Here is a 65,648-nt window from a genome sequence, read left to right on the forward strand (position 1 = left end):
TCTCCCATACTGTAGGATGCCTTTTTGTTCTATTGGTGGTTGGTGGTGTCCTTTGCTGTACAGAAGCTTTTCAGCTTGATATAGTCCCACTTGTTCATTTTTGCTTTTGTTTCCCTTGCCCAGGGAGATATGTTCATGAAGAGGTCACTCATGTTTATGTCCAAGAGATTTTGCCTATGTTTTTTTCTAAGAGTTTTATGGTTTCATGACTTACATTCAGGTCTTTGATCCATTTCAAATTTACTTTTGTGTATGGGGTTAGACAGTGATCCAGTTTCATTCTCTTACATGTAGCTGTCCAGTTTTGCCAATACCAGCTGTTAAAGAACAAATGATTATGTTTTTATGCATTTGTCTGTATGGGCCTTGTGTGTACAGGTTGAAATGAGTCCTTCAGACCCTTAATAAGCCTGTGCTTAACAAAAAATACTCAGTTTTTTTCAGTCCTAATTTATTTTTATGCAGCTGAGCATTACACTCAGGCTGGTTTATTTGAGGGTGGGAGGACAGATGCTAAGCGGGTAGGGCCACTGAGGGCAGCTCCCTTGGGTGATGACCATGCAATTTGTAACTTTGGTACAGTTAAACATTATTGAGAGGTACTTTGGAAATGCAGGCTGAGACTTGAGTTCAGCTAGGAAAGACAGGTAAGCACAGCAAAACAACTTAATGATTACCCAATAGACAATAGAAAGGGCAACTTTTTGAGGAACAGTTTAGTCAGAGGGGGCAGTAGCAGAGAGTTTAATGCCCAGGATGAGATTCTATTCCGGCGAGGGCCAGGATCCATAGCATGTACGTCTTCCTTAGTCAGAGGGTAATCGTTGGATGCAGAGGTGGAGAGGATCTGGAGGTTTGGCTGGGCTTTCTACTGATGTATTTTTTTGTCCGGAGTATGGGCTCTTCTCACTCTGGAATGATGGACCCACGGAATGATGCCTATAACTTTGAGGGCAGTAGAAGTGGTTAGAACAACAATGTGGGGCCCAGTCCATTGAGGTTTGAGGGGGTCCCTTTTTCAATGTTTGACTCAGACTGTGTCCCCAGCCTGGGAGGAATGTACTTGGGTACTTAAGGAGATCAGAGCTCTTTCTATGGTATATTGTTGCAGCTTATTTAGGGTGGCTCTTAAGGCTTGGAGCTGTTCTCTTACTCTCTTATTTCTTATCTGGTGTAGGTTCCCTGGGAGGCTTCCTAGACACAGGGGAGGGCGTCCATGTAATAGTTCAAAAGGGGAAAAGCCTTGAGTCCCAGGTGTGCAGCGAGCATGCAGGACAGCCAGGGGCAGTAGGTCTGGCCACGGGAGGCCAGTTTCTTGGCAAAACTTAGCTAGGGTCCCTTTGAGGGTACAATTTATTTGCTACACTTTCCCTGAACTTTGTGGCCTGTATATAGTGTGGAGTTGCCAGGTAATGTTGAGAGATTTAGTTAAATTCTGTACTGCATCTTCTATAAAGGCAGGTTAGTATTGCTTTTTGAGGAGGGCTTCTAGTGCAGTTTTTCTTAGGTGGGTGAGCTGATATCTGCTGACTAGTTGTCTTCCGGTTGCAGTTAGAACAAAGATGTGTCTATGGGGCAGCAACCATCATTTTATTTTATTTTTTTAGTTAGGGTGGCTCCTTCAGCCATGGCCCAGTCTTTCTCTTTTTCAGTGTACATGGGTGGAGGGGCCTCCACTAGGGGCATTAGGGCATGGTGAGGGAAGGAGCTTTCTCTGTTTTTTTTAATATTTTTTATTTTTTATTAAGGCATTATTGATATTCACTCTTATGAGGGGTTTCACATGAAAAAATAATGTGGTTATTACATTTACCCATATTATCAAGTCCCCACCCATACCCCAATGCAGTCACTGTTCACCAGTGTAGTAAGATGCGCCAGATCCACTATGTGCCTTTTCTGTGCTACACTGTTCTCCTCGTGATCCCTCACACCATGTGTACTAAACATAATACCCCTCAGTCCCCTTCTCCCTCCCTCCCCACCCACCCTCCCACACCCCTCCCCTTTGGTAACCACTAGTCCCTTCTTGGAGTCTGTGCGTCTGCTGCTATTTTGTTCCTTCAGTTTTGCTTCGTTGTTATACTCCACAAATGAGGGAAATCATTTGGCACTTGTCTTTCTCCACCTGGCTTATATCACTGAGCATAATATCTTCCAACTCCATCCATGTTGTTACAAATGGTAGGATTTGTTTCTTTCTTATGGCTGAATAGTATTCCATTGTGTATATTTACCTATTTTTTACCCATTCATCTATTGATGGACACTTAGGTTGCTTCCATATCTTGGCTATTGTAAAAAGTGCTGCAATAAACATAGTGGTGCATATGTCCTTTTGAATCTGAGAAGTTGTATTCTTTTGGTAAATTCCAAGGAGTGGGATTCCAGGGTCAAATGTTATTTCTATTTTTAGTTTTTTGAGGAACCTCCATATTGCTTTCCAGAATGCTTGAACTAATTTACATTCCCACCAGCAGTGTAGGAGGGTTCCTCTTTCTCCGCATCCTCACCAGCATTTGCTGTTCTTAGTCTTTTGGATGGTGGTCATCCTAACTGGTGTGAGGTGATATCTCATTGTGGTTTTAATTTGCATTTTGCTGAAGATTAGTGATGTGGAGCATCTTTTCATGTGTCTGTTGGCCGTCTGAATTTCTTCTTTGGAGAACTATCTCTTCATATCTTCTGCCCATTTTTTAATTGGGTTATTTGCTTTTTGGGTGTTGAGGTGTGTGAGTTCTTTATATATTTTGTATGTTAACCCCTTGTTGGATATGTCATTTACAAATATATTCTCCCATACTGTAGGATGCCTTTTGATTCTGTTGATGGTGTACTTTGCCATACAGAAATTTTTAGTTTGATGTAGTCCCATGAGTTCATTTTTGTTTTTGTTTCCCTTGCTCGAGGACATGCATTCAGGAAGAAGCTGCTCATACCTATATTCAGGAGATTTTTGACTATGTTGTCTTCTAATAGTTTTATGGTTTCATGACTCACATTCAGGTCTTTGATTCATTTTGAGCTTACTTTTGTGTATGGGGTTAGACAATAATCCAGTTTCATTCTCTTGCATGTAGTTGTCCAGTTTTGCCAATGCCAGCTGTTTGAAGAGGCTGTCATTTCCCCATTGTATGTTCATGGCTCCTTTATCATATATTAATTGACCATATATGGTTGGGCTTATATTAGGGCCCTCTAGTCTGTTCCATTGGTCTATGGGTCTGTTCTTGTGCCAGTACCAAATTGTCTTGATTACTGTGGCTTTGTAATAGAGCTTGAAGTTGGGAAGTGAGATCCCCCTACCTTTATTCTTCCTTCTCAAGATTGCTTTGGCTATTCGGGGTCTTTTCTGGTTCCATATGAATTTTAGAATGATTTTCTCTTGTTCATTGAAGAGTGCTGTTGGTATTTTGATAGGAATTGCATTGAATCTGTAGATTGCTTTAGGCAGGATGGCCATTTTGACAATATTAATTCTTCTTATCCATGAGCATGGTATGTGTTTCCATTTATTGGCATCTTCTCTAATTTCTCTCATAATTGTCTTGTAGTTTTCAGAGTATAGGTCTTTCACTTGGTTAGGTTTATTCCCAGGTATTTTATTCTTTTTGATGCAACTGTGAATGGAATTGTTTTCCTGATTTCTCTCTCTGCTTGTTCATTGTTAGTGTATAGGAATGCAACAGATTTCTGCATATTAATTTTGTATCCTGCAACTTTGCTGAATTCACATATTAGATCTAGTAGTTTTGGAGAGGATTCTTTAGGGTATTTTTATGTACAATATCATGTCATCTGCAAACAGGGACAGTTTAACTTCTTCCTTGCCAATCTGGATGCCTTTCATTTCTTTGTGTTGTCTGATTGCTGTGGCTAGCGCCTCCAGTATTATGTTGAATAGAAGTGGGGAGAGTGGGCATCCTTGTCTTGTTCCCAATCTTAAAGGAAAAGCTTTCAGCTTCTCACTGTTCAGTATAATGTTGCCTGTGGGTTTGTCATATATGGCCTTTATTATGTTGAGGTACTTGTCCTCTCTACCCATTTTGTTGAGAGTTTTTATCATGAATGAATGTTAAATTTTGTCAAATGCTTTTTCAGCATCTATGGAGATGAACATGTGGTTTTTGTCCTTCTTTTTGTTGATATGGTAGATGATGATGGATTTTTGAATGTTGTACCATCCTTGCATCCCTGGAATAAATCATACTTGATCATGATGGATCATCTTTTTGATGTATTTTTAAATTTGGTTTGCTAATATTTTGTTGAGTATTTTTGTATCTATGTTTATGAGGGATACTGGTCTGTAATTTTCTTTTTTTGTGGTGTCTTTGCCTGGTTTTGATATTAGAGTGATGGTGGCCTCATAGAATGAGTTTGGAAGTATTCCCTCTTGTTTTACTCTTTGGAAAACTTTAAGGAGGATGGGTATTAGGTCTTCACTAAATATTTGATGAAATTCAGCAGTGAAGCATGTGGTCCAGGAATTTTGTTCTTATTTGGTTTTTGATTACCAGTTTAGTTTTGTTGCTGATAACTGGTCTGTTCAGATTTTCTTTTTCTTTCTGGGTCAGCCGTGGAAGGTTGTATTTTTCTAGAAAGTTTTCCATTTCTTCTATGTTATCCAGTTTGTTAGCATATAATTTTTCATAGTATTCTTTAATAATTCTTTGTATTTCTGTGGTGTCTGTAGTAATTTTTCCTTTCTCATTTCTGATTCTGTTTATGTGTGCAGACTCTCTTTTTTTCTTGATAAATCGGGCTATGGGTTTATCTATTTTGTTTACTTTCTCAAAGAACCAGCTTTTGCTTTCATTAATTCTTTCTATTGTTTTTTTCTTCTTGATTATTTTTGTTTCTGCTCTAATCTTTATTATGTCCCTCCTCCTTCTACTGACTTTGGGCTTCATTTGTTCTTCTTTTTATAGTTTCATAATTGTGAGTTTAGACTGCTCATATGGGATTGTTCTTCTTTCCTGAGGTCGGCCTGTATTATAATATACTTTCCTCTTAGCACAGCCTTCGCTGCATCCCACAGATTTTGCAGTATTGAATTATTGTTGTCATTTGCCTCCATATATTGCTTGATCTCCGTTTTTATTTGGTCATTGATCCATTGCTTATTTATGAGCATGTTGTGAAGCCTCCATGTGTTTGTGGGATTTTTCATTTTCTTTGCGTAATTTATTTCTAGTTCAATACCTTTGTGGTCTGAGGAACTGGTTGGTACAGTTTCAATCTTTTTGAATTCACCAAGGCTCTTTTTGTGGCCTAGTATATGATCTATTCTTGAAAATGTTCCATGTGTACTTGAGAAGAATATGTATTCTGCTGCTTTTGGGTGTAGAGTTCTATAGATGTCTGTTAGGTCCATCTGTTCTAATGTGTTGTTCAGTGCCTCTGTATCCTTACTTATTTTCTGTCTGGTTGATCTGTCCTTCAGAGTGAGTGGAGTCTTGAAGTCTCCTAGAATGAATGCATTGGATTCTATTTCCCCTTTTAATTCTATTTGTATTTGTTTTACATATGTAGGTGTTCCTGTGTTGGGTGCATAGATATTTATAATGGTTATATCTTCTTGTTGGATTGACCCTTTTATCATTATGTAATGTCCTTCTTTGTCTCTTGTGACTTTCTTTGTTTTGAAGTCTATTTTGTCAGATACAAGTACTGCAACTCCTGCTTTTTTCTCCATTAGTTGCATGAAATATCTTTTTCAATCCCTTCTCTCTTAGTCTATGTATGTCTTTGGGTTTAAAGTGAGTCTCTTGTAGGCAGCACATAAATGAGTCTTGTTTTTTATCCATTCTATTACTCTGTCTTTTGATTGGTGCACTCAGTCTATTTACTTTTAGAGTGATTATCGATAGGTATGTACTTATTGCCATTGAAGGCTTTAGATTCATGGTTACCAAAAGTTCAAGGTTAACTTCCTTAATATCTAAGAGTCTAACTTAGCACACTTAATATGCTATTACAAACACAATCTAAAGGTTATTTTTTTTCTTCCTTTTCTTCCTCCTCCACTCTTTATATATTAGTTATCATATTCTGTACTCTTTGTCTATCCCTTGATTGACTTTGGGGATAGTTATTTTAATTTTGCATTTGCTTAGTAATTAGCTGTTCTACTTTATTTACTGTGGTTTTATTTCCTCTGGTGACAGCTATTAAACCTTAGGAACACTTCCATCTATAGCAGTCCCTCCAAAATAGACTAGAGATGGTTTGTGGAAGGTAAATTCTCTCAACTTCTGCTTATCTGGAAATTGTTTAATCCCTCCTTCAAATTTAAATGATAATCTTACGGGATAAAGTAATCTTGGTTCAAGGCCCTTCTGCTTCATTGCATTAAATACACCTTCTGGCCTGTAAGGTTTCTGCTGAGAAGTCTGATGTTAGCCTGATGGGCTTTCCTTTGTAGGTGATATTATTTCTCTTTGTAGGTGATATTTTAATAGGTTGTTCTTATCCTTGATCTTTGCCATTTTAATTACTATGTGTCTTGGTGTTGTCTTCCTTGGGTCCCTTGTGTTGGGAGATCTGTGCATTGCCACGGCCTACCCAGATTGGGGAAGTTTTCAGCAACTACCTCCTCAAAGACACTTTCTATCCCTTTTTCTCTCTTTTCTTCTTCTGGTACTCCTATAATGTGAATATTGTTCCGTTCAGATTGGTCACACAGTTCTCTCATTATTCTTTCATTCTTAGAGATCCTTTTTTCTCTCTGTGCCTCAGCTTCTTTGTATTCCTCTTCTCTGGTTTCTATTTCATTTATCGTCTCCTCCACCATATCTAATCTGCTTTTAATACCCTCCATTGTGCTCTGCAATGATTGGATCTCTGACTGGAAGTCATTCCTGAGTTCTTGAATATCTTTCTGTACTTCCATGAGCATGTCAATGAATTTTATTTTGAACTCACTTTCAGGAAGATTCATGAGGTCAATGTCATTTAAATCTTCTCAGGAGTTGTAGTAATAATTTTTCTTTGAACCAGGTTCCTTTGGCATTTCATATTTGTATATAGAGCCCTCTAGAGTCCAGAAGCTCTACTCTGTGGAGCTGCTCAGCCCCTGAAGCAATGTTGGGGGTTGCAGGGGAGTGGTATTGGTGCCTGGGGGGATGAAAGAGCTGTTTCCTGCTTCTTGGCTGCTATGCCTGTCTCCACTGCCTGAACCAGTGGGCTGAGCACACAGGTATAAGCCTCTATGCTTTGCATTTGTAGTTGCTGTAGACAGGTCTTCTCTCTGGCTGGCCTAAGACCAGGGTAGGGTTTGTCAGTTTGTGAGCCAGATGGGGCTGGCTGGGAGAAAGGTGCAGTAGGCTGTGTATCACTGAGGGGGTCCCTGGAGCTGTGTAGCCAGCCAGGGAGCTGGGGCACCTGAATATTGTGAAAGCTCCCAACCTGCTGGGCAAAGTGCACCTGGACAATTTTGTCTACCTGCCCTTTCTCCTGAGCAGTAAGCTCTGTGCAATCCTTGCCCCTTTAGCAGCCCCCTTGCTAAGGGCTTCCTTGTTAGGAAGTCCTCAGACTGCCCACCTTTATTTTGTCCCAGAGCAGCTGGATATGGATCCCTGCTTTCCACAGCAGCTGGAATCTCAGTCTCTCCAGGAATTCTGCCTTAGATTTCCAATCCCCTAATCATGAGAGTACCATGAAAGCATCATGAAATGTAGGTTTGTGCTCCCAGAGCAGATCTCCGGAGTTAGGTATTCAGCAGTCCCAGGCCTCCACTCCCTCCCTGCTCTGTTTCTCTTCCTCCTGCTAGTGAGCTGGGGTGGGGGTAAGGCTTGAGTCCTGCCAGGGCACAGCTTTGGTACGTTATCTTGTTCCATGAGGTCTGTTTTTTTCTCCAGGTGTATGCAGTCTGGTGCAGTCCTCTTCCCTGTTACTCTTTCAGGATTAGTTGTGTTAATTATATTGTCATATTATATGCAGTTTTAGGAAGAAGTGTCTCTCTCACCTTTCATGCTGCCATCTTTAATCCTCTCTGCTCACTTTATCTGTTTTCATTGGCTGCTCTTTTAGCTGCCTTATCTGCCAGCTGGTTTCCCTGTGTTATAGGGTTGTTTTCTTTTTGGTGTTCTTTGCAATGCAGAATTGCTACTTTTTCTGGGAGCCAGACAGCCCTTGAGGAGTTCTAGTATTGTGCCAGCTGAGAGTTGGAGAGGAATCTGTGTCCCTGTGCGTTTAAGAGGGACACAACTGTATAGGGGAACTTGACATTTATTTTTTTGTCCCAGAGTACATTTATCTGTTTTTTTTTTTTAAGATTAGAACTGTGGCCGCCAGTGTCCTGAGGCAGGGCCCAGCCTCAATTGGGTCTGGATTTCTTTTTTTTTCAGACAGGTGTGCAACTGGCTGCTGCCAGGGCCTAACAGTTTATGTGAGAACTTCAAGGGCTATTTTTTTTCATGTATGAAGAGACTGAAGAGCTTTTTTGTATCTGGCAGGCCCAGGGCTGGTGCCTGTTCTGAAGCAGCCTTTATTTCCAGGAAGGTGGCTCTTGCCTCTTCTGTCTAGACAGGTGGTTCTGGGTATGCCCCCCCACCCCACCTCCAGGAGGCTGAAGAGGGGTTTTACCATTACTGAGAATCCGGGAATCCAGATTTTGCAGAACCTGGCAGCTCCCAGGAACTTTTTATGTTTTTCTTAATCTGCAGCTGGGCTAAGGAGATAATGACTTTTTTCTTCTTGGCCGTAGTGCCCTTTCTTCCTGGGTGAGGAGGAAGCCTAAGTACTGGACTTAGTGCTGGCAGATTTGTGTCCTTTTTTATGAGGCTTGGTATCCTGAGTCTGACAGGAGTTGGAGGAGGGGGGCCTTTGTGCTTTTTGCACAATTTTCCTGGGTGTCACTGTCAAGGAGGAGGTCATCTAATTACTGCAGGAGGGCGTAGGGCATGGCTCCCCTTGGAAGGTTGGCAAGGTCTGAGGCCAGTGCCTCTCCAAAGAGAGTGGGTAAGTTCTTGAACCCTTGCGGAAGCTGCGTCCATGTTAATTGCATCTGCCACCCCATATCTGGTTCAGTCCATTCGAAGGCAAACAAGAGCTGGCTTTGAGGGGCCAGGAGGCAGAAAAAGGCATCTTTCAAGTCTAGGCAAGTGAAGCATTTGGCAGACTCCGGGATCTGGCTGAGGATGGTGTACAGATTTGGGACCACTGGGTGTAAAGAAACAGTCACTCTGTTAATGGCTCACAGATCTTGAACAGGCTGGTGCCCCCCTCCTGGCTTTTTGACTGGTAGAAGCCAGGTGTTCCAGGGCAACCGACACTCGGTTAGAATGCCTGCCTCTCTGAATCTGATCAGGTGTTCCTGGATGCCTGCCCTTGCCCCTTGTGAGAGGGGTTACTGCTGCTGTCTTTGTGGCTGGGTCCCCAGAGTCAATTTTATAATGATAGGGGCTTGGTTATGAGCAAGTCCAGGTGGGTTGTCTTCAGCCCATACTGAGGGAAAGGCAGCTCTGAATTCAGGTGGGCTACTTGAGAGGGTCTGGGCTCAGAATAGCCTCCACCCCTCTTCCCTAAGTGTGGTTATTGCCACTATGAGGGACCCTGGCTTTTCTTGGCCTGGGTTTAGTTTGAGGCTGGTGCATCCAGTTGGTTCAAAAGTTATTTGGGCTCCAAGCTTTGAGAATATATCTTGGCTGAGGAGGGTAATGGGCACTTTGTCAAGTAGAGAAACTTATGTCGGGCTTTGTGGCTTCCAAGTTCACATTGGCGGGTTTGGCAAAACTGTTGCTGGACTGCTTATGTCCCAGTGGCTCCGAGAAGAGTTGCAGTCTTTTTACTGAAGGGAGTTACAGGGAGGGTGACCACAGGGTGTCCTGCCCCTGTGTCAACCATAAAAGCCATCTGTTGTCCACCCACTTTCATCTGACGATGGGCTCATGGGGGCCAAGTGTGAGAGATAGCCTGGTCTTTGTCAATCTGAGTCTGTTCCTGCCAGACTAATGAGCCTTTCCCCATGGGGCTCCTCCCGGCAGCTACCAGGCTTCAGGGCTTTGCCTCTGTTGGGGCATTTGTTCTTTCAATGCCTTTTCTCTTCACAGTAAGCACACTGGTCCCTGGCTAGGGGCATCCTAGGCTTCCCTCCTCTTGGCAGCCAGCTTTTCTCTGCCCTTTGGTCATCTCTCTTTCTTTCAGGGCAGCTGCCAAGAAGCTGGCCTTTTTTTTCTGTTCTTCCATTTTTTAAATAAATTGATTAAAGATTTTCAATTGATTTTAAACAGAATGCAACCCAAGTTTAAAGGTATTGTTAAAAAAACAAGTTTAATAGCATTATAGGACACAAGTTGATTTTCAAAGTAATTCCTGAAACATTAAAAGATTACTATAATTTTCAACCCTCCAGGAGTTAATTTTACTCTGTAGTTTTCTGAAAATCCCTTCCTAAAATTCTTGATAATAGTGTCAAGGACTGTGGGTTTACTGTGCCCTGACCCCATGACGTGTCCGTGGATAGTGCCACAACAACAGACAAGGGAGGGGTGCCTCCTCTAGAGAGGAGACCAATCAGATGCCCGTCCGTTCACGCTCCTCTCAGACACTTTGGCCAGCCTTGACTAAGGTGCACCCATATAAGTCCCAGGCCAGGTCAGCCGAAGCTGAGTCACTGTTATGTCATGACTGCTGACTGTGAATGTGGATGAGGGCCCATGCAGATTCTGTAGTGCAGGCCCTGGAATCACACATTCAGTGCAGACTGATTGGCTTCAGCCACCCTGCACACTGACTCACACACACTCAGACCAGAGTTTAAACAGTACCCCCCTGGGAATGTCTACCTGTGAGACTTCTAAGAAGTCTCTGGGAGGTGATCAGGCTCCACTTTCACCCCAGTGGATGGGACTGGCTCAGAGGCCCCGGGGCCTTATTGGATTCAACGTCAGAACCAGGTCCTCACTTGCCAAGCCTCCTTGAGTCTGACGGGAACAGCAGAGCGGGGCCGGCCCAGGGCGACCAGGCAGGAGACTGCCGAAAGATCAGGCAGGGCGCCTCTTCTCCGTTGTGATCTCCTGTTCCATCACTGCCCCGCCATTGCCCCAAACCAGTGGCAACAAGGAGCCAGCGCGGTTGGTTTCCCGGTCAGGGAACCAAATGTTACAGAAAATACTGGAAAGCCTGGACTGACAGAAAAACCAAGTGGTACTTGGAGGTCTTGGAGTGCTGAGGCTTTATTTTACACCGGTGGGCTCAGAGGGGAGTAATCTCCCAAGGTCTGAGCCCTGAGCACAAGCAAGGGGAGCAATTCATATTATTTTGATATGTGGCATTTCGGCATGTGCAGGGCAATAGAGGAGCCTGGAGGAGGGCAGGAGGGAGCTGGGAGGGCTTTGCCCACTGGAGGAAAAAGCAGTTTGCTCACCTTGACAGCTGTGTTGATATTTTCCTTATCAACATCACCTCCATGTATGGTGTACAGGGAGGATGGTAAGGGCTTTTTAAAATAAATCTTGTACGTTCTTGTAATTGTCAAGCCAATCAGCAATGAGGATAGAAATGGTCCCCTTCTCCCAACAGTAGCTAAAGATGCATTAATTTTAATTAAAACTATTTCAGTTACATTTCACGGTTATTACAAGGTGGCAAGTGCTTTGCAAACAAGTAACTTAGTAGTGAATTGTTCCCTTGTTTTGTTTTTCAATCAATGCATTAATCAAGAAAATTACCAGTATAACTGATGAATTCTGGATTTTGGATTATGTAACTGTACAGGGTTCTTATTTGATATATGGATGGACACACAAAACAAAAATACAGGTTTAGATTTATATCCGGTACTCATCCTTTTGGGGGTGGCATTTAAATGGATCACATTTTTTATACCAAAATCATCTTAAATGAAATAGGGTGAATTTTTATTCTGCTGAGATGAGATAACAATAAACTAAATTCTGATTTTAATCTTCTTTTGGTCATGTTTATACTTCAATCATTTAGATTCAATTTATTTAGCATATTTTCTGGCATCCTTTTTTATTAAAGTCCAAGAATATTGCTTTAAGGGCTGAAATATGGTATATCTTGCCAAAATGTAATTTTTAATTACAGTATTTATCTTGTATATCAAATTACCAATACATTTGAACAAAAAGTGACTGTGGTGGTGATTCTGACCCTGGTTGGTGGGCAAGAAGTAGCACATTAGAAACTCTTTGGAAACTTGAAAAAAAAAATCAATGTCCTGCTCCATCTCTCATGAATTAAATCGAAATTTATGAGGGAGGGGCTCTTTCCATGCTGCATTGTCCCTAGTGCCACCACCGTGATGAGCCATTAAGGGTGGGCTGGAAGGAAGCTAAGCAACTTGTTGACCAGCGGACACAGAGGAGGATAAGTAACGGATGGCAGATCTGAGCCTAGAGATAAAATACCAGACAGAAAAAGAGCACCTGGAATCAACCCTCAATGCTGACACTTTGGGGGGAAACACAGGAATAGAGTAAGTTAATACAAATAGAAAGGTAATGAGGTGGTAGTGTGTGATGGCTGCATGGGGCTGGCCAGCATACTTTATGCTGTAAGAATGATACATTATAAAATGGAGCTTTTTGCAGGAATAAGAGTTTACAACTGCTGTGCAGCTTTATATCTTCAGTGGGGAGAATGGAGAGCATCAGTGGAGAAGTGGAAAGTGGCACCGCATGCCTGATCTGCTTGGCATGTACCCAGGGGCCTCAGGAAGAATCAGAAGTGACACCTACTGGAATGGATAACTCTGGGCTTGGATGTGCCGCTTGCCTGTCCTGTGACCCTAAGAAGTGAACCTAACTTTGTAAAGCCCTTTTCCTTTGCAAAATGGGAGTAGAACTTTCTAACTCAAATGGTGGTTCTCTGTGCTGGAAATAGTCCCAGGATGTAAAGGCTACCAAGAGTTACCTCCTAAAAATTGCCTGCAGTTCATTCGGTGTCAGAGAGGGTGGTCACCCTAACTGGTATGATTCAAAAGTTACGCAAATGGTCACACTACAATGCTACCTTAAAATGCTCTGTGAAGTTAGGGACAGTCTGTATTTTCTCTACCCCTGAACAGCCAACACCTTGCATAGTATCTGGCACATAGTAAGTACTTCACAAATATTTGTTGATCAGATAAAGACATTGTTTGAACTTCCTTTGAGAAAACCTTCATTCTAGGCAACAGTCCCAGATAAATGCAAATACTATCTGTTAAGTCATTTAATGCGTTTGTTGATAGCAATCAATCAAATTAGCTTCAGTCACATAGCAGTACCTCAGGGGGATGGGATACAGTTCTGATAAAGGAGACCTGGAGCGTGGGATACTGAGGCATCAGGCAGGTGTGGCTGTGGGGTCAGGGCCCACAGCTACTGGGCAGCCCATAGGGAGCCAGTGGAGGCTGCACTGGAAGAGAAGCACTCAAAACTAGGAGAAGGTTTCTGAAAACAGCCACTTAAAGCAAATGTGGACAATTTCCCAGGGTGAGTTTTGTGCCCATACAACTTTGAATGTGTTTGAGTCTCTATCTTACTAGGGATTAAGATATCATGGAATTAATCATATCTTGGGTGTGGTTAGTATTTCCTGGAGGTGCATTCAGAAATGGTTAGACACCACTTTGCAGGTCCCCCAACCAGGCTGTCTTTGAAGAGTGGGCCTCAGAGGCCAACATTCACAGAGAGAAGCACAGGAGCAGAAGGAGGGAGAGGGGATAGGAAGGAGACATGCCAGACACTTAGGCAGAGTGAAGGGTGGGGGAAGCAGGGAAAAACAAGGGAGAGGAAACAACAGCAGGCTGGCAATGTTGAGACCTGCGTCAGCTGGTTCCCTGACCACACTCTGCTCAACTGCTCTGCCTGGACAGGAGGCCTCACGCACAATCTCAACTACAATTAATTGCCTTTGAGAGGTACTCCTTTGCTTCTCAAGGGTTGTTCCTATGGAAAGAAGTCTTTAGAATCTGAATACTATTGGGTGTCTCAGGCACCATAAAGAACATTTATGGAGAGTAATTGGGTAAATGGAGGGTACAAACCCCAGAAGAAACAATGTATCTTGACAAGAAAAATTGGTTGGAAGTGTTAAGGTTTTTATGAGTGATCATGATGATTCTTTAAGTAATTATAATTTGTTCTGTACTCTGTCACATTGTTGTGAGTTGTGGCTTTTGTCCACGAATAAAGTTATTTAGTTGCCCTTATTTTTAGGAAGACAGTCACAGTATTGAAATATTTCAAATGCCAATGATGTTACATTTTTTGAATATTTTCCCTTTCTAAGTGCCTGATGAGTCACTGGACTATCATTCTGTCTCAAGAACATTATGGTGACATCAATCTTAGTCACAAAACCATTACTGTGGCGGGAGGCGGGGGGACAAGATGTGGAAAGAAATGTTCATAGTGAGAAGAATCTGGCTTCATCTTAAAGTTGGAATTATTACTCACATTTTTAAAGCAAATTTTTTAAAAAGTAGATTTCCAGATCTATCAATGCTCAGCTGCCCTGTTTTGCCCTATTATTCTAGCCCAGATGTATGCAGTCCTGTGTTTCAGGGATATGCAGTTTGGATTCCATAGCTTTGTAATTCAATTTTCTCTCCCCAGTATGATGAATGGGGTTTGGAAGGATTACCCTACAGGACAACTAAGTACTGTTACTGGATATAAGCCCTGATGTGCTCTGTTATGCCACAGAAGCATAAAGCGGAACACATATAAAGTTATCTGGTTCAGTCTCTTATTGAAATAGGACATAATAAGCAGGCTTTTAGAAACTTTCATCCAGAGGAAACAGACACCAAGTGTTGGTTGACTAGTAAAGCATTTACATCCATAAAGCATAGCATGCTATTGAAAAATATGAGCAGAAGAGCTGTTTTCAAACGTGATAAATAGATAAAATAATTTTTCTGTAAGAATTAAAATAGCTTCCCTAGTTATGTTATAACACATCAAAATACAACACAATATTATGACTTTCACTTTTTAGTGGGAAAATGAATTACAAACGGAGCATCTAGTGGTAGTGACTTTGTTTTCACTACTTCTCACAGCTGGGGGTGGTCAAGGATTTGAGGACAGCCAAGGAAGGTGACCTGAATGGTGATTCATTAATTTTGATTAATTAAAAACTATTATCAGTATCTCAAACCAAATTACTGATATACACATATATTTTTCACTTAGCACTTTGATTAACGAAGACTTGAAGCAGCCTGAAAAATAAATCACATGCCTTCAGTTTCATTTTATAACCAACAATATGTGTTCATCCCTGACCTCCACCTGCTTCTACAGGTATGGCAGTGGTGGGAAGGGGAAGGTGTGTGAACTTTAGGGCTCTACTTTTCTCCATATAGTAGAAGGCCATTTTTCCATCATTATATCTATAGTTTGGCTGGGTTAGATGTCTAGCTGACATTACTTTGAGCTTTGAAATAACCTTAGTTTTTGTATTACTTTGTTGCATACCTTTTAGTTTTAAATGGGTTAAGAGGTATGACCTCTGTTCCTCAGGAATTGACTTAGGTTTTTCTATTTCATCATAATTAATTAACACTTTAAATTACTAAAGCACTTAGAAACAAAATAAGTTCTCATAGGAGCTGTATAAAAAACACCGAGTCCTATTTTACATAAATTGCATATAGAGTAATTGAAAAATACCCCCACATAATTATGTAGAAAGAACTGGCCATTGAATCCAGTGAAACAATTAGTTTGGCAAGTAGTTTTAATTGTTTTTTGAGAAATTGACATAACCTGCCAACTGCTTTGGTTTTTCTAGATACAACTGGATGATATACAAGATGAGGCTCTCTACCTGATTATCTGTATGTATTTCTCTAAATTCTTTTTTTGTACATAAATTGATTGTTTAATGAGCAAATATTATTTTACTTGGTTCTGACTACTGATCAATTAATAGTCAATCTTTATTAACCAAAGTTGGAAGGAGGAAAATTATTTATCTGACTGGTTAGTGATTTAATATTGTAAGTTTCTTGGTGTTTGAAAAAAAATCTCATCTAAACCAACATATTTTACAGTGCAGAAAACTGCAATTCATTTCCTCACTTAGAGATTACTTTTATTTTTATTGCTAGTGAAAATTTCTCATCTGATGAAAATTATTTATACTTTTTTATTGGTCAATTATTTAAATTATTTGTGAATTATTTAAACTTTTATTTTGAAAAATTAAAAAAGTAAAATGTGTAAAGAATTCTTAAAATTTAACAATAAACAAGGGGCAGTTTTAGGACAGTGAGATCAGTTAAAAAGTGGGCAGAAGACCTCAGCAAATACCTCAACTAAGAAGGTATACAAATGGCAAGTAAGTATATGAAAAGATGTTTAACATTATATTGTGACTGATAAAACAGCAAGACACTGTAACCATTTATTAGAATGGTGAAAATCCAAAACACTGACAACACCAAATTCTGGTGAGGATGTGGAGTGACAGGAACTCTCATTTATTGCTGATGGAAATGCAAAATGGTACAGCCACTTGGCAGCGTTTTACAATGATAAACATACTTTTTACCATAAGATCCAGCAATTGTACTCTTTGGTATTTATACAAATAAGTTGAAAACTTATGTCCCCATTAAAAACCTGCACCCAAAGTTTGTAGCAGCTCTACTTTCCAAAAAGTAGAAGCACTCAAGATGTCCTGTAATAGGTTCATGGATAAACAAATTGTGGTGCATCCAGACAGTGGAATATTATTCAGCAATATGAAGAAATGAGCTGTCAAGCCATAAAGACATGGAAGAACTTCAAGTGTACATTCAGGGAAAGGTGTTAAGTGAAAATAAAAATAGCCAGTTTCAAAAGGCTATATACTATACAAATTCAACCATCTGACATTCTGGAAAAGAGGAAACTAGGGAGACATTAAAAAGGTAGTGGTTACCAGGGATTTGGGAAAAGGGAAGGAGCGATGAGTAGGTGGAGCACAGGGGCAGTTTCAGGATAGTGGGACTATTCTGTAGAATACCATAATGATGCACTGATGATATTACATGTTTGTCAAAACCCACAGAACTGTGTAACACAAAGAATGAACCCTATTGCAAACTATGGATTGTCGTTAATCATGTATCAATATTGGCTCATCAATTGTAACAAATGTACTATATATATCATTGCACTAAGTTAATCATAGGGGAAACTCCAGAAAGGGAATATTTGGGAACTCTGTACTTTCTGCTAAATCCTTCTGTAAACCCAAAACTGCCCTAAAAGACTTTATTAATTAACAAATTAGAAAATATGCAAAGAAGTATAGTATATAAGTAGATTAGATTTATGTATTTTTGCAAAGCAAATGTTATAGAGTCACCAACTATAGAATAAGCTTACTGCATAAGATTTACTATAGAATAAACAGTGAATTAAAGTGATGGTCAGAACTATTGGATGTGGCCCCCTGCTTGGTTTTTACTCAAGAGGAAGAATGGAATATCCTATCTGGAGGAGCTTCCCATTTATTTGGGAACCCTGGGGATGCCTATTACCATATTTTTTCAATTCTAAGATGCTTTTTTCTCTCTCTCTTTCTCTCTCTCTCTATATACATACGTATATATCCCTAAAATTGGGTGCATCTTAGAATTAATGGTGTTTTATAATTGGCAGCCTTTCCTTTTTTTAATGGTATGTAAAGTGTATGATATCTTGAAATTCAGTCAAATATGGTAGCTGCTGCTTTGTAGTCTTTTAGAAGAGGACTTTCTCTCCCAACTTAGAGTTCAAAGGTCTAGGAGATCACAGTCCTGGTTTGGGCTCCATCATTCACTAGGTGTTGATTTAAGCCATGTCTATTCATTTTTCTGATTCCTGGTTTCATGCTCTGTAATAAGGTAGAAATTAGAAGGTCCTGAAAGTTCCTGCTAGCTCAACGTTTGAATCCAGGCCACTTGGTGCAATGGAGCAGGGAAGGTGCCAGGATAACGCAATGGAAACCAAGCTGCTCTCTTCTCTCCTTGTGAAGCACCTGGGCTGTTTGCAAATAGAAAATGTAGCTTAGTAATTGCAGCAAGAAATGTCCTAGCCAAGCTCAGGGAGGAAAGAGCAGCAGGGCAGGGCTCAGGGCACCAGTTCACACATTGGGTATATTTGGCACCACCTTGGACTTCATATGAAAGTTCTTTTGTAGTTCTTGAAAATAAAATGTTTCATATTTGCTTTGCTTCTGAATTATTCTTAGAAATAAGGGGGAACCAGCTCAATTTCCAAGACACCCTCCAACTCTCCATCTGCCCGCTCACCCCCATGCCTCCCCACACCTGCTGCACTCCCACCCACCTGTCTCTGCCAGTGCCACAGAGGATCCTCCCACTGCTATCTCCCCAAGGTGCCCATCTCTGCATGGGGGTCCACACTCTGCAAACCCTCTTTGCCACCTAAATCCACTCTGGACTTCAGCCCTCCACAAGCTCCCCAGCAAGCCTATGACTAATTCTCCAAATGTCTTTGCTAGTATCACAAGCCAATAAATCTCCTTTAGGGCCGGTTTTGTAACTCTGCAGTTGGTTCCTAGAGTTGTGATGGGTGAAGCAAATCAGCAAACCCAGAAAGGCTGCTTAATCTTTCTACTTGGCAGGATGAGCATGCCGTTAATAATGTAATTGTATTATTTGTTAATGATAATCAGGGGCTTTGTATGGTAATGGACTAGTGTTCTTTCAAATTATCCCCGCAAGGGCATTGTCTAGCTTCTGGGTTGCCGGCTCTATTAATTGACTGGCCAGAGGTATCTGCATAAAGCGATCAGTTCACCTACCGCTGGAACCTAACAGCTATCTCCGTGACCCAAAACTGTTGATTACTTCCTTGAGAATCTGTCTCCTGACAGTTCTGGCCAGCTATGAAGATGAGTAACATAATGAATAAGCATCAGAAGGGGAAATTTAGGGCAATTGAAATTAAATCATTTCTGGTTTTGCTGAACTGCTCACATAGGAATGATGTGACAGAAGAATTAATACATAGTTTTTACCTGCCGGAGACCTGAAAGCTGCCATTTGCTTTCTTCCCAGCACTTAAGAATAGATACACTGATTTGCCTTCTTCTTCAGCTTATTGTTATTTATTAATTTTATAAGTCTCAGGCTTATTGTTAGCTTGGCTATTGGAGAAGAGATACTGAGGAAAGCCATTATTCCTATTTTCAGATGTCCTGCCCTCCCAGCGCCTTACAGTTTAAGCTGAATATGAAAATGATCACTCACTTCTCCCTATTTCCTAACTTTCTTCTCTCTCACCTGGTCCATATCAATAATCATGCCCTTAGACTTAATAACAGAGATTGTGATACACCTGCCCTGTATTTATGGATGCTCAAGCAGGATGGGTTTGATAATAGCACCCAGTAAAGAAGCTGAGCACCAACCAGTAAGCTGGCTCCCAGAACTGCATCCCCCATTTTTTTCTAGGATGATTGCTCCTGAGTAAAATACAAAGAAATTACTTTTGAGCAAGATGGTGGCATGAGGAACAGGCATTTTTGAGGGCTCCTACCAAATTCCTACTTCAATGAGCAGTGAACTATACAAGTGTAGTCTTTAAAATGCTGACAAATTGAGATGAGTATCACCCATACACTGTAAAGGTGGTTTGGAGGAAAGCTGTCACGATTGTCTATTTTTGAGAATCAGGGTTGAAGAAAGGAAAGAACCACCATGAAAGAGTTCTTCAGATAAGCTATAAAGTTCAAGAACTAAAGGCAAAAATAGGCTTGGAGATTTTGCCTTCTTCCTGTCTTTTCCCAACCGGTAGGAGTTAGATGCCACTAGTAAGCTCCTAGGTTCTGGTGCTCACTCTTGTTTCATGGGGCCCAGAAAGCAGAGAACTAGATACAGCTGAAGTCTGCTCCTTATTCTCAGGAGACTATGGGGAAAAAAAAATGGCAAGAATCTCTAGTGAGCTGACTATATAGGTAGCAGAAATGGAGGAAATTAAGTGAAAATCTGTGATTTCTGTTTCACGCCCCAGGCTATTAGATCATGAAAATGGTTTGTGTCCAGCCTTTGCTTTAAAGGGTGTGGACCGAGACCGACATTGTTCATTCTAATTGTTGCTTGATTCAAACTTCACTGGGAAATGAGTAACTGAAATGCTGTAGGAGGGAGTTACCACAGTATACCTCAGTTTACGTAAAGTGGATCACTCAAAAGTAATTAGATCTATTGCCTTCTTCTGAAAGAGATTTTTCTACCTGATTGAGAATGAAACTCTAACTCTTATCAAAATCCTGAGTCCACTGCATATATAAATCAAGTCAGTCCTTCATCCTGATGTGAACATTAGAGAAAACTGCAGAACCCTGAGGGAAAGTAGTATTCCATAGTTCTTATAGCCAAATATAAAAGCAAGAAGAGGACAGATATCTTTAAAAAAAGAAAGATAGAAACAGCATGATGTCTGATACATGTTACATGTTTCAGGTTGACAATGCAAGTGGATTAATTTCCCGGATTAAGTGAAAAGGTTTCCTACAGATTTAAAACAAAAAGTGAAACCACCTCAAGCCCCATAATGGATTGTTTATAAGGAATATACATAAAATAAGGAAAATGAAGTGCTAAAAATAAAGAAGTACATTTATTAGATAAACACAAAGCAAAGCAGGGGCATTGAAATGAATAGCCATGCGTTCATTCATGTCCTTATTTGTTCATTTTCACATACCTTGTATGTGCCAGGCATTTCCTGGTCACTGAGGATATAATCTCACTGGGCTTGCTTTGCGGTGGGAAGAGAAACCAAAGAAATTATTTGTAACATAAAGTCAAACAAGGATCAATGCTCCAAAGGAAGCCACAGCAAGCTGAAGGAGCTAGTGATGGAGGCAGCCTCTTTAGAATGGGATGCTTTTCTGAGGAAATGACTACTGCTCAGGGATCTGAATGAAATGAACAAGAGCCATGTAGTTATTTGTGAATCCGTCAGTGGTCTAGAGCAGTGCTACTCGAAGTGTGGTCCATGAAATGTTTGCTTCCAGTTAGGGATGAGATAAGGAGATTGTCCCAGAATGTAACCCAGTTACATCATTAAGCACAATCTACAGTCCAGCTGATAATTTTTTCTCTCATTGCAAGACTTTCTTGAAGAAAGAACCAGTGTGTCCATTTGTGCTCTGGCTCTTTACCTCTGGCTTTTTATCTTACTGTACTTTGAGTAACCCTGGTAGACATAGGGAACAAAGAATGAAAGTTTGAGGCAAGCATAATTAGCGTTATCAGGCAAAGTAGACAGATTGAGTGGACAAGGCTACAAGTATATTTACCTTAAAGACACAGAATAGATCCATAATTATTTGACTTAAAAAATTACATTTTTAATTATTTAAATAATTAATGATATTCCTTATCATACTCATTCACTGACATTCTAAAATCTGTAAAGACCTTTGTCTTGAACTTAGGACCTGTGTAGATACACAGGCACACCTTGGAGCTATTGTTGGGTAGGGTTCCAGAGCACTGCAATAAAGAATATGGCAATAAAATGAGTCAAATGAATTTTTTGGTTTCCCAGTGCATATAAAAGTTATGTTTACACTACACTGTGGTCTATTAAGTGTGTAATAGCATCACATCTAAAATATCTACACACCTTAATATAAAAATACTCCATTGTTAGAAAATGCTAACTATCACGTGAGCTTTTAGTGAGTTGTAATCTTTTTGCTGGTGGCGGGTCTTGCCTCAGTGTAAATGGCTGCTGACAGATCAGGATGGTGAAGGCTTGGGTGGCTGAGGCATTTTCTTAAAATAAGACAACAATGAAGTTTGCTGCACTGACTATTTCTTTCACAAATGATTTCTCTGTGACATGTGATGCTGTTTGATAGCACTTTATCCACAGTAGAACTCCCTTCAAAACTGGAGTTAAACTTCTCAAATCCTGCCACTGCTTTATCAACTAATAGGTAATATTCTATATCCTTTGTTGTCATTTCAATAATCTTCGCAGCATCATCACCAGGAGTAGATTCCATGTCAAGAAACCACTTTCTTTGTTCATTTATAAGAAGCAACTCCTCATCTGTTCAAGTCTGATTGTGAGATTGCAGCAATTCAGTCACATCTTCTGGTTCCACTTCTAATTCTAGTCCTCTTGCTGTTCCCACCACATCTGCAGTTACTTCCTCCACTAAAGTCCTGAACCCCTCAAAGTCATCCATGAGGGTTGGAATCAGCTTCTTCCAAACTCCTGTTAGTGTTGATATTTTGTTAATGTTGATATCTACCCATGAATCATGAATGTTCTTAATGGCATCTAGAATGATGAAGCCTTTCCAGAAGTTTTTCAATTTATTTTGCCCAGAGCCATCAAAGGAATCACTATGTATGGCAGCTATAGCCTCACAACATATAATCTTAAATAATAAGACTTGAAAGTCAAAATGACTCCTTGATCCATGGGCTGCAGAATGGATGCTGCATCAGCGGGCATGAAAACATTAATCTCCTTGTCCATCTGCATCAGAGCTCCTGGGAGACCAGACGTATTTTCAATGAGAAATAATATTTTGAAAGGAACTCTTTTTATGAACAGTAGGTCTCAACAGTAAGCTAAAAAAATTCAGTAAACCATTTTCTAAACAGATATGCTTTCATCCAGGCCTTGTTGTTCCATTTCTACAGCACACACAGAGTAAATTTAGCATAATTCTTCAGGGCCCTGGGATTTTTGAAATGGTAAATAAGCATTGGCTTCATTAGCCCTTAACAAGAGAGTCAGCCTGTTCTTTGAAGTTTTGCAGCCAGACATTGACTTCTCCTCTCCAGCTATGAAAGTCCCAGATGACATCTTCTTCCAATAGAAGGCTTCATTTTCTATGTTACAATCTGCTGTTCAGTGTACCCACCTTCCTGAATGATCTCAGCTGGCTCTTCTGAGTAACTTCTGCAGCTTCTCCATTAGCACCTGCTGTTTCACCTGCGCTTTTATGTTATGGAGACGGCTTCCTTCCTTAAACCTCATGAACCAATCTCTGCTAGCTTTAAACTCTTCTTCTGCAGCTTCCTCACCTCTCTCAGCCTTCCTAGAATTGGAGAGAATTAGGGCCTTGCTCTGGATTAGGCTTGGGCTGAAGGGAATGCTGTGGCTGGCGTGACTTTCCATCCAGACCACTAAACCTTTCTCCATATCAGCAGTAAGGCTGTTTCACTTTCTTATCATTTGCGTGTTCGCTGGAGGAGCACTTTTAACTTCCTTCAAGAACTTTTCCTTTGCAGCCACACCTTGGCTAATTGACACAAGTGGCCTGGCTTCTGGCCTGTCCTGGCTTTCAACATGCCTCCTTACTCACTAAGTTCAGTCATCACTAGCTTTTGATTTAAAGTGAGAGATGTGCAACTCTTCCTCTCACTTGAGCACTTAGAGGCCATTGCAGGATTATTAATTGGTCTTATTTCAATATTGTTGTGTCTCAGGGAATAAGGAGGCCTGAGAAGAGGGAGAGAGATGGGAATGGCTGGTTGGGGAAGCATTCAGAACACACACTTTGAGACACTGTCAGATGTTACGAATGCAGCATGCTCCCTAATGCAGTATCCCCCTCCCTCAACTATTGCAATGGTCCTTATGAATATAGGTCCTCCTTCCCTAAGGATGTGGGTTAATTTTGCCATCTTATATGGATGTGGGTCATGGAGCCTCAAAACAATTACAATAGTAACATCAAAGATCACTGATCACAGAAACCATAACAGATATAATCATGGAAAAGTTTTAAATATCTGAGAATTACCAAATTGTAACACAGAGACATAAAGTGAGCAATGCTGTTGGAAAAATGGTGCTGACAGACTTGCTGGACACAGGGCTGCCACAAACCTTCGATCTGGCCTATAAACCCTGCATGATCTGGAACATGCCGTCTCTCTCATTTAATCTCCAACTGCTTGCTTACCATGTTCTAGCCACATTGGCTTGTTTGCTATTCCTTGAATATCCAAACACTCCCCAAAAAGACATAGCAGGGATTTTGCATTTGTTAGGTGTCTCCATAATTTCTTTTAGATCTGTTCATGTGTGTGAAATGCTATCTGACTACCATTTGTGCAATTTTCACTAGTCCTGAAACCAGAATACCCTTTTTCACTTACCTTGCTTTATTGATCTCCAAAGTACTTCCTATCATTTTATGTGTTGACTTAATCTTTAGCACCAAGAACCAGCCATATATACACACACATTTGTTTAATAGGTGAATACAAGAAAAAACACAAATAAGAGAAAATGCTAGGGGTAGAATGGAAAGTGTAGCTTTCCCCACTCAAATAAAAACCAAATGATCTTAGGGAAGGAGGACCTATATTCATAAGGACCATTGCAATAGTTGAGGGAGGGGGATACTGCATATGGAGCATGCTGCAATCATAACATCTGACAGTGTCTCAAAGGTCAGGGCTGAAAGGGATTTGTTTTATGGGGAGGGCAATGAAGTATAGAGAGAACTGGGTATGCAGAAATGGGGTGAGCAGGTGGTGTGAATACATAGTTTGAGCAGGAAAGGACTGTAAGGGGGGGATATTCTGCATTTCAGTGCACACTTAACCTTGCTTAAGCTTGGGGGCATCCAAGTTCAGGGACCTGGGTGAAGGAGAGAAGACTGATAACATTTAATCAAATTAAGTTGGCAGGCAATTCTCCAGATTGGTTCAGTTGATCATTTATGAGACAACAGATGGGAATTTGGAGGGTCTGTGTCTGACCTTCTCATAGGTACACAAGAAGGTCGTCTTCAAGTTCTACCTAAGTCTTGCAGGTCAGGGTTCTCTGTGGCTAGCCATTTCCCAGAACACAGAGGGTGGGAGATTTCTTCCTATTCCTCTTTGCCTGGACTACAGGGCATGGGTGAAGTTCTGCACTGTCAGCCCCTAGGTATTTGGTCATGGAGAAGCATATGCCAGCTCCTTGAGTGGAGGACACAGCTGTGGGACCACCGCTGACCAGTGGCATCTCCCACCATGTGGTGCCAGTAATGGACTTATGGAGAAAACCGTCTCTAATGGTCTCCTCACTGTCACGGTCAAGTCACAGTGATTGTCCATCCACCAGGCCACTCACAGACTTAGCCATCTTTCCTCTGGGTCACTGAGAAAGATTAAAGGTGACTCAATGGGGGAATACAGAATACCTTCATTGTTCTGCCAGCCTATGTCATATGCCAGCCGTTGTCGTATGAAAAGGTGGGGATTTAGGTTATCAATCATTTAGTGTACCAAAAGAAAGCTGGAATTAAGTTAGCTGTGTTTTCTTCTATTTAAATAGCTTGCTTGGGGAGCCAGCCTCGTTTTCTAAACCTAGTTTGGCACTGACTCCCAGGATTCTGTAGATCTTATTAAATACATAAATCTTGTGGGTTTTTTTTTTAAAGCATTGCTTTATATGAACAAACCACCTCAGGTTCTTGCCCTAAATTTTAAAGGATAAGAGCTTTGGGGAATATTAGGAATATATTGGTCTTAGGTAGAAAATGCCAACATTTGAAGCATGGACATGGCAGAATGGCCTCAGACGGGTCATACCCAGCCACCCAGGTAACATCCAAGTTCTCCATTTGTAGAGAAAAATCTCCGTCTGATGAGCATTTTCTTCTAGGCCTCCCTCTGACAACTCTAAGATAGGAAGAAAAGTCAGGTGGTGCCATAAAGGATAAAGGTCAGGTTAAACTAAAATGGTCTCATATTCTGGCACCTGAAAAGAACTAGGTTTTTCGATGAGCAGTAAAGAATAGTACCTTACGCTTGTCTGGAATTTTTACTTTATCAAGTGCTTTTAAATATACAGTGTCATTAAATTTCACAACAATTTGGCAAGAAAGACATTCTCATCACCATTTCGTTGATGAGTAATAAGAACTATTATCTATTTCACACTCATTTTTTTGCCAGGCACCATGCTAACAGCTCATTTAATCCTCACAACAATTTTATTACGTGTGTGCTATTATTATCTTGGTAATACACAGATTGAAAGTTAGGCCCAGAATTAATAAGAAATTTTCTTGGGGTGGCAACTTGTCAGTGGCAAAGAGGAGTTCTGATCCTGTGCTTTTCTGACTCACAGTGATCTAAGCCAGCGGCCTTCCCTCTATTTTGGCCACACAATTTAAAAATTATCTCTCTACTACTGTACTTGGTGCATTAGAAACATACCAAAAATAGAAATTTTAACAGAGACTATGATAAAAGTAAGTTCAAATAGAAGATCCGAGAGTTCTCCTCACACCAAATGGAATGAATGCCTTGTACTTGGCATGAACTTCTTTATGATTAGTGCATCTTCTAGATGATTACCCTGTAGGGACCGTGTGGCTGTGCAGCCTACTTTGTCCTGGAAACTTGCCTGCAATCATATAACCAGTGAAAGGTCCGGCTCTCATCCTGTAACTCCAGGCCCTTCCCGCCCCATGCCACTGCCTCTCGGTCCACCACCGACATGGTGTTCCTGTGTTGCACTTGGCTGGAAGCCTGCTGCCCAGCAGCCCACGCCTCTCAGGGTAGCGTGGTCCAACCTCTGCAAGTTCAATTTCTCTTGACAGAGGACATCTCCTGCTCTCACTGGATCCTTGCTTGACCTCTCCCCACTGCTGATGCCTCAGAGGGCAACCTGCCTAGCATTCAGCATCAATTTATTTACTTATTTTGGGGAGTAGAGATTGTATTTGACTCAATTCCTATTAGGGGGCTGAGCAGTTCCACATTCAGGATTCACACTCTGCTTGAGGATGCTGTGCTAACTTGCAGTGATTCTGGGAACTGACTCTACAGGGAGCCATAGGCACATATACATTCACCACCCAACCTTTGCAGGTGGCCTCTGCACACAGGATACATTTAGTCCAAGCCTCTGGGACAAGGTGGCACAAGTAGAAAAGCCCTGAGTGGGGTGAGTTGGAGTGGGAAGCATGGCATCTTTTCCTTCCCAGAAGTGGGTATGAGCCTGACAGGTGTCTCATGCCCAGTGTGCTTGACAAGAACACGTGAACAGGGATGTGAATGCCACCGAGGGGAGCTATTGCTATGCTGAGCTTCGAGTTCCAAGGACTTTAAACCTTTACTTTTAAGAGTCATTGAAACACTTCCAAACTCTAGCCATTGATTTTTTTTAAAAGCAGATCAAGCTCATCAAATAGAATACAAGGCAGAAATAATATCATTTATTATGTTGCATGTGCTTCAAAGAGCAGCTCATTGGGCACAAGGACTTTGGTACCACTGCAAATGATTTGACTTGATTTGGTCTCACTCATTCACAGGCCTGTGCAAAGTTCCCACCCCAGGCCAACCTCCATGCTGTGTGCTGGGGGTAAAAATGAGCAGACAAGGCCCCTGTCACTCAGGAGCTGGGAAGGAGGGAAGGACCCCGTGGACACACCTGCCATTTGATTTGATGTGATGTGTCCCCGGAGTGGGTGGGGAGAGGACTGTGTGGAAGTCCGTACAAAACAGATGGTTGAACACCATTGATCTCACCTGTTTCTATGATGGGGAGGCTTCCTGCACCAGGCCCCTGCACCAGGGTGAAAGCAGACTCCTGCAGGTGCTCTGGGTGAGCGGGCGGAGCCCTCCTCACCTGGCGCAGCGGCCCCTGCAGGGTGTCATGACTGTCCCCTGGGGCTGTGTGCCATGGCTCTTTGGCGACGGGCTGTTCATCTAGCAGCAACGCCAGTGCAAGATCCCTCATGGACTTTTTCAAGTGCTTTCCAAAGAGAGCAATGTGGTTTGCCAGGTTCCAGCTCCTTCTGGGGGCCTGACAGGCGGCCCCAGCACACAGGATACAGCCTGCACCCACTGACAGTGACCACAAAGCCCATGAGATCCGCCTGACCATGTCTGGAGACTAGGGCCCGATCTCCATGCTTGAGCCCTTCGGCTGGGCCATTGGCGCAATGTCTTTACACGCTCTGGTCTACCTGCCTCTACATGTGACAGCCCCACGGTGGGGCCTGGGCTGGCCACTGTGTGTCCCTATTCCCAGAACCTTGCCTGCCCAATACCTGTTGGTTGGTTGAATGAATGAGCAAAGGCACAGACAGACACCTATCTTGAGCAGAGGCTGATTCTATCCCATCCTTACCAAGGAGGAGCTGTGAGATTTCAGGAAACTAAGATTGCCTTTCCCAAGCAGAGCTCCTGTATTTGGGATCCTTCATTCACCCAGGACATTCATCTACATGTCCTCAAAGCCATGTAGACGTTCACTAGAGCTGTCTGAGGGACTCTGAATTCACAGGATGGCCTTCACATGTTACAGACATGAAGGCTTCCCAAGGGGAAGTATTTTTACCAGGTGGCATGCTACAGCCCCAGGGTTCTCTCAGGAGAGAGTCTTTCAGTCATGTTTTGAGCAAGCCATTTTTTTTTCAGCCAGGAAACAAAGACTTCCTCATGCTCTACAGGTAATGGTGTGTGTGGGGTAGGGCCTGGTGATGGTCGCAGTAACACTTGCTCAGGGGAACGTGGCGAAGTCTGGCAGCCCGGCCTTAGGAACATGGGGGCTCCCAATGAAAGGCAGTGCCTGGGCAGGCTAGCCCCATGCCACACATCCCTTTCCCCCTCTTCTCTCTGCTAACTCTGTTCCAGATGCCCATGTAAATGAGAATGCTGAGCTAGGTGCCTTCTGTCTGCAGTACAGCCCCTGCTTGCTCGATTGCCCACTGTCTCGTTCTCACGTCACTTCAGCTCACATGGTCCATTAGGACCTCCAGCTTCTCTTTACAGCACCGTCTTTGTAAGGACACATACAAACTCAGATAAAAGGCTTAATTCTTCCTGTTGGAAATAATGAAAGCAATTTCCGTCCTCTCTTTTTTCTTTGAATATGTACTTTAAAAAACTTCCAGTGGTGAGTACTTTATCTTCTCTAAAATGTGTATAAATCCTTTTGAAGGCCAGATAGGCCTTGTGCCATCTTCATACCCCAGGAATGTCTTTTCGAGGCCCTGGGGCCATCTCCTTGGAATGTGAACCTCAGAGGAGCGAGCACCCCCATCGCCCAGCTGCTGCGGGAGGGTAGGAACCTAACTGCAATGGGTGCCTGGCTCCAAGTTGCAAAACTATGTCCTGGCATAAAGATGTGAAATGCTAATTTTCCCTTCAGATAGAGCCGGCTGGCTAACACAGATGGTCACCCCAAGGACCTAGTAAAATTACGACGAACTCTGGGTGACAAAGGGTGCTGTCAAGTCCTCATACTTGAGGACTAGCTATTGTTCATTGTGAGAACACATATGTCACAGGGTGTATCTTCTCAGGTATATAAAAAGGGAAGATTTATTTCTGTCTTCACCATCTCTGAGTGGACTGCCTACAGTGCTCATTGTGTTGGGTGTTTATGCCTACTCAGTAACAAAAGTGTTTTCTTTCTCTACTAACTTTGTGGAGAAGATTTCTGGGTTTGGAGAAGAGGTTGTTTTACTTTCATTTCCTAACACCTTTTCCCTTTTACCTGCTAGAGGTACCTGCCTGATCTTCCTTTTCCTCATTCAGGTTCCTTGGAGAGAGGCTGTTTTTGCTCAGCTGTCCCTTTGGAGCAAAGTGGTCACCCTATAAACTGGCTGCCAGCAGACAAGATGCCCCCAGGCTCCCTCTGTGAGGCTAGGGGTGAAGCTGGGTGGCCAGACCTCCGGGTTAGGTTGGGGTTTGCTCCATGGTGGGGACTGGATTTGCGAGGGCTTCTCTTAGTGGTTGTGGCCAGCAAATAGTTTTGATAGGGGCACATGCCCCCTGAATTTTCAGCTGAGACTCTCAAATTGGTGGTTAGATTGTAAACTTCAGACAAGCTACCCAGTTTCTCACAGAGAAAGAATCCAACTTGGCTCAAAACACAAGGTTCGAGTCCCGCCCTTAGGGAGCCACTTGTCACTCAAAGCTTCGGTGACAAAGGGTGACCATGAGGATGGAGAGCTAAACACGAGCCGGTTGGGATGACTCAGGGAGTGAGCACATTGGTTTGGGGTAGCAGGGGTATTTTCACAGGCAAGGGGTCTGAACACAGCAGTCACAAGGAAGGAAAAGATGTAGATTAAGGTGGAGAAAAACAGGAGAAGTAGGAGGGAACACCAAGGGTGGAGACAGAACAGGAGGGCGTGAGACCCAGAAGAGAGATGAGCAGAAGCAGAGGAGAGCGAGGCCTCTAGTCTTAGGCATTGGGATGGACGAGGACCGACGGCTTGGGCAGCCACCTGCAGGTTTTATGTGTTATGTATAGTTAATAGGACACATGTTTAGGGATTTAGTAGGATCATGTTTCGTTAGCAGAAAATCCTGCCATTCTTCCCTTTCATGGCACGGTTCAGGGTCGTTGGGCTCCACTGCCCAGCTGTAGCTCCGGGGGCTGTGCATCTCCCTCCGTGGGGACACCTCCCACAGTTCCATAAACTTACTTCTGTCTTCAGTATGGAGGTTTATTGGCTCTCTGCATGGTCAGGAAGTCATCCCTTTTAGACTGGGAAGAATCCTGATTACCCCTTCCAAATTGGTTTTTTCTTCCTCTAGAGAACTTCTAATCAGTACAGTTTGCCAAGAATAAGGCCATTTATCGAGAAGCGCAACACCTCCAGGCTGTACAGACAGCTGTGCACCAGGGTATACAATTTCTTAGTCCATCCTTATGAGGTAAATGCTGGGGGAAGGAAACACACGTATTTGACACCTACTGTGTTCTCAGCTGCATGTGAGGGGCTTCATATGAGCCGCTTCCTAGGATACTAGCAGCACTCTCAGGACATAGATGCCATTTCAGAACCGTTACCTGACACCCACGAAGATGGAGTAATTTGCCCAAGGGCCAACCCTGTGTGAAGTGCTGGGACTTGGATTTGAATACAGCTCTGACTCCAAATATTTGTTCTTTGTACTATAGCTGGTTAGTACTCATCAGCCTCCAATCAGGCTGGGCTCAAAACAATGCTAAAGTGATGTGAAGTCATGACATTAATGCAGTTGAACCACCCCTTGCCATGTACACCAGTGATAAAAAATCTTACAGAGCCCCTCCCCTTATGTAGTACAGCCCCTCTCAGCTTGAATTTCGCTCTTATAGTGGAGACCGTGCTTCTCTAGTTTTTGAAACTCCTGTGGATGTGTTTTCTGTCTCATTAATAAGTTTGGAGACCACAGCCTCACCTGGAGAGCCTAAGAGTTTATGCCCATCCCAAGCAGGGGACCCTGCAGTCAGTGACTGATATGGTGCTGGTGGGAACAGGAGGCTGGCACTGTTTCCTCAAGTCAGGACAACTCTCTGGTGCCACTCATGCTCCTGAGCTCCCTATGGGATCAGGCTGAGGCTGAACTTTAGGTGAAACCACACCACCACTTGTTCCGTCCTCTGCCTGCCCTGTGTCTCTCGTCTCATCTCTTAAGAGCATTTGTGGAGTGAATCACTGCAGGAGTCCCTGTCTCTGACTTCCAGGAGACCCCACCTCAGACGTTTGCTATGGTGTAAGGAGGGGATGGTGTGTGGGACTGTGCGTGACTGGGCAGCGGTATCACAGCCCTCTAAGCCGCCCTCTGTGTTGTGGCTTCACTGTTATCCTGACAGTTTTATGTGTTAGATTACAAAAGTGACCATCACTGCCCTCTCATCTCAAGAGATGGATTCTCTTTATCTCTTCCTTGAATCTGGATTGGCCATGTGACTTATTTTGGCTAATGAGGTATTGGCAACTGTGATACAAAGACTTGAAAAGTACATGCACACTGGGCTTGCCTGTTGGCTGTTCTTGGTCCTGGCTGCTGTGTGAGTGAGCCCAGGCTGACCTGTTGGGTGGGTGATGAGAGGATCTGCCACAGTTATTACTAGTCCCTAGAAGCAAGGCTGTCCAGCTAACTAGAACTGTATGTTAGATATATGAGTGAGCCCAGCTGAGATCAGCAGAAGACTCACACAGCCCAAACTGCCGACTAAGTAAATGTTTATTTTAAACCACTGAATTTTGTTTGTTATACAGCAAATGCTGTCTGACACAGCTTCTTAAATCACAATAGCTCATATTCATTTGTACATTGTTGCTTTTAGCAAAACTAGCTGTTTGAAGTTCAGATTGCTGCCATACAAATGCATAGAGCATGGTATACGCACATAAAATAAAAGCACACAAGTATATGTCTATGCACACATATATGTATCAAAAAATGTCCTTTTGAGTCAACGTGCTCTCTTGAAATTTAGACAGGTAAATGTTGCAATTATCACTAATTTATATTGTCGGTAAGCAATTCAAATGGTAGAATGAAGGAAGAGAATCTTACATTTGAGTGGCTCTGTGAGTTGAGAGTTTTCACATATGTTGTTTCATTAATCCTCATGATTACATGGTTGGAGTGTCATATCTATTTTTGCAAGAGACAAAACTAATGTTCAGAGGGAATGTAACTAAGGTGATTTGGTTGGTGGGTGGATTTGAAGATGAGCTCAGAGATACTATATAATCCTACAACCACAAGCTAAGGAATTTTCTGTAAGTGGTTATTTACAAAGTCTGGGTTTCTTATCGCAATACATATCTTCGATAGCAGCATAGTTGTGACTGGTGAATGTGTGGCTCCTTTTTGATACCCTTTCAATCTTGACCTCCAGGGTGTAGATGGAGCTTCAGATTTGTAAGAAATTTTCAAGCAATTGTTAATTCCATGTTTCAATTTAGAGTTTTTTCAATTTTCAGGGTAGGGGATCTATTTCTAAACTTATGAAAAATTCTTCCAGCCATCTGTCATCTAAAAGAGCTCCTCATGCATAATATATATTTTATATTTGATACAAATATTTATTATGTACCTCGATGTGCCAGTCTTTGCCCTAGGCTCTGGAGAGGCAAGGAAGTTAGGACTTACAGTGCATTCTCTCCAGAAGCTCACATTTTAGTGAAGGCAAGAAATAAACACATAATTATACAAGAATTCAGGAAGTGAAATATGAGAGTGTTAAATGGAGCACATACACTAGTCTGGTGAGTGGAGGGGTGGGGATATCAGGAAAAATTTCTTGGAGGAGATGATACCTAAGCTCAGTCTCAGAGGAGTTTACCTGGCTGTGTGCAGTGGAGGGTACACTAGTTGAAGTAACTACTGTAATGAGTAACTGCTGTAATGAGTAAACCCCAAATTTCAGTGGCCTAACATAAGAAAAGTCCATTTCTTGTTTCATGTTACAGTCCAAGGCATGTGTTCTGTGGATGGCCAGGGATGGGGGCTCAGTACTATATGGGGTCAAGGCTGACAAGGGCTCTGAAGCCTTCAGCACATGACCTCTGATGTCTAAGCGATATTCAGAAAAGAGACAAGATGGGGTGGAAAGGCATTTGTGTCTTACCACTTCAATGACCATCCATCCTATAAGTATGGCATTGGTGAAGCTAGTCACACACCTGGCCAAGAGGAAGGGACTTTGCTTTGTTAATAGCCGTGCATCTCTAATACATGCTAAGTGCACAACAAACACTTGATAGACTTGTGATTGAACAAATTTTTGTACAATTAACACAGTATCCAGCACACAGGGCCATTCAACATATATTTGTAGATATAAAATGTCATTTCCCATCTTTTCCTTCCCTACATTAAACATAGTGAAAATGTAGCAAAAAAAACCTCTAGGACATCAGACTTGTTAGTTATGGACCTAAGAGCTGGTTGGAAACAGTCTATGAACTATTTGTTTGTTAGGCATCAAAAAGGAATCATAGCTCTACAGTTAGACCTCCACCAACTGGAGGGCCTTCCCTCCTTCCTTCCCTCCCTCTCTCCCACGTCCGCAGGCATGAGTGTTATCCATGGTCTGCTGTCTTGTACGCTTTGGGAATATCGAGTTATTAGACACACTTTTGCTCTACAAAAGGAGTCCAGACACATCACCAAGAACAAGATACAAGGCAAATGGTGACACACACCACATTAGAGCCACAGATTCAACCCTTCCCTTCCCTGTTCTGGCTCTGGAACACACCCCAACCAGCTTTACCTTTTCCTATCCTAGGCCTCTGATACCCCTGACATTCAGATGCCACCCCTCTCTTCCTAGTTGCAGTGAGAGGAAAGTGGCAGAAAAAATACTGGGTGAAAGCCTTCTACTGGCAAAGCCATAATGTTCTTGTTAAACATCTCATGCCTCCTGAGGGATCTTCTTGTCCTCCATACGTGCCTGAAAGTGGCTCTCCCCATGAAGTAGCCTCCTGGTGCAGGGATCAGAACTGCACATGTCAGAGGACGATATTCACTCTCTTGAGGAAGGATATTAACCATAAAGCACAAAAACAGCTCACCCCTCAGATGCAGCAGAGTTTGGAGAACACCCTAACCAGCAGGGGTTAGTGATACTTTTATGTGATCCAGAGAACAGGCTTAAACAAGCACTGATTCCCCATAAGGCATTCATCAGTCAGCACATCAAGTCAAAAACCTGTAAGTTCTCAAGAATCTTGTAGCAAATGGATCATGAAGTGCTCCTGCTAGCAGCTTGAGAAATATGATAAACTTGCAGCCATAGAGATTCAAACTCAGTAACAAATGTTACAAGAACCACTGATGGTTCCCAAGGGCAGCAAGGTTAAAGCCAACTTGATGTAATTAGAGGAGGAATGAAGATTCCCACCACATTTCTTTTTATGAAGTCAATTCCAGTAATAAGGCAATAAGGATGTAAAACATTCTGTCTTGCTGAAATATCAGCTGAGTAGTTTTCTATGTTTCCAGTTTCAAAGAAAGTCAGGAAGAACATGCAATACCCTAAGTTCTGGTCACGCCAACATCTACATTGTGAGTGTTTCAACAGAAATATTTTATTTTCCAGCTGATGGCTCTATTTTCCTAGCCTTTCCCTATTTTCCCAACTGGGTGTTTGACTACTATTTTTAAGGTTTTGTGTTATAAACTACGTGAGCCAAATTATTGGTGTCAACCATGAAAAGTCATCCAGATGAAATTCATTTTCTATGATGTTTAAAAAGGAAGAAAAACAGTACTATGGGTGGAAAGAAATATATCTAGTTCTCTGAAAACAGATGCCTAATATCCTAAAAATTTGGAGATAATGGGTAAACTACAATCACTCTGCTCAGACAGCCAACTTGCTTTCTGCAGACCTATTAGGCAAAAGCAGTAAGAGCTGCTCAGTCCTTGAATCTCTGACTCCCGGTTACTCATAGATCATTCATCCTTGAACTTGTTTTTAGGTCATAACTGAATCGAAGATTCTGTTGAAGGGCCCTAAAAAATCAGTAGTCTAAAAAGTAAACATTTCATTTGGATCACTGGAAGTGAGGTTATGTGGCCACAAACTTCTGAAGCCACCAGAAACTGGACAAAGCAAGAAAAAATTCTTCCTTCAAGGCTTTAGAGGGAGTGTAGCCCTGTGTTCACCTTGACTTAGATTTCTAGCCTTCTGAAGCATGCAAGAACACATTTCTGTGATTCTTAAGCCACCATATTGAAGCAGTTTGTTATGGTAGCTAAGAGACTAATCTAGGAACATAGGGCAGGACTTATAGAATAGTGGAATGAGAAATTTGGCAATCCTCTTCCCAAAAACAGTGACCCAAAAAACCATTTGTGGCTCTAGAAATTGATAAAGTCATACATTTTGAGAAGCAGTTATTCATGGAAAGCTACTGAACTTTGGGTAAGAATTATCTGAGGCATTACCATCTCTAAGGCTTCCATCCCATCTTCTCTGCAGCTTGGAGGTCAACAGTCAGTTTCATAAAATAGAAAAAAGAATCAGTGAATTTGAAGATGGACCAATAGAAATTACCAGTATGAAGAATCACAGAAAAAAAGAATGATGAAAGATCTGGAAAGTTCTTCAAAGGCTTGTGGGACCAGTTCAATGGAATCAACATACACATAAAGGGAGTTTTGGAAGGTGCTGAGAGGAAGGGGCAGACAAAAAGAATTTGAAGAAATAATGGTTAAAAATGCCCACATTTGATGAAAGAGATTAATTTGGAGATCCAAGAAGTTTGGTAGATTCCAAATAGGATAAGCATAAAGAGGGCCCATTTAGAAAACTATAGCCAAACTGTTGAAAATCAAAGACAAAGAAGAAATTTTGAACACAGCAAGACAAAACTGAGCCATCATATACAAGGGAACAACAATGTGATTAGCAGCTCCTTGGCTTTTCATTTACAATATTCAGCACTGAAAGAAAAAGAATCAGTCAAGAGTTCTCTACCCAACAAAACTGTTCTTCAAAGATAAAGGCGGAATAAAGACATTTGGCAATAAACAAAGACTGAGAAAATGTGTTGTTTGTTATAATAGTAACTTAAATCACACCAAGAAGTGAAAAGCACTGGAAAAAGTAAGTATGTGGGTAAACATAAAATGCTATATGAATATATATTTTCTTTTTTCTAACTTCTTTAAAAGATATAAGGGTACATAAAACGCTACTTATAACAGTCATGGTTGGATTTGTTGTATATATAGATATAACTCATATGACAGCAATGGTACGAAGGAGAGAAGGACTAGAACTATATTGGAGAAAAGTTCTTACATTTTACCAGAATTGCTACTATTAATCTGAATTTGATTCATAATATAAGATATAAATAATAATAACTAAAAGGGATATAAGTGATAGACTAAAATATTTGTTTAACAAAAAAGGAGGCAGTGAGAGAGTAACAACAAAAAAAGCATGAGCTTTCTAGAAAACAAGTAATAAAATGGCAGATGAAATCTTATTTTATTACATTACATTAAATGTTATTACATTAAATGTGAGTGACCTAACCCTCTACTTAAAATGCAGATATTATCAGACTAGTATATATAAAGTAAAAACAAGATTGAACTATATGCTGTCTACATACTTAAATTCAAAGATGCAAATAAGTTGAAAGGAAAATGAAAAAGATTTAAGATGCAACCAGTAACCAAAATAAAGCTGGAGTGGCTATATTGATATAGACCAGATTAATACAAATATCACTGACTTTAAGAGAGGTTATCTTACTTGAGACAAAGAGGGTCATTTCATGATAAAGGGGTCAATTTATCAGGAAGATGTAATAACTATAAATGTATATGGAACTAATGATAGAATTCCAAAATCCATGAAGTGAAACTTACAGAATTAAATGGGGAAGCAGACAATTCAAAGTTGGAGACTGATTTAGAGACTTCAATAACCCACTCTCAATGATTATAAAACAGTACAGAAAAACAGCGAAAATTTTAAACTCTTGAACATAACTGTCAACCAGCTTGTACTAATCAATATTTATAGGCTGCCCCACCCAACAAAAGTAGAACACACAACCTTCAGCAGCACATGGAACATTCATCAGAACAGATCACATGCCAGGTCATAAAACAAGTTTCAATGGACTAAAAAAGGACTGGAATCATTTAAAGTATGAGTAAATTAGAAATTAACAGTAGAACAAAATTTGTAAAATCCTCAAATGTTTGGGTACTAAAAAACTCACACTTTTAAATAACCCATTGGTCAAAGAAGAATTTACAAGGGGAATTAGAAAACACTTAAACTGAATATAAACAAAACACTATATATGAAATTTTATGAGGGGTTGTAAAATGGTACCACTACTTTGGAAAACAGCTTGGCCTTTTCTTAAATAGTTAAATGTACATTAAAGAATGAATGGATGGACAAAATATAGTATATCCTTACAAAAGAAGATTATTTGTCAATAAAAAGAATGAATTACTGATACATGTTATAAAATAGATGAACTTTAGAAACATGGTAAGTTAAAGAAGTCAGGTGCAAAATTGTAATGTTTTAGGATTCCATTTATGAAAATGTCCAGAAAAGGCAAATCTATAGAGATAGGAAGCAGATCTGGGGTTGGAAGGAATATTAACTCCAAATGACCAAGAGGGAACTTATTGGAGGTGGTAGAAATATTCTGAAATTACATTTGTGTGATGGGTGTGCAACTTTTTAAACATACTAAAATTCATTGTATTGTGCAGTAGATGGGTGAATTTTACAATGTGTAGATGATGCTTCAGTAATGCTTTAAAAAGTCATAAGCAGTGGGCAGTAGTGGGTGGGGAAATACCGATGAAACAAGATTGACAGTGTATAATTGTTGAAACTGGCTAATTCATAAGGGGGTTCATTATGCTATTTCTCCGATGTATGTTTGAATATTTTCATAATAAAAGTTGTTTAGAAAGTCAATATTTAAAAAGTCAGTGTTAAAACAAAATAAGATGCAAGCCTGGTTTGCCACACTTCTGGTGTCTGAAGTACATCTACCTCTTTAAACAGAGTATGAGACCTCAAGTGTCTTGTCACGTAATTCAAACCATGAATTAACTCAGGTCAATTCAAATTAACAAATTTGATGGAACATCACCTACGTGCAGGGTTTTGTCCTAATGCTTGCTGGATTCTTTTTTCCATTCCATAGTTCTCTAGATCATCTTCCTTTCCCATGTTTTATCTATACATAATAGAGGTTTCATATAGATAATGGAGTTTCTACCCCAACAATTCAAAACATCTAATGGCTAAAGTAAGGTACTTTGCAATGTGGTGAGATAATTGGGTTTTGGAAAAAGTAATTAGCCCCCTCGGGTGATGTCCAGCAGAGACAGCAATTCAAGGCTATGCTCTGAGTGCCAACAAGGTCTTATTCTGTAAAACTGATCTGCTTTATTAGAGATGACATGGGTGAATTCCTCCCACCCAAGGATAATGTATGTGACTGAAGTAGCCAGTTACAATTCTAGCATCGCTTATTTGAGAATCTCAAAAGGAACAGAAAGAATGAGGAACAGTTTTAGAATGTTTTACACTAACTGCTTCCCATAAAAATAGACTCACCTATAATTGAATATTTGAACTATTGCATTCAACGATCTTATTCTGATATTTAGTTGGAGGTGACAGTTAGAGCCAGAGGAACACTGGCTTCTTTTTCTTGACAGTTCCTAAGGATCATCAGGTCTTGAGGAGTCTTAACTTCTAGGATTTGGGCACCATGTCAGGAAAGTCAACGTAAGTTAAACAAATTAACTCTCTGTAATGGTAGCCAAAAATAAGAGATCAGATTATGAAAGCTTTCAAAAGCTTATCAGAGGCATTAGAGCATCTCTAAAACATTTATCAACCCTCCCCCAAAAGCTTGGGTGCTTCTGAAATCTCCACCCTCTTCCAGTGTCTGTAGTAGAGCTCAGTAAATATGCATTGCTCTGGATTTGAATTTATCAGCACTAACAGTGACTAGTGTAAGTAAAACTATAAATCTATTAATGTTATGTCTTAAGTAAGAACGATACATAAGTATTGCGGTATGTATAATCAGGGAAAAGGAAAACTAAAGAATATGTATATATATTTACACACAGATACTTTTTATATATTTAATTTAATATTCTTTAATTATATATAGGTATAAATTGTAAAGGAAAAAGACACCATCTCTGAGAGATATGAGAATTTATCCTACTAAAAAAGTGGACTACAAGTAAACTAGGAAAAAAATACCCAGGTTATACCACCAGCTAGTTAAAATTTTGCTCTGTTTCACCAACTAACCATCTGATTATTTAATCTCTATGGGGAAACCTCCCAACTTGAATGGCTCAAGGCAACAGATGCCAAGTACATTCATTGGTCATTGAAAAGATAATTTCCATTGAAAATGAAAATTGAAATTCTATTTTATAAATCAGTGATTAGTTTCAACTGAGCTAAAATTAAATGTGTGACCTTTAGAAAATGAGTCATGTCTCTGGGTTTCAATTTCTTGGTTTGTATAATTGCAATGTGAGATTAGGTCAGCATTTCCCCAGTTGTCTCCCTCAGAATATCAAAGCCCTAGGAAAGTGCTCCATCTGCCAGAACAACTGGACATCCACATACAAAGAAACAAACAAGCAAGCAGCATCTAGACACAGACCATCCACGTTTCACAAAAATTAACTCAAAGTGGGTCATAGATTTAAATATAAAACACAAAATAAAACTCCTAAAAGACAGCATTGGAGGAAAATCTAGGTGAGCTGATATTTGGTAATGACTTTTTAGATAAAACACCAAAAGCATGATCCATTAGAACACATTTATAAGCTGGATTTCATTGAAATTAAAATATTCTGCCCCACAAAACATTCTGTTCAGAGAATGAAAACAAACCACAGACTGGGAGAAAATGTTTGCAAAATACATATCTGATAAAGAATAAGCATCCAAAATATACAAATAACTCTCAAAACTCAACAATCAGAAAACAAACAATACAATTAAAAATTAAGCAAGAGACTTAGCCACCTCACCAAATAAGATGTAGAGAGAGCAAATAAGCATATAAAATGATGCCCATTTTATCTTTATGCTTATTCCACATCATATATACTTATGCAATTTCAAATTAAAATGAGACAACACTAAATACCTATTAGAATGGCTAACATCCAAAACATTGACAACACCAAATGCTGGCAAGGATGTGGAGCAACAGGAACTCTGACTCATTGCTGGTGGGAATGCAAAATGGTGCTGGAAGATAATTTGGCAGTTTCTTAAAAACTAGACTTATTCTTACCATATGAGCCAGTAGTTGCTACTGTAGGTATTTATGCAAATGAATTGAAAATTTAGGTCCACACAAAAATCTGCCCATAAACATTCATAGCAACTTTATTCATTATTGCCAAAACTTCGAAGCACCCACATATCCTTCAGTAGCTGAATGGATAAACAAACTATAGTACATCCAAAAAATGGTTATTGTTCAAGGCTAAGAGATGAGCTAAGAAGTTGTGAAAAGGCATGAATAAACCTTAAACACATATTGGTAAGCGTGAGGAGCTAATCTGAGAAGGTTACATGCTGTAGGATTCTAACTACATGACTTTCTGGCTGTTTCACTTTAATATGTTTGAGTATCTATGGCTTTGACTGGTCAGCATTTTCTGGCACCATCTTGTCTGTGTTTGCTCTCCACCTTCTTCCACCACAGCCATGGGTGAGATGTGCTCCTATTTAATCCTCACTCTCAGTATCCCCACTGGCCAGACCCTCCAGTGAGGAAGGGCTGGAAAAGTCTCCATAGTTGCCTCTTCACCTTTCCCCAGTCTCCTGCACGATGCCCTGTGTCAAGAGGTTCAGGGACACCACAGTGGATTGCTACAAGTGCCTTCAACTTTCCTTTTTGCCTCTTAACGTGTGGGACCTGCTGAGGGATCAGAGGGAGACTCATATTTATCATATGTCCATTGCACCAGGAACTGTGCTAGTCAATCCTTAAATATCTGCATCACTGCCATTTCACAAAGGGGATAACAAACGCTCACAGACATTAATTGACTTTTCCATGGCTAGGAAGGGGCACAGCTGTGGTTTGGGCATAGTTATAGGGGATTCCCCAAGTTGTTTCTTTCCTTTCTATGTCAGTGCCTCACTGGAACATCTATTTATGAATGATGGCCCCAAGTCTAGAGAATCAGATGGGGTTGGGGAAGGGCTGGAAGGGGTAGTGTGGAGACACAGGCACAGGAAGGCCATTGGAGGAGCTTCTGCTTTTTTTTCTTGGAAGTAGGGAGCAAAGGATGATTGAGCAAAGGAATAATTAAGCTTAAAAGAGTACTGCGTTGAGAATAGACTGAGATAAATGCTGAATTTCTCATTGTGCATTTACCACATCTCATGCAGATTAAGGTTAATTTGACTTTACATGATCAAAATCGTGGCAAAGGTTCATTATACCAAGATGAGCCAATGAGAGGAGCTGGTTGTGAGTTAAGCCTAGAACTAATACAGTGATGGGATGCAGGGGACATGGGTCAGAGTCATACTGAGAAAAGGAAAGTGTGGCCTCTGATTTAGGAAACTCAGTTTATAATTGCAGCCTTATTCCCAAATATGTTCTCTTTGGCATACATCTCTCTTTTCTGTTTTGTGGAAAGATTTCAGTTTAAGAGAGTAAATTTAAAAGATTCCATTTTCAAGTTACACATAAAACTTTAAATTTCAACATGACAAAAAAAGGACTTTGGACCTAATTGAGATATTTTTTCATATTTGAGCATACATCATTACATGACTTAAAAAATACCTGGTAATTGGTTCTCTGATATTCACTGTTTCCTCCCTTTTCTGCCTGTCTAGTGTCATTTAAAGAATCCAAGACAAGAGGAATAGAAGAGCTTTTTGAAGGAGTGTGAAGATTGTCTCCTTAGCCTTTTGTCTGTTCCGCTTTTCTCTCCCAAATTAGAACTTAAGACGTGAAATGGGATGTTTCTATTCTCCAACAGGCATATGTATTGCTTTGTTGCTCCATTCCCTCTCATCTAAAACATGAATCATATTTATCTGAAATAAATACAAGTCAAAAATACATCTACTGAAGACCCTTTAAATTCAAAGCACCAGGCTAGGAACTGAAGTGGGAACATGGGCAGGCATGCCCTCTGAGCTCAAGGAAGTAGTACCCTCTCCACCAGGAACTTTGTTATGGGACCATTATTAGAAGCATTCTCTAATATTTTTAATGGTGCATGGTCATGCAGAATTAATTGGTTAATACTGGAGCACTGGATAACTCTACCACCTGTGCTGGTATTAAGGAAGAGTTCAGACAGGATGCTAGAAATCCTTGCCAGCCGCATCAGAGCCCCAAGTCACCATTTACTCTTGGTGACTGTCTCTGCTAATTCTGATCTTGTAAAATTACTCCTGAGATTCTGATTTGTAGGACTTCCTTATATATTTGAAAGATTTATAAATACACCCAGTATGTACATATTTTTAAACAATATTGAATCAATTATTGATTATTCATTTTACCAAAGGATTCACAATTGATTAAGAGGCAATATCCTTGTATACATTTACGTATATGATCCAACCGTTAAATATTTACAACTGACATACTACCTTTTAGGGATACACATATTATAGGAGTTATAGTTGTAACTGGGTTGAAGTATTAACTCCTATTAGTTCTGACCTGGGAGAAGATAACATTATTGGAAACAGAATCATGGAGATAAAAGTCTGGATTGCAGAAACTAAAGGCAGTTCATTATGCCACAGGGAGGAGTTCATTGTCATTTCCTCAAGGACACACCAAGAAGAAAGAAAGCTGTACTTTTCCATTTCTTTCTGGCAAAAGGAACAGCTTTCAGAGGACACTGTATTGTATTTTTTTTAAATGCCTTTTCTGTTTCCTGTGATTGTGTTCACATTTGTGTATGTCTGCATTTATTTAAAAAGCATACTTTTGGTAAATAGTACTCTCTATAGTCTATATCTATCTATCTATCATCTATCTATCTATCATCTATCTATCTATCATCTACCTATGCCATCTATCCTCCTCCTATTCACCCAGCACAAAAACTCTACTCAAAATAAACTACAAAATTATATGAACATCATTTCAAATTTCTCATTTTAGCCCACTCTGGAGTCTAGAGTTATAATGCATAAAAATTACTTCAAAAGTGAAAGATTATTATGAGTCTTTTTCTCTTTAGGGTGTATCTCATTTCAGAACACTTCAAATCAAACAGCAAGGCAGCCAGCGCTGCTTTAGAGGCCCTGGGGAATAATCGCACACGTGCGCACACTCACCATGCCCTTGCCTTCCTAGAGTTTATCATTACCTAAGAGACAGAAACCTCCCATGGGAAGCCAGCACTCATCAGGGTTAGGTTCAGAACATCAGCTCTGCGGAGGTAACAGGGGACCAAGGGTGGGCAGGGGGGTGGGAGCCCGGTCCCCTCTGCATCCTGTCCAGACAAGCTGAGCAGCACGCCCTACACTCATTTGACTGGCAGTGTCCAGATAATGGCATTCCTCCCTTTCTCATGTTTTCACTTCATTTCCCCTAGCTCTTTTCTGAAAGAGCTCAAGTAGGCCCCTTGGGTCTGGCTTTTGAGCACACAGGTCTCCAGGCTGCTGGTGACCAGCATGACTCACGGCTGAATGTCCTTCCATGGGCCACGTGTCCTAGCCCCACTGCCGGGTCGCAGGAGGTGGTGAAATGCCCACAGTATGTCAACTTTATCCAGCATATGCCATACACCACCTTCTGATCGAAGGGAATTGTAGGAGAGAAGCGGTGATAACAATTCAAACCAAGAGAGCGTTTCCCATTTCCAAAGGCAGCAGGTGTCACCGTTCGAGAGGACCTGGGCTTCCAGGCCGGCAGAGGGCAGGGCTGGGCGGCCCCTGGTGGTGAGGAGGGTGAGCACGCTCAGGGCTGACTCCCCGCACCCCGCCTGGGGCGGCATCTGCAGAGCCCGGGTCCTAAACCCTGAGAATGAAGCATCTGCCTGGGAGAGCCTGACTCACTGTTTTCTGATAATGTTTGCATCCTGGGTAGTCTCCTCAGATCACAAACTGCATGCGCCCTGTGCTGGTGTTCTCGTGTGCTGGTGGCGCTCTGTGCATGCCCAGGGCCCCAGCGCCTCTGCACCCATTGACTTGTGTTGGCCAACTCCTTTCAGTCCTTGGGGAGCAGTTTTACCCTGAACACAGATTAAATGATCAAATTAATTCAGTTATTAAAAAAGCACCAGCTTTTGCCTCATTCGTATCTGTATTCAAATCTCAGCTTCACTACTTGAAAAATGGATGAACCTGAGCAAGTCCTTTAGGCTTTGAGCCTCAATTTACTCATCAGTAAAATGGGGATAATACATACCACCCATTGCAAGAGGTCGAATAATTGAGGTCATGTACCTAAGCTGCTCTTCAAGGAAAACCAGAATGTAAGCCATTGGAGTCATTACTATTGGCAAACCTGTCTCCCAAGCTCCCTCCTATGAGCTGGGTGGTAGACGTCTGTGTTCCTGTGATTTCTTCAGCAGCTGTAGCTGGATTCATTCCACCTGACATAGAATTTTCCACCTGGAAGGGAATGCTGCAAGTAAGACCCTACCCTGTGGAACTGTCTGGGTGGAGCTGCTGAGGCTTTGGACCATGAGGATTCAGGTATTTCAGGCAACACTTGAGGTGGCAAAACATTTGGTCAGATAGCCACCTGCTGTTCTTTGGGATATAGACCATGTGCCATGGCAGCTTTGCTATTAGAATAAGTAGTAGGGAAAATTCAAAACCCTGGGATGTGAGTATAGATTTTTTTTCCCCCTGAAGAAGAGGTCTCTATTCAGACCCCTGGAGTTAGCCAGGCTGTAAGCAGGATGGGAGAGGATTCTTTACCTGAACTGACAGAGAGTCCTATATTTGGTATACATCCAGAATTTTAAGAATAAATATAGTCTTACCAAACTGAGACAGGCAAGAAAGAGTGGCAGACTTAGTGGATCAGTGCTAGGTCTGTTCTAGCTTGGAAAGAAGCTGTGTGCGAAAGTTCGGTCACTTAAATAGTTGACTCTGACAGAGACAGTTAATTGTCTCCCTAAAAGCCATCCTTCCCTCTTACTAAAGTTTATTTGAAGTGGCAAGTAAACAATCCCACTTACCAATCACCTATTTGCCCATCACCTCCCCAGACTTCCTTGCCGCTAGGTGTGGCTGTGTGACCCCCTTTAACAGAGATGCAAACAGGAATCAGTGGCTAGGCCTCCAGAGCTTTTGTGTCCCTGGTCAGAAAGGATAGAACTATTTAGCATTTGATATTACCCCTCATCCTTCCGCTCTTCTTTTATTTTTGGCTGGAATTAAGACACAGTTCCTGGAGGTGGAGGAGTCATCTTGAAGTTAAGACAGAAGGATGCCGAAGATGGGGGGGTGGGGGCGGGTCGTGGGAAGGAACCTGGTTCTTCATAACTTCCTTGAGCAGCTGTATCAGCTCCAGACTGTCAACCTCTATATTCCTTCTTATCTAAAGAAATCCCTCACTTGTGAAATGCCCTCAAGTTCAGTTTCTATGTGAATAATATGTTTATGAACACATTTGAATAAACTGTGGCTTGGTTGCCAAGAGAAATCAGAGGCCTTGGAAAAGAGAGGAAGGTGAAATGCCTTCAATTTTGGGAAGTCAGTGGAAGCAGTAACTGACCTGATGGGGATGGCAGTGGGGTGGTGCAGGAGGCAAGCGTGGGGTTGAGGGAGTGGGCGTGCCAGTGTGCAGGCAAGCTGAGGCGGCAGAAGAATGCGACCATCCCAGGGGCCAAGGACAGACAGGGCCAAGGGGAGGCAACAGTGCTCTCTTCAGTAAAAGATACCCAAGGGCCTGTGTTAAACAAGGAGTACTCTACCATGGCTCAGGTACATTCCAGCAAATCTCGCTTAGTGCAGGTTGGAGCTCCGCCGTGGAAGAATCAGCATGATGGTCTCCCCACCTTCTTGACTTCCTGTGTAAAGGCATGTTTGGGTTGTAGGCATATTTGATGTGCAGCTGATTGTATTATGGGCCTTCTGATCTTCTGTCTTTTTAGAGGACAAGCAGGACAGCAGTCCTTAAGGGGGCTAACCAGTCGGGGTTTAGGATTTGTGCTAGCTGCTCAGGGGTTTTGTGCTATGCTGCTTTCCAGCATCTAGTAGACCTGAGGGAAGCTGGGTTAGAGAGGTGAGGGGCACCATCCAGGCTTCCCCCGTCACCCTCAGTTGATCCAGTTGGACTCTCAACATCTATGAAGGCATTTACTCACCTTACATGTATTTTTTATTCTCTAATTGCTGTTTTTTGAACCAGCATTGTGTGAGAATCTTTATTTTGACAAACAAGTGTGGTATAAAAAAATTTGACCTGAAAAGTAAAAAAAAAAAAGGTAAAAAATAAATGTTTACACATTATTCTAGAAAGAACACAAAAGAGGGTTAAAATTCTCAAGGAGGTAAAACCAAAATGTGTCCAGTTGTACAAAGACTTGTCTAATGAAGATACACCTGAATTTCAGTGAGGAAATGCAATTACATCTTAGTTACCTGTATAAACATCTGAATCATTTCACTGGTCTCTCTGATTTCCCTGATTTCTGCTCTTGCATTTTAGGGAATTACAAAAGAAGAAACTCTCTGAGGTACAGCAATCTTTCAAGCCCCAAGTGGACTCAGTTTGGAAGGCCTGAAGTTGAAAACACTGATAATGGATTTGCTCCAATTAAGTAGAATAAAATCCTTCCTCCTGGCATAAATTAAAGTGATCACAGTCTCTAGATGTTGTAACTTTCCATTCCCCTTCGATGTACTGATAAAGAAAACAAGAAACGGTGTAAAACAAAAAGTGCCCATCCTAACGACCCCCTTTTGCTTCCATCATTATGAGCTTTAACAGAGATCATAACGTTGTCGTGGTTTGCAGGCTAGACTTGCCTCGAAGGCCAGTTATGTTCAGTCCAGTGTTTCAGAAGATTTTCTAAATGCTTGTTGTTAAGCCAGTGGATCAGACACCATTAGGAACACGCCTGTAGTTAAAGTCATTAGGTTTCTTTACATTGTTTGTAGCAAGGGTAATCTGGCTTTGAAGAAATCTCAGGAATATCTGGGGCCGTGGTTGTTGAGAGGGTCTTCTCTTAGAGGCTGAGTTTGTTAGATAATTTTGAGGAGGAATCAGGAAACAGAGACCACTCCTGGATTTCAGGCTACCAAGAAGTTGGACAATTCAGACATCGGGCATCTTCTTAATAATTTGTACCTAGGAGGTGGGAACATTAGAGTGAGTCTCGAGACAATTGTCAAAGAGGCAGCACCCACTCAGAGACAGGTGATGTCAGAAGTGGATGATGTTAGTCATTTTTGTGTCACAGAGTGGCCTTATCTCGTCCCAAACATGGTCATGGAATGGCCTTATTTATGACTTGTTTTGAGCATTATGAGCTTTTGGGAACATTAAGGTCTGGTTGTCAACAGGGCCATGTCTTTATTGTCTCATTATCAACATTTAAAAATCAGGAGATTTTCATCTAAATCCAAGTTTGTCCTCTTTTAAAAAAATCAAAATATCACGCAATTCTAACCTTTTATTACCAGTTGACACCAATTGGCTATTTCGACTCCAGCTTGCCATAGTCCCTGCCCATTTGCTATTATTTGATACCAGGCATACTTTATTTTTTAATGTTACCTTCCTGGCCTTTATATACATTTGCATTTTAAACCTCTGGTCTAGATAATTAGCTAACCATTGTTTTGCAGTGACCTGGATCTTTCCAATCATTGAAAATGTTTAATTTTCAAAATTTCTTCACTGTTATTAAAATAAAGTTATTTATCATTGCTTAACTAAATCACTATGCATTAAAAGTTTGGTCTATATTACTTCTAGAAAAATGAAATGAAAATCTCAAAGCATCATATATCCTGTTTTGACTGATGGCTCTGCTGATTTATACTGAATTTAAGAGTAAGCTAGAACACACCTTGTGTCTTTCTAGCTAAACCCCATAGGAAGCCTATAATGAGTCTACCAGGAGGACTCTTGAGTACAAGTGACAGAATAATCTCATTCAAACTGGCTTAAAAAAATAACTACATAGCTACAAAGCTAAGGGGGAGATTTGTCAAAATAGCCACATAAAGAGCCATTCCTGGATACTGGCTATTCCATTTCTCATCTGGTCTCCTATATGTTGTTTTCATTCTCAAGCTTTGCATGGAAATGGCAAATATATTTTAAACTATACAATATAGTTTAATGTTTGAGTGTCTTCTCCTTTTGAAAGCTGTACCTTCACGTTTTAAGTTCTAGGTTCAATCCCTCTTCCCCTTCTGTGAATAAATTAACAAGCTTAATAAAAAATCAGTAGTATCTACTCTAACATCAGACAGTACTGAGTGATAGGAATGCGAAAGCAAATACAACACATTGTCTTCCTTCAAAGAGGTCATAGTTCATCAGGGGATTTAGACAGATTAACAAATAATGACAATCTAATAGGATGGATGCTAGAATGCTCTATGTGTATGGAGGTAAGAGACCATGATTATGAGATTAGCTCTGCCTGAAGTGGGGTGGAGGTGGGGCAGGGAAGGGTGCATATAGGAAATAGTCACTGAGCACCGGCCATGTTCCAGATGGTATTCTGGGGAGGGGGTATGGAGATAAGAAGGCCTTCATAGAGCTTACCATCCTTAAAAGATGATGAGGAGTTCATCAGATGGAAGCTTATTAGTGATACTTATAGCAAAGGAATAATTCATGCTAAGATATGGGGACATGACTTATTTAAATGACTCCAAGAAGTTCAGTGTGCTGGGAAAGGGGCATAAGGTGGAAATGAAGAGATAGGAGAAGACCAAATCACAGAAAGTCCTGCAGGAATGAACTGACTATCATTAGAGATGAGGACATTGGGAGTGTTTTAGTTAGGGGAATAACGTTACCAAATTCCTATCTCATGAAGATAATTCTAGCATGGTGTGGAAATGGATTAGAGAAAGACAATGTAGAAGGAAGGAGACCAGTTAGAGGCCACTGTAGGCGTTAATGTTGGAGTTGAGGGTTTGAACTAAGGCCTGAGCAGTGGAGGAAAATTTTAAGAGATACTATAGAAGTAGAACTAAGGAGATTTTGTATGCAAAATAGGGGAGAAGTCCACAAATGAAGGCTGAAGATGATTCTTGGTTTTGGTTTTGGGTGTTGTGGTGATTAGTGATGCCATTAATAAAGGCAAGGGGAGAGCAGGAGCAGAAGGTTGGTGGAGGGTGTGAGGAGGGGAAAGCGATGCCATCCTGGAGATAATCAGGTTTGGAGTAGCAGCCGGATGTTATACATGCCGTAAAGCCGTCGGATGCATGGCTCTGAAACTCAAGGAGCTGGAACTAAGATATGCAGATTTATTTATGACACATCAACCAGGGGATTAAAGACAGGAACTCAGGAAGAATGCTTAGAAATTTCAGAGGGAGACTAGGATGAGGCCTGGGGTGCACCAACATTTTGGATGCAGTTGACAAAGAGAACCCATGGAGGACAGCGAAAGGTAAAAAGGGTCATTTTTTTACATGACGAAGGAAGGAAGGAAGGAAGGGTTTTAGAAAGCAGACTGTGGAATGTAAAGCCGACTGTTGCGGCCACCCGAACTCGAATGCAAACGAGAATTAGTTGCTTCATTGTTGTTTATTTTCTTGCAGGTGGGGAGGAATTGAGTATGTCCATGTGCAGACCAGGTACAGCCGCGAGAGTAAGTTCTTAGGAACTGTGAGAGGACCCAGGAAGCAAGGACTGGAGACAGGACTGCATTTAAAGAAGAGTCAGAGGGCAGCTCACTGATTCTCAAGGTCATCTGTGCCTTAGTTTCCCCTGGTGAGGTAGTGTTAAGACCCTGTTCTGACCAACAAAGGCAGAATTTCTAAGACTGGGACTGGGGTATGGGTATTTTTAAAGGCTTTTCAGATAACTTCAACATGTAGTCAGCAGTCCCTGAAATAAGTGAGATGCATTCAGCATTGTCAGAAATGTTAAAGGGGGAGGAATGTTTTCAAGGCTAGAAGATCATGATGGGAACTTGAGATGATTCTCCCTGATCCTGGGCACTCCTCAGACCTTTGGTTTTTATTTTCTGGCAACTGACAAGTTACAGAAGTAAGATATGGGTCCAGGGGAATGTCAAAGCATGACCCAGGTGGAAGTATTTATCCTGTTCGGCCTGGGTTTCAAGTAATTGCATTAATTTTGCCAAGGAAGAAGACTGAAGAGATGCTTAACTGTGGTCACGGCGGAGTGATCAGATTGTGTTCAAGGAGATGGGGCATCTGTTCACCTTACTCCCTGAGACCCAGATAAAGGGGGTGTGACTCATGACTGAGTAAGAGGTCAAGTCAATAATAAGACAAACCCTCTGGTCATATATATGGGTTTGGGATATTGCAAAACATGTTTGAAAAGGATATTTTCTTTAGAGAATATAGACAATATAAACATAGAAAGGGAATAAATGAATTCTAGGGATCCTTTTGATCCTGGGGAAAACTTTTATATTGAAGGTAATCTCATAAACTTCCTTTCATTTCTGTGAGGAACAAATAAGACACAGCCCTAATCTTTTCAACACACATGTGCACAAACACACACATGCATACACATATGCATACTCACATGCACACACACACACAAACATGGAGAAAGGAAGCTAAACCCCAAGTCAAAAGGCCAATATTTAGGATTTTAATCAGTTACGAATATGTTTGTCTGTGGCAGCAGAGAACATGACTCCTGTGACTTATCAGATAGGAGTTTGTCACCTGATTGAGCTGTCGCAGCTGTTAGCATTGGCTCACTGTGGTGACAATGCCCTGTGACCCATTCGCCTGTGCCTGCTATCCCCACAGCTCCCCACCTTATGTTGCAAGACAGGCCATTTCTAGGCATCAAAAGACAAGGCTAAGAGGCAAGGAGCTATGCAGGCTGCAACTTTTCTATTTCATCAGGAAAGCAAAAGGTCTCCTGAAATTTTCCTCAGTGATTTCCACCAAGGCCTCCTTAGAGAGATGACTAGCTGCTTATCCACATTCATTCTCCCAGACTCCTCAGTAACAGAACTCAATTTTATTTGGGGTGTCACTGTGCTTAGTCAAAAGACTACATTTCCCGGCTTTCCTTACAGCCTGTGGTTGTCAGTGAGAAGACGGGTAAGCTGGGTGCTTCCAGGAAAATTCTCTGCCACCTGGCTTTCTTGCACCCCCCTTTTGTGCCCCCTCCATCCCCCAGTCCTGCCTGTAACAGATACCATGGCTGGAGCCCAGCAAAGCCCTACTCTGAGTGGTCCCCCTCACTTTCTGGCAGAACACCGAGAAGGAATGGTTCCTGCTGGCAGTCACATCCTAAACCCCTCAGGAGTTCACTGTTTTGCTTCACCCCTACCAAATTTAGAAACAAACAAACTCCCAGCCTTGAGACTAGTTTATCCAGGCAAAGCTATTTTCTGGCAACCCTATTCTCAGTGTTGCCAAAGACCAGGGGAAAAAAACTCAATGGTTTCTAAAGGAAGGAAGGTAGATGCAGGAAATAATTTTGAGTTTAGCCTTTTTTATAGATATCTGGATGTCAGTTGATTAGAGTCCCAAACCTGTGAGCTTAAATTCAGCTGGGTAAAATCACCCACAAGTGGTTAATCCTGGCACAAGCTACACACTGGGGCTTGGGGCAAGCAGCCCTTCTGTGCATCCCATGGACAGAGTAACACCAGAGGCACGGCTACAGGTATGCCCACGGCCCTGTGACCCGGCCTTATCAAAGGCGCTTTACTTACTACTTGCATACTCCGCATGTGGGCATCTTCATATCTTTTTGGAAGCCCCTGGCTCTGACAGCATTAGCCTGAGGGTGGGCTCTGCCTGGTGGCCCCACAGTGTGTCACACGGCTGTTGCCACTCAGTCTGTGGACCCACCTCCTATGCAGCAGTCTTTCCTCACCCCCACTTTCGTCCTGGCTGGAGGATGGCCCAAGTGCTCTTGTGGATGTTTTTGAAGTTTGGGGCCTAGTAAGGGCCACGTTTTCCGTGGAGCTGCCTCCATATTGCAGGCTCTGGGTACATTTCCTTCTGCTCTGCCTCTCTCTGCAGGAGAGGAACATAGCTCTGCTCTCTTACCTGTGTTTGTAACCGTTAACTCACTGCATTTTCCCTCTCTCTGTTTCTCTAAAGCCACAGGCCTCTCCTAGCACAGGCGACACCTGACTGCTATGGTGATGAGGTGGCTGCACCTGAATCAGGGACCCTTGCAGTATTAAAGAACCTTCAGCCTCTGGACAAACTCCATACCTTCAAGGCTATCCATTCACAGTTTGCTCCTTAACCCTGGAGGCAGGATGGAATTTGGGCAGTGACCCAGCACTTTTCACTGAGGCCTGGCATGAATAATTTAAAGGTAAGTCCTCCCTGGTATCTTTAGCATACCTGGATTGCAGTTGCCTTGAAATTCAAAAGCAACAATTTTTTTTTTGGCAGTGCCTCCAAGGTCTGTATATGGAGAGACTCTCATTGTCCTGAAATTGAGCCCTTACTTGAGCTGTAACTGAGTAGAAAAATGTTGCCTTCTAGTTTGAGGTCAAGCTGTGGAGACTGGCACCCCACTGCACACTGTCTCTTTGCTGAGGCTTTGCCCTATTTCCCAAAGCTGTAGTGCATGCAGCTTCACCTGAATCGAAACAGCAACTCCCTGTGGGCAAAGTTGCCATAAGCTGATGTGAACCGCCAGGGTAGAAAATCTCCAATGTCTGTGTTCAGGCCTAAGGCCACTTACCTTGGTAATAACAGCTGGAGTCTAAACAAACAAGCAGGTATAAGAAACAGCTATGTGGCCAGCCTCTCTGAGACACCATGGTCAAAGCTGTGTGCTTATTGAAGTCTGCACCCGAATTCCCGAGCCCTGGCCTCAACTCAAGACTCATCACGTGTGATTTTGGTCTGGTTCTCAGATAGTCTCACCAGCACAATTGATGTATGCAGTAGTTTTTATCCCCCTTGTCAAAATATTGAGCCAATGGAGAAAAAGAAGAAAAATAAGGCATGCCATTGACTGAATATTTGTGTCACCCCCAAAGTTGTACACTGAAAACCTAATCCTCAGTGTGATGGTGTTGGAGGTGGGCCTTGAGGAGGTGCTTAGGTCATGAGTGTAGAGACCTCATGAATGGGATCAGAGGCCCCAGAGAGCTCCCTGGCCACTACCCTGAGGACACAGCAAGAACGCAGCTGTTTGTGAACCAGAAAGCGGCTCTGATTACACGCTAAATTCGGCTGACACCTTGATGTTGGACTTCCAGTCTCCAGAACTATGAGAAATAAATTTCTGTTGTCTGTAAGCCACCCAGTCGATGGTAATCTGTTACAGCAGCCTGGACAGGCTAAGGGCATGTGGGAAAACAGTTTTGTTATGGGTAAAGCTATTTTTACAATACAGCACGTGTTTTCTCCTTCACACAGGCCATGCTGGGCTGCTGCAGTCCCACCCCTGACCAGCAGGGGCAGACCCCCACTGCCACATGCAGGGAGAATTCCTGGGTCTACAGGCAACCACAGCCCAAGGAAAGCGCGGCAGAAGCGACTGGCCCTCATGCCTGCTTTAGGCCCCAAACTCAGTAGGTAAGTTAGTTCTCCTTTTCTGTGGAGGAACGAGTATGACATAAGGAACCCTTTCCATAGGGATGGAGGCAGCAGGGTCACAGAGGCTAAGTGATATGTCCAACGTCACAGCATTAAGTAATATTAATACTGAAATTTGAACCTGACTGGACAACCCCAACGCGGTTGCACTCTGGTGCTCAAGAGGGAGCCCATCACATCCTCGTTTGTACACCTCTGTCCCTTCAGCATATCCCTACTTGGCAGAGGCAGTGTCTTTATGATCTTGGAATCTCCAGGTCACAGTACAGCACTTGACATATAGTAGGACTTCAATACGGGCTTGAGCTCAGCGGGGAGGAACTGCTCTCTTTAGAAGGAACTCATGATTTTCCCCCTTCTGATGACAATTGCTGAATAACAAATTATCCCCCAAAGCGGGCAGTTAGAACAATCATTTTACTTTTCCCTTACGATGTTGTGGGTCACATTCTGGAAGAGTTTGGCTAGACTCTTCCTGCTTGGGGTCTCTGTGTTGATGTAGTCAGATGCTGGCTACAGTTCTCTGGGTCTTGCCTGGCTGGCCATCCACAATGACTCTCTTGGGTGGCGGGCAGTCGATGCTGGCTGTTGGATGGACTAGCCGGGACTGCCAGCTGGACTGCTGCCTCCCCAGCCTGCTGCTCTGGGTAGTCAGACCTCACCCCTGGTAGCTGACTTCCCCCAGCAAGCATCCCAGCAGAACCAGGTGGAAACTGTGTGACCTTTCGGACCTAGCCCTGGAAGTTACAGCCTAGGAAGCTGCATTTTGTTGGCACAAGTTAGTTGCTATGGCTAGCTCTGATTCAACAGCAGGAGTGATAGACCCTGCCTTTTAGTGGGAGAAATGTCAATGAACTTGTGGACAAGTTGTGAATTGCCACATGACCCTTCCCTTTCAACGTCATGCCCTCCTCTCTCCCCTTACTTTGTCATGGCAATCTGTAATTGATCTCCTTTGTGCTCCATTCCTCACTTAACTGATAAATACACCCATTTTATTAATTCAGTGAACTCTGACAAATATAGTTTCTCTAAAGAAAAATATTTTCATCTTAAAGACGGCTTTCAGAACTGAAAGGGATAGCTCAAATAGCATGGTTTTCAAAAAGGATGCTGTGTGAAGAGTACATTTTTGAGAAGACAAGGCTTTCAGTGGGTCTGAAATCACACAGCATCTATAACTGACTACATATAGGTGGATCAAAATGTGGGGATTATGTCCTAAGTAGATAGATTTATGTAAAGTCCTAGAATATCAAGTGCCATTCACTGATTGCCAGACTTAGTCGAGATAGAATTTATTGGCTTTTTTAGTGAAGTGACTGCCAACCTGGAAAGGTTTTTCTTAAAGAAGTGTGAAGTTCTCAAAAAACATTTTTTAACTTGAAAATATATACTATGCAGTACTCTTCAGAAGAGAAAACTATAGAGTGGGCCCTCTGCAACAGGATGACCTGATGTTCCAAACCCTGTAAGGGGGCCTAAAATTGAGATCATATTCAGGGCCAGAGGGAAGATGCCATTTTGGAGGGTGGAAAAAGCAATTTATATTTCAAAATTCATTTGGGGTAATGTACCAGACTAAGTATCTTTTAAAAAAGTCTAATAGACATCTGTGTTGTGATATATTTTCTTACTGAATTACATATACAGAAAAGTGTACAAGCCCTCAATCTATAGCTCTGAAAGTTTTATAACTGGTATATTGAATATAATACCAATGAGAACTAGAACATCAGCGCAGCAGCCCAGGAGCCTGTTTTGTGCTTCTTTCAATTTTATTCTTCCCTCCAGCATTCACTGTTATTCTGATTTCTAATCACAGGTTTTATTTTTGTCTGAACTTTATATATGCAGAGTGTTATGGCACGAGCCGTGTTCTGCTTGGCTTCTTTGGTCCAACATTCTTAGTGATATTCATCCATGGTGTGAAGTATACCAGTAGCTTATTTTCACTGATGTGCAATATTGTAATGAATCAATATGCTCCCAATAATTTGTTCACACTACTGTTGATAGTTATTGGGTCTATTTTCATTTTAGGACACTGGTTCTCAAGTAGGGGTGATTTTGCTCCCAGGGTGCATTGGGCAATGTCTGGAAACAATTTTGGTTGTTACAGTGGGAAATGGGGGGTGTTGCTGGAATGTAGTGTGTAGGGTTCAATGATGCTGGAAATCCTCTTACAAAGCACAAAAAGGCCTCCCACAACAAAGAATTACCCCCATGAAATATGACCTCAGTAGTGCTGAGGTCGTGGGACCCGGGGTTAGGGTTATTACAGTAGGGAAACCACACACTCTGCTTTTGGTGGATCTACACTGCATTTCTCTTGGGTAAATACTCAGAAATGGAATTCTTGGGTAATAGAGTAGGCACGTGGTTGGCTTTATAATATATGAACAAATTGTTTTCCAAAGGGATTTTACCAATTGCATGGCCACCACCAGAATAGGAGAGCTCCAGCTGCTCTATGTCCACAGCAACACGTAGGAAGCAAAGAGATCAGATTTGTGGTGACCAGAGGCAGAGGATGAGGAGTTGGAAGAAAGTGGTCAAGGGGAGAAACTTTCAGTTATAAGATCAATGAGTAATAGGGATGTAATGTATAGCATGAGGACTATAGCTAACAGTGCCTTATGACATACGGGAAAGTTGCTAAGAGTTAAATTCAGTGAGTTGTCATCACAAGAGAATTTTTTCCTCTATTTTCTTTCTTCTTCTCATATCTATATTCTTGATTCTCATATCTTGAATCTCATATCTTGGGTGGCTCATATCTACATGAGAAGACAGATGTTAGCTGAACCTCTTGCAGTAATCATTTTATAATACATGTATGTCAAACCATCACACTGCATGTCTTAAACTTATACAGTGATGTATGTCAATTATTTCTCAATAAAAATGGAAAAAGAATCCTGTTTGATTAATTGCCATGGCCCACTGCTTTACTTTGATTGTAGTTCTAAATCCGGACATGATAAATTTGCTGCTGATATCACGTGACATTATTTTCAAGTGAATGGGGATGGCCACCCATGTATTGTTCCCCAAGGCTTTTAAGTGTTTTCCTATGAGGACAGTGAAATGCCTAGTCTGGTTTCCCTTATAAACGAAAAGGTAGGGTAATCTCTGGGGAAAAATGTCGTTCACCTTCAGAGCAACAGATGGCTCAAGCTTATAAGGAACTAGGCAAACATAACTAGGAAAAGAGAGCCTGTTTCTAAGCACGCAGTGGGCTAATAAAAGAGAACAAACATTCAGTGCCCACTGTTCAATGAGATAACAAGCAAAAGAACCACAGCCGTGACAATAGGGCTTTGGGCAGGCAATCTTACCTGTACAACAGTGTGGGGAGTGTCCTATTTGCCCGCCTTGAGAATGTTTGACCTCTGTTTTGTCACTGCTGCCTCCCTGTAGGCAGAGCCTGGAATGACAGGACCAAAGGCTTTGCGGCTGAAGGTACTTGGGTTTATTATCAGACTTTTTCACTTTGCGGAAGTTGCTTGATCCCTGAGATTCAATTTCCTCACGTGTAAATGTGACTGATACAGTCCTGCCTCTCTGGGATTTTGTGAAGGTGGGTGTCTGGGTTTGGCTCCTCGGCAAACCCCTGAAATGGCAATTGGCACGCAAGATGTTTAGTGGGCTCTCCTCAGGACCACCCCTACCAGGGGAGAGAAGCAGCAGGGTTGGGTCGAGCAGGAAACTGACCTGCTGTCCGGTTGCAGCAGCAACTTGAGCTGATCCTGTAGGAGCTCTGGAGGTGGGGTGACCCTTCCAGTCGTCTTGCTTTATATCCTCCCCCACGGACCAGACTGGATGTGGGTGGTCCCAGGGAGGGCATGTGTCCCTGGGCTGGGTGGCTCTCTTTAGCTTCTGCAGATTCCCCTAGAGCTGATCCGCTCCAGGGCTGGGACCGTGAGTCCTGCGAGAGAGTGAGCTTCCGCTGGGGAGGAGCCCTGGGTAGCACTGACGGTGCCTGCTGTCATAGGACAGCCCCAGTCCCATGACGCAATGGACGCCTCCTCCCCTTGGCTCCAGCTCCGAGTCTCACTGGGCTTTTCTTAAGACACTGCATTGGACCTCGAGCTGTCAACACTGGGGTCCACCCTAGAGTCTGTCTGTCTTTCTGGTCCCCAAGCCAGCTTCCTCTGCTGAGTCCTGAGATTACAGCATGCCCTTCTGGCCAGACCAGCCACTTAATTCAGAGACTTTCTTTAGAGGTGCCTGAGAGCTACCGGCTTTTCAGGCCCAGGTCCTGGAACTGTTTACCTTGAGAGTCTGCACATTTCTACTCATCTCTGCTTCAGCTCAGATACTAGAGCTTAATCTCCAAATGTGAGTCTGGCACTAGTCCAAATCCACAAAAAGCTGCCAATAGCCAGATGGAGCAGGTATGAGTTGACGAAACCAGTCCCACTTAAAGTATTTGCATGGAGCCCCTTTTCCATAACAGTCAGAATGAGTGACCTGGTTGGGAGTAACTAGTGAGCTGCCAGATGGCAATATCCACACAGCTCTGGGGAAAACGGAGTTTTATTTTGTGTATTATGTGAACCCTTTCAAAGCACCAGCGCTGGCTTTGATTAATGGCTGTGAATATTTATTGACCTAGCCAAGAGCCACATGCCGGGCTAAGTGCTCTATGTGGATCTCACCATCCTGTGAGGTTCCATGAGGAGGGGAGTATTATTTTCATTTTGTAACTGAGGAAACTGAGGCTTAGAAAGGGCCTTATCAAGGGTCAATGTGATTTGAGTCTAGGCAGTCTGAATCTTTACATCTACGTGGGTATGATGGCCTAGAGCACTGGGAGAGGTGTGGGACCTAGTGCCTGCCCTCTGAGAACCATGAAGGACCTCTTTGTGTCAAGGAAGAGCACATAGTGTGTAGTGGATTGAATGGTGAAACCTCAGAAAGTGACCTTCTTTGGAAATAGGATCTTTGCAGATATAATTAGTGAAGGAGCTCAGGATGAAAATCATCCTGGATTTAGAGTGGGTCCCCAGTCCAGTGACTTGCATCATTATAAGATGAGTAGAGGACACAGAGAGACACACATAAAGAAAGGCTATGTGAAGACAGAGACAGGTTGGATGATGTGGTCACAGGACAGGGATTGCCTGGGGCGACCAGATGCAGGAAGAGACAAGAAAAGATTGTTTCCTAACGTCTCCCAGAAACCATGGCCCTGCTGACACTTTGGTTCATCCTTTTCTCTTCTAGAACTGTGCAAGAATAAATTTCTGTGGCCTCCAGCCAGCAAATTTGTGTGATTCGTCATGGCAGCCCTAGGGAACTGTAATAGAAGCTGAGCTAATTTGGGAGCCATTGATCCTGGCTTCTTGCTCTCTGGGCAAGTTTCTTCTGTGAAATGAAGTTTGGTCTAAATGGCCTGTAGGATTCCCCTTCATTTTTGTCCATGTATGATCCTAAATCATGCTATTCCCTGATCTGATCTTTGGGCTGGCCTTTTCATGTGTCACGTGTTAGGTCCAGCATCCAGGTCTGATTCTTCAACATGCCTTTTTAAATAACTTTCTCCATCAAATCTCTTAAATAAAAGGCCATCTAAAATGTCTTCAGCTTTGAAAATACTCCTCATTTGTTCTTGCAATCTCTTCACCTCATAAGCCAGGCACTTATAACACAAATGATAGTGTCAGAAGTTAATGTGAGTAGTTAGATTTGCCTAAATTTCTCACTTTTCAATGGGCTATGTCAGTAATAATGAGACCAGTTAAGAGACTGTACTAATTTTCCAAGTAAGAAATGAGGCACATTTGGCTTAAGGTACAGTAATACTGCAAAGGGAGTGGACTGCAATGTTTATAAGGTAAAAGTTAGGTATATTCAGGGGTTGATCTGCAGGACAGAGAGGGAGAGGGTTGGGATAACTGACACCTCAGTTTGTGTCCTGGTGATATTTCCCTAGCCTGGGAGCACCAAAGAGATAAATTTGAATATTGATAAAGAGTTCCTTTTGAGACACTCCATTCAGTAGACAGTTGACTAAATGGTATATCTATTAGTACCAATTTGTATATCTGCCTGGATGTGCTTGGCCTGTCCTGCTTCTCAAGCACTTGGTCACTTTCTTAATGGAAAACCTGACTGCTGTCCCCTTAACTGTCAGCTCTTCTGGTGGTCAAATCATCCCTGAGGACGTCCAGGCTCTGGCAGCTTCCACTGCCCCTGGCACAGTGGGAGCCACTGCAGCTCTGGTCTCCAAACCTGGCCTGACTGGATCCAGAGATGCTGGCCTTTCTCACACTTCTAGACTCAACTGAAGGGCCACCCTGGGAGGCTGGCTTCCTCTACAGCTTCTCATAACCTGGAAGTACAGGGGAGTAAATGTTCTATGTGGTGAAATTTGACTAATTGAGAAAAAAGGTGGAGCAAGCCAGCAGCTACGTTATTTTTTCCACCTCTCCATGCATGGCTGTCCCGACATCCCATCTGGAGGCATTTGTGTGCATAAGCAAGAGCAGTACTGTCTTGGAGGCTGTAGCAACTTGGCCATGTATTGCTTTGTACTTGTTTTCCCTATTTTTCTTTTCCCCTCATTCTTTTTTTTCTGGATTATGCCTCGTACCTGTGTAAAGCATTAGCTTGTAAGCTTAGCATTTGGCTCTGTTTTCTAGGGGGCTTGGGTTATGCCAGTTGCTGCAGGGAGTGACTCTGGAAAGCAGGCAGTCAGCATGGGATTCTGGGCATTGGTTTTCCCATCTGTCTGAAGTCAATAAGGAGGCTGTTGTTGGAATATATGCATTGGCAAACCTCTCTGGCAATTAAAACATAAGTACTAAAGCTTTCATGTGCATTTAACTGAGACAAGATGGAGGTACAAGGCCAGGAGAGAAGAGACCAAGGAGATGCTTTACTGGATTGGTATAAGGGCAAGAATAGTTAGAAGATTTTTGGTATGAAGTGAGTATTTTTGAGATCACTGAAGATCTTGCAAAAAGTATGAACAGTAAGTCCAGGATAGTTAATTTTCAACCTAAGAAATACTGTGAATGTTAGGGATCATTTGGGGCATTAAATGCTTTAATGTAAGATCTGAAACAGTAAAACTCCTAGAAGCAAACACAGTCAGTAAACTCTTTGACACTGGTCTTAGCAACATTCTTTTGACCAGTTTTGTCAGGCAAGGGCAAGACCAGCTAAAATTAAAAAAAAAAAACAGGATTACACCAAACTAAAAATCTTTTGCATAGTAAAGACAATCTACTGAATGGGAGATGATATTTGCAAGTCATACCTCTGATAAGGGGTTAATATTCAAAATATACAAAGAACTTACACAACTTAATATCTAAAAAACAGAATTTAAAAATGGGCAGAAGAATTGAATAGACATTTTTCCCTAAGGAAAACATACAGATGGCCAACAGGCACATGAAAAGATCTTCAACATCACTAATTATCAAGGAATGCAAATCAAAGCCACATGAGATATTACCTCACACTTGTTGGATTAGCTACTTTCAAAGAGACAAAAATAAGTGGGAACTATCCCCTATTGTGTGCACTGCTGATGGGAATATAAACTGGTGCAGCCACAGTGGAAGACACTATGGCATTTCCTAAAAAATTTTAAATGGAACGACCATTTTAATATATGATATAGCAATTCCACTTCTGGATATTTATCTGAAATAAACAAAAACATCAATTCAAAAAGATATATGCACCCCTAATGTTCATTACAGCATTTTTATAATATCCAGATATGGAAGCAACCTAAGTGTCCATTGCTGGATGAATGGTTGAAGAAGATGTGGTACAGATATACAATGGAATATTACTCAACAAAAGAAAAAAAGAAAAAGAAAAAGAAAAAAAGGAACAAAATCTTGCCATGTGTGATAACATAGATGGACCTAGCAGGTATTATCCTAATTGAAATAAATCAGACAGATAAAGACAAATATGTGATTTCACTCATATGTGGAATCTAAAAAAACCAAACAACTGAAAAAAACAAAAGAAAACAGAAACAGACTCACAGGTACAGGAAACAAACTGTGGGTTACCACAGTGGGGAGGGACTGGGTTGTGGGCAAATTAGGTGGAAGGGATTAAGAGATACAAACTTTCAGTTATAAAATAAATAAGTCATCAGAAATTAATGTACAGAATAGGGAATATAGCCAATGGTATTGCAATAACTTTGTATGGTGACAGAAGGTAACTAGACTTATTGTGGGGAATCATTTCCTAATGTATAAAAATACAGAATTAGTATAATTGAATGTCAACTGTACTTCAATAAAAATATACTGAATGATTTGGGAAGTTCTGGGGCTTTTCCACCCCCAATTCCAAATGACAGATGGTCCAAGAGAATAATTCATAGTAACTGGGGAACTTGTACGAATAGGAAAGTAACATCTTACTTTCAGTCAATTGGTTGCTTTGCACAGTAAGGGGTGACATGCTTCCATGTTTATTGCAGCAGGGGGAAAAGAGAATTGGAGAGAAATGGCAGGTGGAAAGTGGACCAGTAGGTGGCCTCTTGAATTCCCACAGACTGGAGCATCAGTATGGATTTCCCATAGAGTGGTGGACACAACAGAAGTGGCCAGGACTGAGCCTTCCTGCTGATATGCCACTCAAAAGGGATGGCCAGCAGGGAAATTTACCAATGGGAAGCTCGGGGATAGACCATCAAGGTAGGGTTTATAGGCATAAGAAGAGGCCAGACCAGGCAAGAATGAATCTCTTACATCCTGGAACTATGCAGGTCAGAGGCACAGGGCCTTCCACAAGATTCACACGTGGGTCCCATAGAGCGGCCACCATCTGAGTACCTGTTACCAGGTGGCCATGATGGAGAAGCAGCAACCATCGACAGAGAGAGAACCACAGCAAGGTGGAGGGAGGGAAGGAAGGGGTGCAAAAGATAAATCCACTCCCACCCACTCCAGCTCCCTCAGGTTGAACCCAGGTGAGCAAGGAGAAGTGAGCATGAAATTCAATGTGACCACAATGTTTTAAACCAAGGCTTTGGATTTGCCTGAGATGCCACTGAGGGAAACAACGGGAGATTTGTCATAGAACGGTCACAGGCAACGAGTGGAGGTTTAAAACAATTGTCTCTACAAGTTCAAACTGTTCAATAAATTATTCATGAGCTTGGAGAATTAGGGAAAATAGATTAGAAAATCTGATGTGGGGCAAAACTCACGGGGTTCTCTCTTCTCTGCCATATCCCAAATGTGCTGCCAGGAAGCTGCCACTATTATCCCTGGCTGAATGGCTTCCTCCGTTAGTAGAAAAGCATTTCTCTCCAAATCTCTAGTTTATTAATCAGAGTGATAGTCATTGAAAGTAATGCTGAAGGAATTGGGTGCTTTTAAATTTTACCACAATTAAGCCCTCCAAGAATAAAGGAAGCTCAAATTTGCAATGAAGAATAGAGAGATGACCATCCCTTGAGTTTTGAGCAAAAGGGGAGGTAGCGTAAGATGAAGTTGGAGAAGTGATGAGGGGTCAGATGATTTAAGGGCTTGAGGGGCACAGTAAGGAGTCTGGATTTTATTCAAAGGGCACTGGGAAGCTGTTGAAGTGTTTCAGCTGCTGAACGTCATCATGCTCTATTGCATATTTTAATGTATCACCCTGGCTTTATCCAGAGAATGCACTTGCTAGTTAAGAATGGATGCAGGCAGGCTAGCTAGGAGGCTACTTAAGTGGTCTCGACAGGGGATGGCTAGGAGTGCCTTAGACTAGGAGAAGGCAGACAAGAGTGAGGATTGTGTTATCTTGTTGTGATGTTTATTTTGATATCTACTGACAAGACTTGTCAGTGGAATGGATAAAAGAGTGAGGATAAGGGAAAGGTCAAGGCTAACCTGGAGGACTCTTGGGTTTTTGCTTGTGTAACTGCAAAAAGAATGTCCTACTTACTCATATGGGGAAATCTGGGAAAGGAATAATTTGGGTTGTAGGTTGGGAAACTAAAAGTTCTGTCTCTTTAAATAGAAACGGCTATAAAGCATCCCAGTGAAGATGTAAACAGTTGGAAATGTGAGTTTGGAGCTCTGGGGGAGGAGAATCAGGACTGGTGATATAAATTGGGGTATTCTCAGCATATGGGTGGTATTTAAAGCTATTGAACTGGGTGAGGTTGTCAGAGGACAGAGAGTATCTGGAGCAGGAAAAGATGGTGAGCCATTGGAGTCACTTGGTAGACCTCTGGTGTTTCTATTTTGGGTCTGGAAGATTCTCCATCTACCTGGGCTGTGACATTCCTTCAGAAATGTATCAGGCACAGTGTAGATGCTTAATGAATAAAATATTGAATATTTCAGAAAACAATATTCAGAAAACAATCCTGGGGTAGGTGCTTGGGCATCTGGAGTTCTGGAAGCACCTTCCTGGGCCCCCTCACTTGCTGTGGCTCAATGGGGAACTTCGGGGTTCTCTCAAGGATCTCCTGCCTGAATGTTCTGCTTTTAGTGAGAGTAGGATTGTGTCAGCAGTGTTTAGGGGTCCATCTCAGGCGTCTTTGGGATGGGGAACTGGTATTTAGACAGTCGGAGTGACCGTCCGGCACATTTCACATGTATTGGAAGGGAAGGGAAGCCATGAGCCAGGGTTGGTCTGGAGGCCTGGAATATCATATTCCTTGCCCAGGGAAGGATTGCATTTCATTCATAGCATTCTTTCTGCTGATTCCCAAGCATTACCTCTGTTTCAACATGGAGAGCACAATGCATGTAAGCCAAAAAAGAAAATGGCAAATTCTTTTTGCCAGTCAACCTATGGAATTTCAGGAGCTCAGGGACATCTGTTTAGCAGCCCAGGAAGACCAAAGGAGATGGCTCCAGGGCCTTGGCCAGCTGCTCAGGGAAGGTCTGCCTCCAGGGCGTCACAGGCTATGCTGGGGAACTTGAAAAAAACTTTTCCAAATGTATCTAGTTAAATGGGCTTGATTAGTCAAAGGTAAGTAATATTGATTTTCATACTTTGACTATTATCCGTTGAATAACCCATGATAAGAAAGAAAAACAATCCTTTCTAAGAGTCTAATATTTAAAGAGAGTTGGAAAATACCACCCTATGTCAAGTAGGTTGATGCCGCAGAGTAAGTGGTAAAAGCCCCATAAGCAAGAAACTTAATTCAGCACAGAGTCAGGTGCTAAGCTTTTTACCATAGGTCGGTTTGCAGTCTTTCAATTACAGCCTTATTCTTTAATGTTCGACTTCTTATGACATTCAAAGTAGATGGACATAACAAATTAATTTAGGGTCCAATTCCTAAATGGTTTTCTATAAGTTACAGAAGTGTATTAAGTAACTTAAATAAGATTTTCAGTTTTTTACATCTTTTTGTTTTCCTTTTGCTATTTCTTCTTAGAAAGAAGTTAGGTTTGTAGAAATTCAGTAATCAGAATGCTTGGTTATTTGGAAGAGCTTATATGGAGAGATGATGGAGAAGCAAAGAAAAGGTGGATGAGAGAATTACAAGTGAGGTCTTGGCTTGGGTGACAGTGCCTTCTTACCCTGAACAAGACAGAGCGTGCATCTTCCAGGGACTGCACACTGCTGCCTGGCAGGTCTGCTCAGGACAACCTTGGGTGAAGACCAGCCTCAGGAAAACAGACAACAAATGTAGCTGGGGGTGCAGCCTCTCTTGGGTACACTTTAGCAAGAGCCACCGACCCCCTTCCCATCTACCCAACGTTCGAG

General features: G+C 41.9%; 2 long non-coding RNA genes across 3 annotated transcripts; one reads left to right on the plus strand and one right to left on the minus strand.

Moving 5' to 3' along the window:
• The first annotated feature begins 728 nt into the window (after window positions 1–728).
• On the plus strand, window positions 729–47,526 carry LOC140844451 (uncharacterized). Of its 2 annotated transcripts, none has more exons than XR_012122764.1 (4): window positions 729–795; window positions 15,156–15,266; window positions 15,757–15,802; window positions 46,891–47,526. It is a non-coding gene; the product is annotated as an uncharacterized lncRNA (long non-coding RNA). The 2 variants fall into 2 exon arrangements; XR_012122765.1 differs by lacking the exon at window positions 46,891–47,526 and adding an exon at window positions 42,093–43,381.
• Window positions 47,527–55,623: 8,097 nt separating this feature from the next.
• On the minus strand, window positions 55,624–58,343 carry LOC140844291 (uncharacterized). Its single transcript, XR_012122447.1, has 3 exons — window positions 57,660–58,343; window positions 57,284–57,558; window positions 55,624–56,722 (listed from the first exon to the last, which is right to left on the minus strand). It is a non-coding gene; the product is annotated as an uncharacterized lncRNA (long non-coding RNA).
• Between the last annotated feature and the right edge of the window lie 7,305 nt (window positions 58,344–65,648).

This window comes from Manis javanica, chromosome 11 (genome assembly GCF_040802235.1).
Source record: "Manis javanica isolate MJ-LG chromosome 11, MJ_LKY, whole genome shotgun sequence".
Taxonomy (NCBI): domain Eukaryota; kingdom Metazoa; phylum Chordata; class Mammalia; order Pholidota; family Manidae; genus Manis; species Manis javanica.